The 60,948-nt window shown below is 52.5% G+C and overlaps 2 protein-coding genes and 2 long non-coding RNA genes across 6 annotated transcripts in view; 2 read left to right on the forward strand and 2 right to left on the reverse strand.

Annotated features, from left to right (window-relative positions):
- IL1RN (interleukin 1 receptor antagonist) overlaps positions 1–3,830 on the forward strand; it is a 14,227-nt gene extending 10,397 nt beyond the window's left edge. For all 3 annotated transcript variants that reach the window (XM_082426924.1, XM_082426925.1, XM_082426923.1), the window contains 2 exons: positions 1,104–1,216; positions 2,484–3,830. In XM_082426924.1, the coding sequence (XP_082283050.1) occupies positions 1,104–1,216; positions 2,484–2,699 (329 nt within the window). In that variant the 3' untranslated portion in view covers positions 2,700–3,830. The remainder of the gene's footprint in view (positions 1–1,103; positions 1,217–2,483) is intronic.
- A 26,605-nt stretch (positions 3,831–30,435) lies between these two features.
- Positions 30,436–54,780, forward strand: PSD4 (pleckstrin and Sec7 domain containing 4). The gene is given in 19 exon segments (XM_082426943.1): positions 30,436–30,474; positions 30,974–31,045; positions 38,379–39,464; positions 40,551–40,676; positions 40,678–40,680; positions 40,977–41,055; positions 41,547–41,928; positions 45,376–45,585; positions 46,033–46,113; positions 46,250–46,362; positions 46,575–46,633; positions 46,796–46,885; positions 47,938–47,981; positions 48,352–48,512; positions 49,572–49,642; positions 49,734–49,897; positions 50,424–50,568; positions 50,851–50,994; positions 52,508–54,780. Coding segments are annotated over 19 exon segments (3,312 nt in total). The 5' UTR covers positions 30,436–30,450; the 3' UTR covers positions 52,766–54,780.
- On the reverse strand, positions 45,488–51,011 carry LOC309643837. The gene is made up of 3 exons (XR_014254088.1): positions 50,927–51,011; positions 49,548–49,724; positions 45,488–45,574 (listed from the first exon to the last, which is right to left on the reverse strand). It is a non-coding gene; the product is annotated as an uncharacterized lncRNA (long non-coding RNA).
- LOC309643848 lies at positions 50,190–50,897 on the reverse strand. Its single transcript, XR_014254103.1, has 2 exons — positions 50,790–50,897; positions 50,190–50,353 (listed from the first exon to the last, which is right to left on the reverse strand). It is a non-coding gene; the product is annotated as an uncharacterized lncRNA (long non-coding RNA).
- Positions 54,781–60,948: the final 6,168 nt, after the last annotated feature.

Raw genomic sequence — 60,948 nt, forward strand, 5'->3', positions numbered from 1 at the left:
GGGCACTGGTCCCATTGCCTGGGGTCTGCAGCACTGTGGCCCAACCTTGGGAACTTTAGGTGTGATGTCCTAAACCCTGCTGGTTCTTTGTGGCCGAATTTGAAGCTGGAGAGGCCTGGCCACTGAAGGACACGTACAAGGACAGCCTCAAGAAGGCAGAGAGGGGCAGAGTCTAGGTTGGGAACCACCACCTACAGGCACCATGGTCCCAGGGCCACACCTGGGGGGCAGGGAGGGAGGGCCCAGAAGGCAAGATCAGCCCTTTCCTTCCTCTGGTGCCTAGGAAGCCCCCGTGTTCCTGTGTGATCAAACTCTCACTCCCACCCAAAAGTAATACACCATCAACAAGGCTAGGTTATGTCCCTTAATCATGGACACCACATTTAGTCGTGCTGCAGATCCATGTCAAACTGGATGAACTTGAACAAGTTTCACCCACTCTGTTCCTCACTTTTCTCTTTAGTAAAAGAAGAGCAGTTGGATGATGGGACGTGGGATTCTTTCAGCACCAGCCCTCTAGGATGTTTTCACGTCCCTGTTGGCTGGCTTGGTGTCGTAGGATGGCATTAGCCCCATCCCCTTGTTCTCTGCCCCCGTCTCACTCTTAAAGGGTGTGAGACCCACCTTTCCTGTCCTTTTGGTAATTCTCCTAATGAGAACTCTAAAGACAGAGAGGCTGAGATGTTCACTCCCTCATGAGGGCATGGAGACCACCGAGGGGAAGAGGTGGCTTCAGAGTCACCCAGGCTTCTGTGGACCAAGTCCCGGGGCCCCACTCATGACCTCGTGTGCTGTTTTCCCTGCCCATGGGCAGTACACCTGTTGACCTAGAGCGCAGGGGGCCTGGGGAAGGGAGGCAAGGCTAGAAATCACCTGGAGCAGACTCTAGGTGCCTTGGACCTTGAGGAGTAGCTAGCTAGTGTGCTTGGTTTGATCTTCTGTTTGGATGCAGACCAGGAAGGGGGGGGCCTCGCTGTCCTTCTGACCTTGGGGTTTTACTTAAGGGGCTGGAAGGATCCCCAGGGAGAGTCCAGCCTGCTGTGTCTTCGTCATCTATGCCTCCTCTTCTCTACAACCTGAACTTCCCCTTTGTTCTTCCCCAGAGAAGATAGATGTGGTGCCCATCGAGCCCCATGCTATGTTCCTGGGGATCCACGGGGGGAAGCTGTGCCTGGCCTGCGTCAAGTCTGGTAATGAGATCAAGCTCGGGTTGGAGGTAAGGACCCATCTCAGATGAACAACCACCCCAAACTCCGTGGCTTAAAGCAAAGCACAACGTGTTCTTCCTCATGGTTCTGGGGGTTGACTACGATCAGCTGGGCTGTTCTGTGCCACATGCTGTAGCTGGGCTCCCTCCTCCGGCCACGTTCAACAGGGAACCTGGCTGGGCCTCCTCCTCCAGGCTGTCTTCCCACAGGGTCTCTCTGAGTTCAGTTGCCAGCTTGAGCTTCCTTATAACACGAGTGCTGGCTTCCACGAGGGATTACTCCAAAAAGACAAGCCTCAGTGTGCAAGCGCTTATTAAACTTTTGCTTGTATCATACCACTAATGTCCCATTAACCGAAGCCAGTCACGTGGCTAAGCCTAGCCTCAACGAGGGCGGGGACTACCAGGGTGTGGACACCAGGAGGCATGGCTCCTTTAGGGACCTCGATCTCTGTATGCTGCTCTCTTGCCCAAGGGTCCCCAACCCACTTGGACTTGCCCTCTTTCAGTAAAGCCAACCTCAGGGACCATTCTCTTCCAACCCTTATCTGCTCAAACCCATGAGCTGGCATCCCATCCAAGACCCTGTACTCCCGTGCAATATTTCTTTTATTTTTGCGCGGGTGGGGGGGCCATGCCATGCGGCTTGCAGGATCTCAGTTTCCGGACCTGGGATTGAACCCGAGCCATGGCAGTGAAAGCATGGAATCCTAACCATTAGGGCACCAGGGAAATCCCCTGTGCAATACCAATGGGCTACCAGCCCTGGGAAAAGAGGGCTTTGTATCAGGGGATTGTTGGACAAAATCTTAACTCAAATTGTGAGTGGCCGTAACTATGGCACTGTCCCTTCTGTCCCTTAGTGGACAGACACTTGATTGGAGCGGGGCTGCCTGCTCTGTGTGCAGTAGGAGTGACCACGATAATGTGTGTAACGTCTCGCACGGACTGCAATACCCTGCCCACCTTCTCCACTCCCCCCTCTCGGAGGTGCAAATGGGACAGACAACCAGCCACCACAGGCCTTGGCCTCTGCTGATGGTGCCATGTGTTTAACCAAACCTATTGGCCGAGGGCTGGAGTGACCAGATTTCCCCAAACCAAGGTGTAACCGTGGGACAGCCTCCTTGTGTCACAGGACCCAGGACACTCGGTGTCCTGCCACGGTCTTCGGGCCAGCATTTGTCCGTGGGCAATCGCGGGGCCGGGTCCTGGGGGCTGGGCTGCAGGGACCCCTCTGTTCCTTGGCTTCACCTGCCCCTCCCCTGGCCTCCAGCCGGTGAACATCACTGACCTGAGCAGGAACAACGAGGAGGACAAGCGCTTCGCCTTCATCCGCTTCGACAGCGGGCCCACCACCAGCTTCGAGTCGGCCGCCTGCCCCGGCTGGTTCCTCTGTACAGCGCTGGAGACCGACCAGCCCGTGGGCCTCACCAATGCGCCTCAGGATTCTGTCCAGGTCACCAAGTTCTACTTCCAGCAGGACCAGTAGTGGTGGCGTTCAGCCTCCCCTGCCCCCGCTCCCAGCACATCCATGACTCCAGAGATGTCTCTCCCTCCCGCCCGGGGGGGCTCCCGGTGGTGATTGCAGCGCTCAGCGGGGCGGCCTTGGCCGGGGTCGGGGGGGAAACCCTCGGAAGGAGGTCCAGGAGCCCTGGGAACAGTTTCCTCTACTCACCCAGCCTCCACGAGGCCTCCGCCAGGTCTTTCTAAAGTGCAGATGGAATCACGGCCCCCGCTCGAAGCCCTCAGGGTCAAGTCCAGGCCCCCAGGCCAGCCCTGGCTCCTCCTCCCCCCTCACCTCACTTCCTGGCCCCAGACCCCGAAGGCCGCTCGCTGACCTCCCCCCAGGGGGCTCCCATTCCTCTTTTTGCAAACTGGTGCTGCTCCAGTGGCAAGAGTTTTAGGCTCTGTGGCAAAATGGAAAATAAGGGTTTCCTGGTATTTTTTTTTTAATTAAGCCAACTTTGAGAGACAGTCCTTTATTTGGAGATGATGTCCTTTCTGGAAGGGGGTAGAAGATTAAAATATCCCCTTGTTTAGGAAATGATGGTGAAAGGAGGTGATAGCTTTTTCTCTTTGTCTTTCTTGTTTTTGTGATGCCCTGACCTGTAAAAATGAAAAGTTAGTGGACTAGGTTGGTCCCCTAGTTTTTTTCTTTCTGGAATGTTCCTAGAAGTCTAGACGCACCCCACCACCCCCACCCCGGCCCAGGCCCCGAGCGCCCTGTCCACTGCAGACCTCCTGCAGCTGCCTGCAGCGCTGTCCCCTTCCCTGCCCTCCCATCAAAATCCCCCAGCTCCCAAGACACAGCACAAATGTGGCTTCTCCAGACCTCCCGGGAGGAATGAATCGCTCCTCGACCATGTTAGCACTTCCGACACCCTGAGACTTGTTTGGAAGATGTTGTGCCTCTGTCTGTCTCCCCACCATCCTGTGAGCCCCTGAGAGCAGGGACCTTGACCTCCCCCCATGTCTTAGGTCTCTGCAGGGCCAAGCACATGGCCTGGCCCTCAGTAGGTGCCCTCAGTGAACGTGTGTTGTCTGTGTTGAGTGGAAAGTTTCCTACTCCCTGTGACTTGAGCTTTGTTTTACAATAAAACCTTGAAAACTTGAAAACTCATCTACTTTGCTGGCTGTGTCCGTGGCCTTGCCGGGCTTGGGGCAAAGAGAACTGGAAAACGGGGGTGGGGCGGAGTGTCGAGTGACAGGCCTTTCAAACCCGGGGGCCGGGCCTGCGTGTCTCTCCTCTCAGTCCTTTCCTCCTTGGGCCTCGCTGTCCTCGAATAACAGGAGAGCAAATCTCTCTGCCAGGAAGGTGTGCAACACCATCGTGCACAATAGCCTCCAACTGGAAACAACCCAAACCCCCAGCCCAGAAGAATGAACACGTAAACCGTGTACGTTCATACATACAAGGTAACGCTCGACAGCAAAGAGAATGGATAAACCACAGCTGGCTGCAGCCACAAGACGGATGGATCTTACAAACATCTTGTGGGCTTCAAGAATCCCAAAAGCATGCATAGAGCACGATTCCAGTTACATACAGTTCAAAACAGGCGGATGGAACGGTCGTGGGGAGGGATGCAGAGACACAGAGAGCAGCAAGGATGCGTCCTGCCTGAAAGCCAGGTGGTGGCCCGAGGGGCCAGGCAGCATTCTATTTCTTGGCATGGGCGTGGTTAGGCGATTTTCTGTATGTATGTTACATTCACAGTTTTGAAATGTCTAAAAATAAAAAGCCTTGCCCCCTCCCCTCATCCTGGGCTGTGAGGGAAGGGGGCACCTGGGAAATGGTGAAATTAACAGGTGGAATGTTGAATGTGGCCCCGTGAGATGGGAATGCAGGACTGCAAGAATGACCGTTTATCAAACACCCCTCGGCTAAGTAGAGTCAGGCCAGCGAGGGGCGCTGTCCCTTCCTGGGATTATGCTGACGTCTGGGCTGGGTCCCGGGAGTCCTAGAGTCAGGCCCCGCTGGGCCCAGAGCCTGCTGTGTGACTTTGGCCAAGTCACCTCCCTTTGCTAAGCCAGGTCCCTCCTTGTCCCAGGAGAGTGTTGACTTAGATTGGAGTTTTCCAAACAGAGCTCCTTGGATGCCTCTCTGAGGTTCCTGGAAACAAAGCCCATAAAAGGGAAATGGAGAGGCCAGGCTCCGTCCCTAGAACTCAGCTCCCACCCAGCTCTCTGCTTCCCAAACTGGACTTCCCTGCAGGGCTTTATTTGAAGAAGAGATGTCATTGCTACAAACAAACAAAACTGAGCAGGTTAAAAGGCAACTGACTGGGAATTCCCTGGCGGTCCAGTGGTTAGGACTCCGTGCTCTCACTGCCGAGGGCGCGGGTTCGATCCCTGGTCAGGGGACTAAAATCCCATAAGCCATGTGGCACGGCCAAAAAAAAAAAAGGGCAACTGACTGGAGAAAATCTTTAAGATCTCGCCTAGATCCCAGGTCCTAAGATGGCAGTGAGGTCGCCCCACCACTCAGCTTTCTCTTCCTCGTGTGTAAAACGGAAGGAGCCACCTGCCCCACGGGGACAATACACGATGAAGTGAGACAATATGAGTGAAATGCTGTGTGTGGTAAGAGTTTGAGCGTGGCTGATGTATTTTCAATCTTGGTAAAAGGAGGGCGTTCAAGGCAGAAAACCCTTCCAGGCTTCAGGGTGACAATAGCAGCTAACATTTGTGAGGCTCCACAGCCATCCTCCCCTCATGTAACAGGAGGTGAAGCCCAAGGCTCAGACACCATGCGATCTGGTTAAGCAGCCAACTGTAGTTTAGCAACAGGCGAGGTAGTCACATAGCCATGCACGCACGTGAGCCCTGGAACTCTGGAGCCAATTCCTGGCTCTCCTGTTCTGCAACTGTGCTCGTGGATGAGTTAGTTAAAGTCTTGGAGTCTCAGTTTTCCTACCTCTGATGCAGAAATCAGCCGATGCAAAGGGCTGAGTTATTTAATCTTTGCAACAACTTTCTGTGGTCGGTAGGAATGTTCTGATTACTAGTATAAATCCTGCAGGAATCAGTGCTCAGAGGAATCTGTCTGAAAGCCCTGTTGCTCAAAAGGTGGTCCATGGCACAGCAGCAGCTTCATCTGGGAGTTAAAATGCAGAATCCCAGGCCTCACGCCAGACTTACTGTCTTAGGGTCTTCCTCTCAACCAGGTCTCCAGGTGGTTGGGTGCATCTTACAGTCTGAGCAGCTCTGCTTTCAAAGGAAGCACTCATACCATGTCTAAGCTCTGGCATTTTTGTTAAACCGACTCTTGTAATTACAAACCCATACCACATCCTTGCTATCCCTCCCGGTAGCTCCCCGACGGTACCGAAAACTCCCGTCTTAATATCTCCTCACTTTGGCTTGAAATGTTCTTTAAGAGAGGAGAAGCTTTAAGCCGCCCTCATGTTGCTAGAATGTCAGCTCCCCACACGCAGGGCTTTCATCGGTTTTGTTCCATGGTGTATCCCAAGTACCCAGCTTGGAAGATACTGGGTGTTCCATAAATATTTGGTGAATAAATAAATTGGCCACTGACATCTCAGTAAGGATTAACGTATTTCATTGGTCAGAAAATTTAAGCAGAGAGAGGACGCGGACCAGGGAAGTTTTAAAAGAAAACTTAGAGAAAGGGAAAGGCCTCAGAGTCTAGGAGGCTTGAGGTATTTGGAGGCTGATGGAGGAAAAAGATCTGACCACCAGGTGGCAGCAGCACACACAAGCTTTACTGGGTGATGCTTTCAGGGAGGTACATCACAGCAGGGGTCCGCAGAGGCTACCCGGTAGCAGGTCTCTGCTTAGAAGGAGAGGAGGACAAGGGGACTTGGGGGAGGGGAGCTCCTGTGTGTAGGCGATGTCACTCAGTAGCACAGCAGGAATCTCTGGGTCAGAGAGCTCCAAAGGTCAGCAGAGGACATGCGGGGGGCCAGGGTTGGTCTGTTCGGGGAAGGCCCCATAGGCTCCTGCTTGGTTACAATCTCTCTTTTCTTTGATAATCCTCAGTCTTGATGGGGAAGAGGTATGGGACAAGAAAGGGAATAATACAGTTTTGGATAGAGAGGTTAATCATAAACTCGGCAGAGGAACTCAGTTTTAGGGGGATTTGGTTTCAGTAGAAGAAGGTTTTCTATTTTCTTAGTCTTGTTAAGACACTTTGAGCTTAATTTTGGGGGGACGTAGATTGTGCTATAACTGAAGGTGTTAAATCGGGGCAAAATTCTTGCAGATCTTGGGGAAACCAAATAATTTTGTGTTTTCTCTTTACATAACGATGAAATCCCTAAGTCATAATGGCAGATCTTAACATGCTTGATATTAAACCCAGCTCTCAGAAAAGTTTGGATAGTGAAATACCCTATTTCTGTTGGGGCTCTTAGTCTGAGAATACTTAGAGAGATGTTCAACTTTCAAAAGAAAATTTTGCCTCTGGGTCTACTGCTGTTACCCAGACTAGGGGGGTTAAAAACGCAGTTCAAGAAATGTCCACCAGAGGTCAGCATTTTCCTGAAGATAGTCCTATTATTCTCTTTTTTTGGGAAAGATCTTAGTTTTGGGAAAAATCTTGGGAAGACAAATAACTATTTCAGTTTATGCTCTCAAGGGTGAAGATTTAGTCTTTCAAAGATTCCCTAAGAGAAACCTGGTTTTTCCCTCCAGGGAAAGTTTATTCTCATTCACCTGTCAATTGAGCTGTAGTTTAGTCCTGATTTGGGCTATTTACACGTAGGAGTCTGACCCCTGACAAGCACCCAGCAAATGTTGTCTTTTATCCATGTCTATTCTCCAAAGGGTGTGACCTGAGAGATTCTAAGGGTCTTCTTACACCTGCTTGAAAGCCAACATACTGCAGTCCTGTTTCCAGCTGAGGACTGCTTACCTGGATGATTGATTGACATGTGGAATTAACCCCACCCCCCAGCCCTACCCGCACCTCCACCCGGGAAAGAACACACACCCACCTTGCCAGAACTCAACACAGGAACCCCTGCGGCATGTCTGCAAGGGAGACGTGCACTTTTTCATGTTGGAGGGTGCTGGCTGGAGCTCTCCGTAATAGAAAAACAAAAAAGCCAAGACCCTCATTACCATGAGGAGTGGCTCCATAGAATGAACAGCTGTGCCTGCATCCTCTCCCCAGGGAAAGTCCACGCAGAGTCAGATGACTCGGAAAATTTGACTTGAAGTCAGAGCGGAGGAATGATCTTGGTGGCCAGTGAACTCAGACAGCTGCTCCTGTTACCCCACTCTGAGGGTCTCCCTGCAAAGGGAGGGGAGTTCTATGTCCTGGATTCAGGCACCCCCTTCCATGGGCCGTGATGGAGTCACTCTGCCACTTTCTTCTCTCTCCTTGGCAGCATTCCTTATGAGTCATGGATGTTTTCTTTCCTTGCGTCACAGGCCATGTGGCCGGAGCACGAGGACGGGGGAGAGGTAGGCAGGGGCTAGATCCTGCTGGGCTTGGCTAGTGACGGCTAGCATTATAGTCTGTCCTAAGGCAGGAACAGGCTTTGGAAACTCTGAATCCCATACCCTTCCACCACCTTGTGCCCTAATTTGGAGTGCCCACTCTCTTGCTCTGCACCAACTAATTCCTACTCAACTTTCAAATCCAGGCTCTTGGGCAACTTCTTCCATGAAGGCATTGAGGACCATCCATGCCAGCCGTCATTAAGCCCACTTTCTTGAAACTTCCACTAGGACCCGTGGTCCAGAACCCTGATTTGCATAATACTGATGAGGTCTTTCCAGGTGGGCATGTTTTAGCCGTCCCCTGAATAACCTAAGGTAGGGACTAAGTGTTTTGCATTTTGCAACCCCCAGAGCACCTGACCACTTACCTGAAACTGATTTTAGGTTTCTACCCTGTCCTGAAGTAGAGTGTTCCTGTGAAACCTTTCATAAGCCTGAATGGCGTAAAGTGAAGAAGAAATTAGCTTAGGACACATCTTGCTAACAGATGCACAAAATAAATCGAGATAAAGCACAGATGCTCACAGACACAGTTCAAAGCTATGGCGCCTTGATGCTGAGATGCTGAGTATAGTTCCCAGGGAAGGAGCTCAGCGGTGCTTAGGTGTTACTCCTGCTTCCGGAGTGTGTGCTGCCTCTGTAACGGCTGGCTACAAAACAAACGCTGACGCTATTTTTGCTTTTCTCCTTCTTTTGTAAAAGCGAAAATCCTCTTCGGATTCCATTGGTGAAAACGGGTACTAAGTAAGTCTTTTGTAAAAGAGAAGCGGTGTAATGCAAACTTTCGAATACCTGTAAAACTTATTGCAAATACATTCTGAAGTATATTAATTTCATGTGCATTTCCCTTTTACTCTTCCCTTTTCATCTTCTTCACTGAGACCTCTGCACAAATGGCACCTTATCCGAGAGGTCTCTTTTGACTATCCTGCCTAAAATAGCATTCTATCACCCAAAGCCACCTGTGACTCTTTCATTCACTCTCTCTGTGGCCTGTTTATTTTTCTTTCTAGCAATGATTACTTTCTGACATGTTATATATTTGCTTGTTTGCTTATTTGTCTATTCCCCTACTACATCTCAAGCTCCATTAGGGCAAGGACATCTCCCCACCTCAGTGCCTGATTATTAATTCAACAACCTTCATGGAGCAAGGATTGCGCGTTAGTTCCAGGTGCTGGAGATGACACACATAGCGCCCCCTAGCGAGCTTAGCCAGGAGTGGAAACCAGTTCAAATACCCACGCATAACTGGTAGTATTTTCCCATAGTTAATTCGTATTTCCAGTTTTTGTCTTCTTTCTTGTGTGTTGTGGGGTGAATTGGGAAAATAACCGTTCCTTCTCCTGGGGTAGATATGGGGGTCTGTGGGGACAAATTGGGTGTCTCTGTGTCCCTGTTGTGAGAACCACAAAAATCTCGGTAGGGCTACTTAAGCTTCCTGAGGCTCATTTTATTCATTTGAAAAACCAAAATCATTATACTTCTCAGAGTCGTTTGGACGATTAAATAACATATGTGAAAGGACTCTGTATAAAAGCTCTCTATAAAAACCGTTTTAATAATGTTATAACCCAAGTGTCTCCAGATGTCTCCAGCCTGTGGAAGCAAAGCAGATCACACCACCTGCGTGTCGTGGTCCTGATCCAGCTCCCCCTTAAGCCCCTCACCATCCTCTGATAGGAAGCCACTCTCCACCCAGTATTTCTGGATGACCCAGTGGGGGACCCTCACTCATGTCTGTCACAACCTTCATCCCCCATCTCCCTCCACTTCCCTCCTCTCCTTATCCGTCAATGTCTGTGACAAAGGCAATCTCTCCAGATAAGCCCAGAGTCTCCAGTTCTCCAGGTGTCCAAGAAGGTTCCAAGAAAGGAAAAGAACATCTATTTTCTCAGCTTCTGTACCACTAGTGTAGCACTTGTGTCCCCAAATAGCACTCGATACTGCCCTTAGGTCCCCAGTGAAAAATCTGGCCTGTCATCATTCGTTTCAAAAATACACACATTCCCAAGAAGAAGCAACATTTTGTAGGCATAGTAAAGTCTGATCCCAGTTTAGAGAAGAAACACAGGAAGCTGTGTGCAGAGATGGGGCCCTTGGTCTCCTGTTCAGAGTGCTGCAATGATCACTGGGGTGCATGTATATATCTTTTCAAATTACGGTTTTCATCTTTTCCGGATATACGCCCAGGAGTGGGATTGATGGATTATATGGTAGTTCTATTTTTAGTTTTTAATGGAAACTCCATGCTGTTCCTTTTTTTTTTTTAAATGGAGTATAATTGCTTTACAATGTTGTGTTAGTGTCTGCTGTACAACAAAGTGAATCAGCTATATGTATACATATATCCCCTCCCACTTGAGCCTCCCTCCCACGCCCACCCCCATCCCACCCCTCTTGGTCATCACAGAGCACCGAGCTCCCTGTGTATAGAGCAGCTTCCCACTAGCTATCTACACGTGGTAATGTATATATACCCATGCTGTTCTTGATAGTGGCCGCCCCAATTTACATTCCCACCAACAGTGTAGGAGGGTTCCTTTTTCTCCACACTCTCTCCAGCATTTGTTATTAGTAGACTTTTTAACGATGGCCATTCTGACCAGTGTGAGGGGATACCTCATTGTAGTTTTGATTTGCATTTCTCTAATAATTAGCGATGTGAGGATCTTCTCATGTTGGCCGTTATTTTAATTGAGGTTTTTTTTTTTTATTAATTGTAGAAGTTGAATATAATCTGAATATGACTCTTTTGTCAGATATATTTTTTGTAAATATTTTCTCCCAGTCTGGGGTTTGTCTATTCATTTTCCTAACAGGTTATTTTGATTAACAGAATTTTAAAACTTTTTTATAAAGTTCTGTTTATCAGGTCTTTTTATCCATTTGTAGGAAATCTTTGCCACCCACAAAGTTGCAAAGGTTTTCTCCTGTTTTCTTCTGGATATTTTATAGTTTTGGTTTTTATATTTAGGTCTATAATCTATCTTGAGTTAATTTTTATGTGTGTTGTGAGGTAAGGGACAAGATTGTTTTGGATTTTTTTTCGTTTCTAACAGTTTAATTGAGGGAATTCCCTGGTGGTCCAATGGTTAGGACTCAGTGCTCTCACTGTCGGGGACCGGGTTCAACCCCTGGTCGGGGAACTAAGATTCCCACAAGCCATGCGGCAAGGCCAAAAAAAAAAAAAAAAAAAAAGTTTAATTGAGATATCATCATTCATATGTCATGCAATTTAAAGTGTACATTCCAGTGGTTTTTAGTACTGTGATGATTAATTTGATGTGTCAACTAGACTGAGCTAACGGATACTGTAAACCCAGACAGCTGTAAAACATTATTTTGAGGTGTGTCTGCGAGGGGGTTTCTGGAAGAGATTAGCATTTGAATGGGTAGACTGAGTAAAGGAGATGGCCCTCACTATTGCCAGAGGACATCATCCAATTTACTAAGGGTTTGAATAGAACAAAAAGGCGTAGGAAGGACAAATTTGCTCTCTTTTCTTGAGTTGAGAGATCCATCATCTCCTGCCCTTGGACATGGGCTCCCCTGGTTCTCAGGCCTTTGGACTCAGAGTGGGACTTACACCAGTGGGTTCCTGGTCCTCCAGCTTGCAGATGCCAGATCAGGAGAGAATTCCTATAATGAATGAATGAATGAATAAATAAATAAATAAATAAATCCTCTTTCTATTTCTCTAGAATAGAAATAGTTCTATTTCTCTGGAGAACCCTGGCTAATACAAGTGTTTTTGTAGAGTTATGCAACCATCAACACAATTTCATCATTTTTATCACCCTAAAAAGAAATCTCATATCTTTTAGCAATCACTCCCCACTTCCCCTTTCCCCCAGTCCTAGGCAACAATTAATCTACTTTCTGTCTCTATAGATTTGCCTATTCCAGACATTTTATATAAATGGAGTCATGCAATATGTGATCTTTTGTGCCTGAGTTCTTTAACTTAGCATAAAGTTTTGAAGTTAATCCATATTGTAGTTTCATGGGCCAGTATGGGTGAATAATATTCCATTGTATGAATATATTACATTTTTTTAAAAAAAGGTGAGACATTTATTTTATTTTTTAAAATATTTTTTTAGTTATTTGTTTGGTCGTGCCGGGTCTTAGTTGCGGCTTGAGGGCTCCTTAGTTGTGGCATGCAAACTCTTAGTTGCTGCATGCATGTGGGATCTAGTTCCCTGAGCAGGGATTGAACCTGGGCCCCCTGCACTGGGAGCGTGGAGTCTTACCCACTGCACCACCAGTGAAGTCCCATTACATTTTTTTTATTCGTTCATCAGTTAATGGACATTTGGGTTGTTTCCAATTTGGGCTATCATGAATAATGCTGCTATGAACATTCAAGTACAAATTTTTATGTGGACGTGTATTTTTATTTCTCTTGGGGATATAGCAGAAAATGGGATTTAGGTCATATGGTATTTCTATGTTTAACCTTGAGGAACTGCCAAACTGTTTTCCAAAGCTGCTAGATCATTTTATAAGCCCACCAGAAGCATATGAGGATTCCAATTTCCCTATATCCTCACAAACACTTGTTATTATCTTTTGTTATATCCAGCCTACTGGACGAGAAGTAGTATCTCATTGTCACTTTGATTTGTATTTCTCTGATGGCTAATGATGCTGAGCATTTTTTCATATGCTTATTGGTCATTTGTGTATCTTATTTGGAGAAATGTCTATTCAGATCCTTTGCCCATTTTTTATTGAGGTGAAAGTTTTCTTTATATATTCTAGATACAAGTCCCAAAGTTCATTTTCTTACCATACAGATTTCTAGGTGTTCCAGAACCATTTGTAGAAAGACTTTCCTTTTTCCATTGAATTACCTTCATACTTTTGCCAAAAGATGCCAATTGACCATACATGTGTGAACCTATATTTGGACACTCTACTTCCATTACATTGATCTGTTTATCTATCTTTATGCCATTTCAGTTTGAAGTATTTCCTAATTTTCCCTGTGATTTCTTCTTTGACCCATGGGTTATTTAGAGGCATATTGCTTGATTTCCAAATTTTGGGGCATTTTCTAGATAAAGTGCTGTTGTTGATTTCTAGTTTAATTTCATTGTGATCAAGAAGACATGATCTATACAATTTCAACCCACTGAAATTTAGAGATTGTTTTATAGTCTATATAGTTGGTCTTGGTTAATGTTCTATGTTCACTTGAAAAGAATATGTATCCTGCTGCTGGTGTAATATTCTATAATGTCAATTTGGTAATGATGAATGGTAATGTTTATATCTTCTGTATCATTATTGACTTTGTACTTGTTTTATTTATTACTGAGAGAGGTGTTAAAATATTCAACTATGATTGTGAATTTTATATTTCTCTCTTTGGTTCTGTTAATTTCTGCTTGATATATTTGGAAGTTCTGTTGTTAGATTCATACATATTTAGGATTGTTATGTTTTCTTGATGAATTGATCCTTTTATCTTTATAAAATGACACTTTTTATTTCTGGGAATACTCCTTGTATTGAAGTCTGCTTTGTCCAAACTTACTATAACCACACCAAGCTCTCTCAGGCTTAATGTTTACAAACTATATTTTATCCATCCATTTACTTTCAACCTGTCTATATCTTAGAGTATATCTTTTATACTTAAAGTGTGTCTTTTCTAAACATAGGGCTGGGTGTTTTCTTAGCCATTTTGACAAGTTCTGCCTTTTAACTGAAGTGTTTAATGTAGTTAATGATAACTTTTCAATATTGCTATTTGTTTTATTTGTGTCCCCTCTTTTTTTTGTTTATTTTTTCCTTACTTTCCTGACTTCTCTTTTTCAGTAGTTATTTTTATATCTTATACTGATATTACTCTGAATTAATATTATAAAGCTTCACATATAGGAACCTTACAACAATATGGTTTTATTTACCTTCCCCTTGTATGCTTTGTGCTTTTCTTGTCATATACCTTACTCTACATGTGTTATAAATCCCCCAATATTGTTGTTTTTTATCTAAATTATCAGTTGACTTTTAAATCATTTAATACAAGAAAGAAAATTGTCTTTTATATTTACCCATAAATTTATCATTTCCAGTTCTCTTTTTTCCTTTCTGTAGATTCAAATTTTTATCTTATGTCATTCCTATCTTCCTGAAGAATTTCTTCACTTTTTTTTTGTAGTGTGAATCTGCTGGTGGCAAAAATTCTCAGGTTTTATTTATTTGACAATATCTTTATTTGGCTTTCTATTTAAAACATGTTTTTAACTAGATACAGAGCTATAAGTTAATAGATTTTTTTCTTTCAGCCCTTAAAATCAATGTCCCATTGTCTTTTGGCCTACATTGTTTCTGATGAGAAGTTAGCCGTTATTCCTATCATTGGGTCCCCATATGCAATGTGTATTTTCTCCCCTGGTTCCTTATGAGATTTTTCTCTTTATCTCTGTTAAGTCAGGAGCTGTGAAAAAATCCGAGATTTGATTTTACTCTGCTTGTAAGCCAGCAAGTTAGCATGTCACAGTTTTCATAGACACTGGCAGAAGATAAGAGATAATTTATGACTCATAGCAATAGAAGAGGAACATTGTTGCTTAGGTCTCCCTACCCCAATTCCCACAGGGAGATATGATGAGGTCCCGATGTTGCCTGCACAGACAGTGGGCCATGCTATAGCAGAGGAAGCCCAATGTTGGGAGGCTCTGATCTTATGCAGAAAGTGACAAACTTGCCTATCTCCCCTCTGGCAGGGAAAGATTGAGGTGTCTCTTCATTCCAGGTTAATACAGATAGAGATGTTTCCCTCCCTGGAGGAGATATATTTATATTCCTTTTGGTTGTTTATTTTAAAAATAATGGGGATCATATTTCTGCTGAAATTCCCTCTCTCTTCACCCTTTATATCTACCTTTTGCTGTAGGTTCTCTAACATTTTTATCATAATTTTTATTTTTAATTCTTTATTTTTATTATATCTAATTATTTTATCTAATTTTTATTTTTAATTTTTGATTCCAACATCTTATTTGTCTGTAGGTGTGATATTGTGATATAATAAGAAATACATATTTGGTCTTTGCCCCTGGTTTCTGACACAGAACTCCTAAAACCTCTTGTAATTTCCTGAGTGAGAAGGTGATAGGAGCAGCTTTTGTTATAATACTTGGGGGTTTTTTGTTTGTTTGTCTGTTTGTTTTGTCCCCAGTTTTTGAAATAGCTCTGCAGTGACAAAGGTGAGCGTTTTTTGTTATTCATAACAGGCAGCTTTCAACAACACCTGAGTTTATGTTAATGAGGTGACTTTTGGAAAGCTCCTATAGATGGGAGCTGGTTGCCAGGGGAACCAGTCATGTGATTAGATGTTTGGAACTTTCAGTCCTACCCCTTGACCTCCAGGGAGTGGAGAAGTGCTAGAGACTGAATTCAGTCACCAGTGGTCAATGATTTAATCAATCATATGCCTACGTAATGGAACCTCCATAAAAACCCTAAACAACTGGTTTTGAAGAGCTTCTGGATTGGTGAATGCGTCCATGTGCCAGGAGGGTGGTGTGCCTGGAGATGGTATAGAAACTCTGCAGTCTTTTTTTGTCCTATGTATTCATTGCATTTGGTTGTTCCTGAGTTATATCCTTTATAATAAGCTGGTAATAGTAAGTAATGTGATTCCTGAGTTCTGTGGGCCATTCTAGCAATTAACAAACCTGAGGAGGGGGTCCTGGGAGTCCTCAATTTATAGCCAGTGGGTCAGAAGTACAGGTGACAACCTGGGACTTGCAATGGGGGGCAATCTTGTGAGACTGAGCCTTTAACCTGTGGGGTCTGCACTAACTCTGGGTAGTGTCATAATTAAATTGTAGGACACTCTGTTGGTCTGAAGAGTTGGAGAATTGATTAATATGAGGGGAAAACCCACATATTTGGTGTCAGAAGTACTGAGAGTATAGAGGAAAACAGTTTTCCTTTAGTGGGTATATTTTAATTGACTGGATTTTTTTTTTCCCCTTTTGACCACAGTTCACATTTTCTGTTCACAATGTCTACTATTTTGTTGTTTTTGTTATTGTATGGTAGACATTGTGAATGATGCATTGTAGATGCTCTGGATTCTTTTATTTTCCTCTGAAGAGTGTCAAGTTTTGTTCTAGTAGGAAGTTAAATTATTGGAAATGCAACTTGGTTTTGCGGGGGCTTAGTTTTAGATTTCTCTTGGCTTGTCCCTAATCCTGGGGTATATCCCTTAATCCTGGAATGCAGTCTTTACTCCTTAAGTGTGGTCATTCCGAGGTGTCAATGGACAGTCCAAAGTGTTTACCAAGCCCCTCTAAGATAGCAGGACTTGACTCTAAATTCCCCAGCAGCAGGCAACTAACTGCTCAAATCTCTGCTCAGCTATACTTTTCCTTTGAGTCATGTGGATTCTTGCCCCATGCGTGTTCATTCAGGAGTCAGCCAAGGATTTGAGGGAAGTTTGCAGGCAGATGTTGGACCTCTCCCCTTTGTGGTTCCCTCCTCTCCAGGATTTTTCCCCTCAGGGAGCAACCCCTCACCTCCCAGCCCCAGTTTACATCACATCACTGCTTATCTCTCCCGCTAGGCTGCAAACTTTTGGAGTATTTGGTTCAGCCTTCTATCCCATAGTGCCTAGTCAGTGTCTGACATACATACAGTAGGTGCACAATAAATGTCTGTAGCGTTAACAAATGAATTACTAGTAAGTTGTAGGATTGCTGACCTAGCATCAGGGGCTCATCCTAAAAAGACAAAGCAGCAGCATTGTGTGGTAGTGACTGTCTATGTGGCCTTGGTCAGGTTATTTCCCTTCTCTGTGCCTCAGTTTCCTCATTATATGGAAAGCTGCCTACCTTATAGGGTGGTTGTGAGGATTAAGTATTAAGACGGGTAGAGAGCTAGTGCCTGGCACATCAATAACACTCAAATTAAGTATTAGCTGCTGTTGTTGCTTAAGGACCTGCAGCATCCCATAGAGACGGACTTCTCTACGTTGTCAATCTCTAAGGAAGCTGAAATATCACTGGCTATACTGGAAAAATGGAATCAACTTCTATTTTCACATATGGTGTCTTATATAGTTACAGAAATGGAAACCAGAGAGTGGCATCAAGTGGGACATTAAAAATCAAGAGCTTCTTGCCAACATCACTACGTCTTAGGACATGTTTGCTAAAACAAATTGAAGTTTCAAGACACAACTATTTGCCTCCAAGCCACCGATCCCCAAACCAGCTACCGAAAGTTCACCAGTTGTCTGTAAGTCAACAGTTACAGACAGCTGAAATTCTGAGCTCAAATAATGCAGTTTTTTCTTGCGCTCACGAAAGAACTGGCACAGAATGGGTTTGGAGGGACTCGGATTTTGACCCGGCTCGGGGCCTGCACCCGTCTGGGGCTGGCCTGGGTTTCCGGCTGGTTTCTGAGCTGGAGGAAGACACCGGAGAGAGGGCTCGGGGCGCCGGCGGCCCAACGGGGACAGCGCAGGTCGTGCAGGAGGCGCCCGCCCGCCGCCGTCAGACCAGTCGGACGGCTTCGCCCGCCCCGCCCCGCGCCGCCGGCCCGGCCACCGCCCTCCGTCTCCCCGCCGGAAACCCAGTGCCTCGCGCGAGCCGCGCGCCGGAGCTGGACCGGCCTGGTCCCCCGCGCAGCCGCCGCCCCGCGTTCCCCGCCGTCCCCGGCCCGCGCCTGGGCTCCGGGCCATGGGGCGCCCGGGCGGGCGGGCGGGCGGCCGGAGCAGGAGCCCAGCGGGACACTGGTAAGGGCAGGTGGGGCCCCGCGCCGCCCTCGCTGCGGAGAGTGTGCCGCGCACCGGGGGCGCCGCCGAGCGAGGGAGCATCTGCGCAGCCGGGGAGAGCGGCAAGAGGCTCCGAGGGGGCGAGAGCGAGTGGGCTGGTGGGGTCCTCAGCGTTCAACCTCATCAGGGGGCGGGGCCACCGACAGCACGGGGACGCTCACTGGGAGAGTCATACTGGCCGGCCTGGGGTGCGGTGGCTCCTCCAGCCGGGCGGGGTGCACCTGGTTGCAGGAGGAGCCCTTAAAACAATCCAGCGTCAGACCTGGGCGACACCGAGAGCCTAACTCCTTATCTCCCGTTGGCCTCAGTGGCCCCTAGGCCGGTGACCCGGCGGAGCCCTCCTCCCTGCTCCCTGCTTGCTGGGAGCCTGGCCAGTCTGGCAGGCTGCCTCCGCCAGGAGCGCACTGGGATGGAGGAGAACGCAGCTCTTCCCCACTCCCTTGGATGCTGACCCCTCTCCTTGGCCCTTCTCCTTGGCCCTTCTGGGTGTGTCTGGTCAGAAAACACCAGAGGTTCCTAAGAAGGTAACTAGTGTCTGCTCAGCAGACAAACTCACTTTCCCTTCTAGGGTTCTTTCTGGCTCTAGGATTGAGTTTAGCTTCTTTCAGTAAAACAGTGGAGCCAGGGCTGTGAGTTCCTTGCAGGTGTTTTTTTCCCACTTTGCTAAATGTGCTGACCCAGGCCCTTGTGTCCATGGCCTGCATGTCTAGGTCAGGTGGGCAGCATCAACGTGAAGGCCAGGGCACCTGGGGGCTCCACCTGCCCCTGAACCTCATTAACCCAATCCTTCCCCTGGCCCAGAGCTGATTGGATGTAATTAGCAACTAATTGGATGTCTCTGAGCCCCTCTACATAAGAAACATGAAGATCAGGTTTAGACAGCAGAAAGTGCCGAGTGATTCATTTCTTTCTTCCTTTATGTGAGGGTTCTGAAGAAGGGTCATTCATTCATTCATTCATTCATCCATCCATTCATTCAACATATACTTACTGAGTGCCAACCACTAATCAGGCATGAAGGCACTGGGAATACAGCTGCTCTCGTTTACGTGAATTGCGGGAGAGAGAAAATACTCAAGTAAGCAGATGAATCACATTAGTTCAGAGAGTGATTAAGTGCTGTAAGACAAAACAAAACAGGATGATGATGGGCATGACCGTGAAACAAATCAGAGAACTCGGCCCTGAGCTAGAAAAGGTAGCAAGCAGGCTTTCTAAATGAAGTGGGAAAATGGTACCATCTTCAGGCCCTCAAATTCTGGGGGCACAGGATAGGATGTCCTCTGTGACCATGAACAGGGACTTATGAGCTGCCTAAAAGGGATCAGTGAATAAAGGATGAGTGGTGAGTAGCCCCCCTGTGGAGTCCTGAGAATGGCCTCCTTGTTGGGAGGCTTAAATCTGAGGTGGAGATTTAAGCTTCCCCAGAAGACATATCCTGTTGACTCGATTATTTGTTCATTCATTCAACAAATACTGAGGGCCCATATGTTAGGCACTGTTCTGGGTGTTAAGGATACATCACTGAACAAGACAGTCTTTCCTCTCTAAAGCTTATTTTCTGGTGGAGAGAAATGGATAGTAACAACAGCAATTTTAATGTCATGTCAGATAAATGCTGTGAACAAAAGCAAAGCAGCTTAAGGGGTTAGAAGGTGAGGGGAGCTCCTGGGTTCAATAGGGTGGTCAGGACAGGCTGTGCGGAGGAGCTGGATGTAGACAAGACACAGGCATGTGACTAGCTGGGGGAAGAACATTCCAGGCAGAGGGAACGGCAAGTGCAAAGGCCCTGAGACGTGAAGGAGGCTGGAGCAGGCTGGGCATTGCTGAACAGGAAGGAGGCCATGGTGCCTCTGAGAGCTGAGCAGGCATCTCTGAGGCTCTCATTAGAGGAGGCAGGGGCGGGGCTCAGCCTGCTGACCGGAGGCATCCAGGAAAGCAGGTGATGCTCTCAACTGCCGCGACAGGAAGATTTACATGCTGCCAAGAAAACTCAGGGTCAGGCCTGGAGGTTTACACTAGCAGGGGAACAGGTGATCACCAGAGATGGAGAGCGTGTCTCTTGGCAGGAGAGGTATCACTCGCTTTCCTTATACCCAGCATCCACCCAAACAACATGGGCTAAAGTGGGAGGTACACACCAAGTTTTCCAAATCAGTAAAGACTTGATATGGGGAGAAAAACTGTTGCCTTCTAGGAAAATTCCACTAATCTTCTGTTTTTCAAAAGAATGATCTCCTTAGTAGACTTAAAAGGAAAACAGGAGAGGATATCGGGCATGTACTATATGCCAGGCTCCCTTGAGCACTTCATGTGCAAACACAAATCATTCTCACAGCACGTCTGTGATGTATGGACCACCCCGTTTCACAGATGAGAAAACTGAGGCCCAGCGAGAATAAGAAAGTTGCCCACTTTTACACAGCTAGTAAGTGAAGAATCAGGATTTATAATCAAGTGGTGCAGTTTTAGAGCCAAGTGCTCTGAAAGAGAGAGAGAGAGAGGTTTTGGCTGAAGGAATGTTTGTCTGCAGTAGAAAGGGTCTCCAGGGTGCCTCACAGCAGGGGCTGGTTAGAGAGAAGACAGCAGGACTTATGGGTGCATTCCACTTCTTTGCTGTTTTTTAAGATAATATTTTCATGGGTTAAAAATTCTTTTAAAAATATTTTGAAAAGTACTACTTGCCTGTGTTAAAAATCCTTTTACAAGCGTTCGTTCAAACAGCCCTTAAGGACCACAGTGAGAAATCTCCTTCCTTCTACTGTCCTCTGATTCCCAATCTTCTTTAGAGGCAATTGAGAATACTTGCAGACATATGTTCTATTTGTAAATGAGCATATACGTATTATACTTTTTCTTTTCTTTCTTTTTTTTTACACAAATAATAAGAATACGAATACTCAGGTCTGGGACTTCCCTGATGGTCCAGTGGTTAAGACTCCGCGCTTCCACGGCAGGGGACGGGGGTTCGATCCCTGGTCGGGGAAGTTCCGCGTGCTGTGCAGGCGGCCAGAAAAAAAACAACAAAAGAATACTCAGGTCTGTACCTTGTACCGCGCCCCCCTTCTTTTTTACTTATTCAGATTCAGGACATATAGATGTGCTTCATCCTTTTAAAATAAATGTGTACTATCTCACTGAGTGGATTTAACATATTTATCTAGCCATTCCTTTATGGTCTTCTAAATTGTTTTCCCCATTTTCATCTGTTTGTTTGCTGTGATAGACAACTATGCATTAAGGATACTTGTACCTACATCTTTGCTCACTTCTGTGACTGTTTCAGCAGGAGAAATCCATAAATGTGTAATTACTGATTGAAAGGCTCTGTGTATTTTAGATTTCAATTGATGCTGGCTTGGTGTTCTAAACTGTTCTTGCCAACTTGGCAGACCAAAAAAATGGCATCACGTTGTCATTTTAATAGGTATTTATAGTGAGCGGTGTTGTGAGTCTCCTGTATGTTTTAAGCCCTTTGTCTTTCTCTTTCTGTGGACTGTTCAGGTCCTTGGCCTATGATTTAACTTGGATTTTTGTCTTGTTGTAATTATTGAATTATAAGGGGTCTTACGATGATTTTCTCTTCATCCCTCAGCTCTAGTCCCACTGACTGCCCTTCACCATCTTCCCTACCTTTGTGCACAGCAGCTACTCTGATATATTCATGATACGTTTATCCTGGGATCTGGACTATTTTAGAGAAATATATGATGTTGATTTATATATGCATGTATTTTAAACTTACATACGTTGTATTGCGCTACAAATCATGATCTTACTTTTAAACCCGGTGCTATTTTTTAAGAAGATTTATCTGGCTGCTCCCTGGACACTCGGTTTGTTGCTTCTGATTGCTGCACTGCTTTCCGTGGTTGGAATTATGGAATTATCGTAACAGTTGATTCTTTTTTATTTATATTTATTTTTGGCTGTGTTGGGTCTTTGTTTCTGTGCGAGGGCTTTCTCTAGTTGCGGCGAGCGGGGGCCACTCTTCATCGCGGTGCGCGGGCCTCTCACTATCGCGGCCTCTCTTGTTGCAGAGCACAGGCTCCAGACGCGCAGGCTCAGTAGTTGTGGCTCATGGGCCTAGTTGCTCCGCGGCATGTGGGATCTTCCCAGACCAGGGCTCGAACCCGTGTTCCCTGCATTGGCAGGCAGACTCTCAACCACTGCGCCACCAGGGAAGCCCGTAATGATTGATTCTTAGTGGCTTGGTCTAGAAAGCTTGTTTGGAGAAATGGCATGATGGGGGTGAGCCCTGGAGGTTGAAGAGGATTGGATAGGTGGAAAGGAGGATGGGGAAGGGAACAGAGCTGACCAGGAGCGCAGCATGAGGACACGCCAACGTGTGAAATTTCCAGCAACTATTCAGGGGAGCCCCATAGACTGGGGGTGTGGTTCAGGGTTGGGTGTGTGTGGTCCTAGGAGAGGCTGGGGGTCTCAAATGCCCGTGTTGGGTTTTCCCTAAAGACAATGAGGAGAGGTAGTGGGGTGGGGGTCAGCCAGGAAGGATTTTCAAGGGCAGGAGTGATCTCCTGGAGGAGAATTGGGATGGACTGTGGATGTGAACCTGAGAGGCAGGAGGTCCCTGGGGTTCTCCAGATAGGTGAGGAGCAGTGGGGCTGCCGGGGAGGGAGAACCAGCAGGACTGAGCGCTGGAGGCATGAAGGGTGCCTGCTAACTTGGGAAACGGGGCACATGCGATGTTGCAGACAGGACCTGGAGTGCAGGGCTGGGCACGGGGTGGGGGGGGGTGGAGGCATGCTCACGGGCGCGTGGACAGGCTATCGGACACCTATTGATTCTGAAGTCCTGCTCACCTGGCTGGAGGATTTCTGTTGGCATTTAGGACTCCGGGCTGGGGAGGGTTCATGAACCTTCAGCGAGTGGGTAGGAGATGAACGTGTGGGAGTGGATGAGGTCACCATGGGAGAGCATTAAGGGCAAAAGAGGCCCCAGTGGAACAAAGCCCCGGGTTGTGGATGAACAGGCTTGAGAAGTGGACGGGCAGGCTGGACCAGCAAGGAGGCACGGATGCACTTCCGAACTCTGCCCTTTGCTGGCTCCACAATCTCAGGAAAGCATCCTCTCAGCCTGGGAACCTGGGCAGGGGTGGGGCGGGGGTCCTTATAAACAAGGACGGCCAACGAGGGGTCCCAGCCTTCCTGGCCTCTCTCAGTGTGCCCTTGGAGGATGAGTGGAAGGGCTGAGGCAGACAGGAGAGAAGAGGCCTCCGGAAGCACAGGTGTGTGGGCTGTCTCCCTGGGGAGGAGCTCGGGGCCCCAGGGCTGTTCCTACTGGAAGCTGCCAAGCCAGGCTGCCCGCTCTGTCCCTGTGGGCAACTGTTGATAGACATGATCTGTTCCAGCTGGCACAGAGAGGGCACCGGGGAGCCTAGGGCTTTGTTGCTCTGGGCAGGCTGATGTGTGAGCATCCCCAGGGTAACACTGACCTTTTGGGGGTGGGGGGGGCCCAGACAAAACCCCCTCTGAGTTTTGTCTCCCTCCTTCGCTATGTCAGCATATACCTGTTCTCTCTTTTTTTTTTATAAAGTTTTTTTTTTTAATTTTTATTTATTTTATTTTTGGCTGTGTTGGGTCTTTGTTGCTGCACGCGGGCTTTCCTCTGGTTGCGGCGAGCGGGGGCTACTCTTCGTTGTGGTGCACGGGCTTCTCATGCAGTGGCTTCTCTTGTTGCGGAGCACGGGCTCTAGGCGCCTGGGCTTCAGTAGTTGTGGCACGTGGGCTCAGTAGTTGTGGCGCACAGGCTTCGTTGCTCCACGGCATGTGGGATCTTCCCAGCCCAGGGCTCGAACCCGAGTCCCCTGCCTTGGCAGGCGGATTCTTAACCACTGCGCCACCAGGGAAGCCCACCTGTTCTCTTTTTTATGTAACACCAGAGCCTTGCTTTTCCGCTGGTTGTGCACCTGAATTTCCTGTTCGTCAGTCAATGGCTGATGAAGGCTAATTAGCATTATAAGGAAGACCCTCGACCCCCACCCCGTTCTTCCTCCAAAAGAGTAACTGCTTGAAAGGTTGGATTCAGCCCACTCATTTACATAGCTTGTCATGATTTTTGACAGAAGAGTTTTCCACCTATACTATTTTATTTCATATTTTTCCTTGAATACACACAATTTGAAAAAAACAACATGAAGTGGGCATTATTTACTTTCGCGTGATCCTTAGCAACAATATCTGTGAAATCATGTTTTTTTATGCATATTCAAATACATGCTTAACTATTAAAAATGTTTATTATGTGTACCATATGCCTACTTAGGCAAACACAGCTTTAGATTAGTGGATTCATGGAGGAGATAATCTTCGCTATGTGGGAGAGGGGGAAAAAATACTTTTCCTCTGCCCTCTAAGATTCTGTCAACTGGGACCTGCGAATTAAACTGGCAAAAGATTAACAGTAGAAAAAGGTTTATTAGCCTGCACGTGGGAGCCAGTCAGAGAAGTAGCTGGCTCGTTAAAGGGTTAAAGGCTTATATACCTAAATTAGTAGGGGAAAGGGAGCACGGAGAAAAAGCCTTCTCTGGGAAGAACCAATAGGTTTCTTTTCCAAAGACAAATGGGTTTTTAGAACAAATGAGAAATGACAAAGTAGTGATAATGTTGGTCTCTACAGGTGTGAGTGTTTTTGCAGTCTCCTGGGCCATAAATCTCTCCTAGAGAAGGGGTTCGGGGTAGATTTTATTGAGTTCTCCCTTCTGGGAGTAGATCTGCCCTGCGGAAGGAATTTATGGCTGCCTTATTTCTCAGAATTTGCTGCTTTTAGTCAGATAGGGAAAACTCTGAGAAGGCTTCTTACTGTAACTGTCAAATCTCAAATGTCTTCATCTCAAACTTCATCCCAGTTCTGGGGCTCCCAGTAGGTCCCTACACCAACATCAGAGAGGTCACCCTGCAGCCAGTCGAGCGGTGGCAGCAGTGAGGGGTCAGAAACAACAAATACCCACGCAGACCCTCTTAGGCCCGCCCCCGTCTCACTCTAGTCGTCCACTGGCAACCTGGTGGGTAGAGGGGTTGGCACAGAACCTCCCAGTCTTAAAGTGAGCAGAGAAATTCAATCATTATTTAATTCAACAAATTTATTTTTGCTGAGGACAAACATCATACGTATTTATTTATTTATTTGTTTTTTGTACACACGTATTTATTTTTAAACAGCAGGTACACACCAAAAAAACATAAAGAACTTAACATCACGTCTGTTGTTACCACACACAGATAGCCGCTATCAACCAGTGTTTTGGTATTTCATTGCCTAAATACACACAGTTTTTAAAAAATTGAGACCATACTGAATGTATAATCAAGTTTCTTACTTAATAAATATGCCGTGAGAATCTTTCCACCTCATGGAATACTCTTCAAAAACAAGATAGTTCAAGGTTGCTGAGGTTCGCTCTATGGTTCTATGGTTATATCATAATTTATTTATCTGGTTCCTGGTGGATGCTGAGGTGGTGAGCATTTTTTGCTTTTATAAGTATCTTAGTGCACATGTATTTCAACAGATGTTTGTAAGCATCTTCTGGGTGCCCAGGGGGCTCAAGGACAGATGTGAATAACTGTAGAGCCCTACTCTCTGCTTACCTAAGAAGGACAGACCTGTAACAAGTGGCTGCAGGGAAAATGCTAATCTGGAAATACAGGGTGGCTTTGGGAGAGAGCAGCTGGGGCCGGACTTTGGTGCCAAGGAATAAGAAGGCCAGGGAGTGGTGGCCTGGGCACCTGTCCACAGGCTGGGTAGGGACGCCTCCCAAGGTTACTGTACCCACCACGGGATTGGGCAACCAAGTCCAAGAGTTAGAAGCTTGTCACTCACTTTTGTAATAATCACTTCCTGCCCTTGCCCAGGAAAACAAGGGCAGCCTTGGTGCCCATGTGTGTAGGGCGGTTGGTGATGGTGCTACCGCTGGCCCGTGATGCCCTGCCTCTGGGAGACCTCTCCCTCCCAGTCTAAGACCACAGGTGTAAGGGAGGGGCACCAGTGGCCCCTGCCATGGGCTCAGTCCCTAGAAGCCCTCACCCTGGCCCTCCCTCCCAGCTGCTGGCCGGTGGGACTGTCACCATCTAATCTGGCAGAGGAATATTTAGGAAGGCAGGTGTCCTCCTGTCTGTCCACCCTGAGGGCCCAGGCTTGCGGAGGCCTGAGAGCTAAGAGGGAAAAGGGCATTTTCTGGAGGAAGGAGCAGGTGTCTGCCTAACTCCCAGGCCTCCCTAAAGGACAGAACCTCTACAGTGACAAATTCAGGGACATGGGGGCCCGTCGAGGTGCTTCTGGCCTCGGCTCTACCCTGGCCTGGTAGCCGGTACCCCCCGGAACGATGGTAGTGAGTTCCATCACTGTCGGAGTTTTCATAAGCTCTGCGTTGTAGAAATGAGTTCAGGCTGGGCCGTGAGGAGCCCTGCTCGCTTGGAAAGCAATCCTGTTCCTTCATAGCAGCAGCGTGTAAATGGCAACAGGGTATAGCAGAAAGTGCATTTGGTTTGGCAGTCCTGGGTTCAAGTCCAGCCTGAGAGACTGATCTGACCCTCGGTCTCCTCATCTGTTCTGTGGCGTGGGGATCATAACACCCCACCCCCACCCCAGACTCTAGGGTTTGGAGATGCTGCTTGTAAAGGGCCTTGTGAGTGTCAGCCCCTAGGGGCCCTCTGTACAAGGTGGTTAGAAGTCAGGTGCCCATTCCCTTCCTCTGCTGCCTCCCGCCTCTCACCCCTCTGCCTCTCAGGAGGGCAGGCTGTGTGCTGAAAGCCCCAGAGCTCCTCTCCTGGAAGGTGGGCTCCACTCCGCCATCCGCGCTCAGAGCGTGAGATGCCACCTCCCCACCTGTGCTGAGCAGCTTCCGCTGCGGGCAAACAGGAAGTCACTCACCTCAAGGGAGGCAGGAAGGGGCTGCCTGGCAAGGCTGCCTGCCCCTGAGCTGTGGTTGGGTCCGGAGGCTGCGTGTCTGCTGGGCCCCGGGGAGGGGGACAGGGGACGGGGACCCCCAGAAGTGGGAGGGGGCACCAAAGATCAAAGCTCATGGCCAGCAGGGGCTCTGGGCGCAGGAGCTAGTTGCCCCGCGCCTGCCCACACTGAACCACACGCCCTGTGAGCTGGAGGCCCTCCTTGCCTGTGGACCACCCTTCCCCCCGCCCATCCAGTTTTGCGCCTTGCATCTTGGGAAGGAGGTGAAAGTGCTAGGAGACGGAACAGAGCTGGTGGCTGCAGGAGTCTGGGAGTCTCTTCGAGGAGTTTGCTGTAAGCAGGAACCCCCCCGGCCACACCCCAAATCCCCCCAGATGCACACACCAGACACGTATAAGACCCGCTGCCTGGGAGGAGAGGGGAGAGGCAGACTCCGTTTCCCACGGTGCTGCTTGATGTGATTGAGGGTCAGAAGATGAGCAGCTTTGACTCATTCATTCATCAGAAGGTTTTGGAGCAGTTATGAGCCAGGCCCTCTGCTGCACAACCTGGGTAGCGGTAGAGGCGAGTGGACCAGTCCTCACCCTTGAGAAGTTCACAGTCAGGGGAAGGAAGGAGACTCATAAATACACGGAGCAAGCCGATCGCTGGTGCCCGGCCTGACCAGCAGCATCTCAGCCCCAGGGAGCCCAGCATGCCGAGGGTCCCCGGGATGGGTTCAGAGCTGGGAGTGGAGGGGGGAGACCCTTGTCCTGGGCTCCTAATCAGGCCTCACCTCATGGTCGCCTGGCTTCTGCCCCCATCATGCCTCCAGCCCCCACCCCCAGCTTGTCTGTAACCTCCGTGTGGCCTCATTCGATGGTCACTTTGCTCCTTATCTTGCTCTGCTTTCCCGTAGCGTTTGACACAGCCGACCACTTCCTCCTTCTGAAGTTATCTGTCTCCTCTCTTGTCTTTCTTTGGTGATGACACACCCTCACACTGTTTCTCTTACCTCCTTGATAGCCCCTGCTGTTCTCCTCTGCGGGCTTCTCCTGGGGAGGCTCCGCCAGCCCCCAGCCTGGGCCACCTTCCTGCTGGTCACATAGGAGCTCCTTTCTTCAGCCCAGCCCCTCCTGTCACCTCCAGGTACCAGCTGCTCCTGCTTGAGTATCTCACAGATATCTCAAAGCTAATATTTATTTATTTTTAAAATTATATCTTTCTATTTTAACCTTCCAGTATATTATTGTTCCTGCTTTATACAGTTTTAATGTTTACTGCATCTTTACCACTCTTTGCTTATCATTTCTTCTTACATCTCAGACCCTCAATCTGGGAGAATTTTCTTTCCTCCTAAAGTGTATCCTGTAGAATTTTCTTTAGTTTGGGATCACACTTTCTTAGATTTTGTGTGTCAGAAAATGTCTTTGTCTCATCCTTGTTCTTAAAAGATATTTTCATTACATATGAAATTCTGGGGTGGCAGTTATGTTTCTATCACTGCATTGAATATTTTATCCCACTGTCCTGTGGCTTCTATCACTTAAGTTGAGAAATTTGCTATCAGCATAATTTCAAACCTAATATTTAAAGAATGAAACTCTTGGTTTGCTCCCTGAAGCCTCATCTCCGCACATCTTTCCCGTTTCAGCAAATACCATTACTACCCATCCAAGTTGCTCAAGCCAGAAATCTAGAAGTTGACCTTGACTTCTCTCTCATCACTTGCATGGTAGATTCTACCAAGCATCCCCCATATAGATCCCACATCCTCTGTCTCACCTTCTCTGCCATTTCTGCTGCCCTCCAAACCACTGTCCCACCTCCCCTGGACTGTCACAGAGCCCCTGCCTGGTCTCCCCGCTCTCACTGAGCCCTCCACTGTCTGTTCTCCATGCAGCAGCAGGTGATCTTACAAATAAATACACCTGTCACTCCCCTGCTTAGCCCTGGGGACCCCGCGGGATCCGGCCCCATCCTCTTCTCCCACCCTCCCCTAGGCCAGCTGCACTGGCCACGCTGGCTGGCTTTCTGTTCCCTTCACTCCTGGAGACCTTTCCGGTCTCGGGTAAGAAATGAGACATGCCGTTTCATCTGCCTAAAATGCCCACCCTACACTCTTTACCTGCTGGCTGCTGTTTACGGGGATGTGGTGCCCCCGGTCTCCCTCCGCAATGAGCTTCCGCACTGCTCACTTTCCTCTCTCCCCGTCCCATCCCCCCGCCAGCATTTATCACAGTTTATAATCACACACTGATTACTTCCTCGCCTGTTTATTTTCTGTCTGTCCCTTGATTGGAAGCTCCTGAGGACAGGGGTCCCGTGCTTTATTCCTGACGGTCAGCAGCTTCTCGCATTGGGATGGCATGGGGCCGGCGCTGACTGAGCCGTGGCCACGTGCCGGACACCCTGTGAGGCTGGAGGCCTGAGGGAGGGTTTGCGTTTAGGCCGAGGCGACTTTAGGTTTCTGGTTGACCTGGCTGGGCAAAGTGTTGTAAAATCCTCCACACAGAAGGAGGAGCAGCTTGGGGAAGGTAACGAACCAGGTTTGTGTTGCACTGACCTTGAGATAAGCCTGCCCCTAACATTTGCGAGCCCCAGAAAAGGGAACAGTGGAGGCCCCCCACCCCAAGATGTGTTCGGATATGTCAGTGTCATAACACCGCACCTGATGAACTGTTATATAAAGTGTGTCCTCTTTTCCTGCCTCTCACTTGGATGATGACCTGGAGGTCCAGCTCTGAATTAGGATTCGCAGCCTCTGCTGAATGTGGCAGCAGAGGCCGCCCCAAGCCTTTAGCTCCTTCCCTTTCTCTCCCCTGCCCTGGCTTGGTACCGCACGCGCATGGAGGGGGTCGACCCGCCCCCAGGTCCAGGGCCTCTCCACCCCCTCGCTGCCTCTTCCCCTCCCCCCAGGTCTAGGGCTGCACAGAGCAGGGATGTCCCCGGGGAGGGGCAGGAGTAGAGGTTCCATGGGTCCAGGAAGCAGAGAATCTCAGACTTCTGGGTGCCCAGAGAAAGGCCTGGTAGGCACGTCCCTTTGGACTCCTCGCCGTGTGTGTGTGTGTGTGTGTGTGTGTGTGTGTGTGTGTGTGTGTGTGTGTGTGTTGGGGGGTGCAGCTGGAGGAAGGCTCGAGCTGGAGCCACGCCCTGTGCTCTGTGGGCCAGGCCGGCCTGGGTCTGAGGCCCTTTGATTATGGGCCTTGCAAGTCGAGGAGTCTTCTGGGCGGTTGGATTTATGAGGACTAGAGTTCAGGGAGGGGGGCGGGGTCTTTGGACCCTCAGCAGGGAAGCTGGTGGTCACTGAGACTGGAGAATAGATTGTGCGGAGGGAGGACAGAACAGTCCGGTGAGCCTGGTTCCCCCAGCCTCGGACTCAGACTCCTGGACCCCTGTGGCCTGTGGCCTGCAGACGTACGTTGGGAATTCAGCCATGGGAGACGGACGACAGTCGGTCCCTGTGGTCAGATGCTCTGAGTTCTAACCACAGCTTTGTGATTTCCCAGCTGTGCCACCATGGCCAGTGGCTTTACCTCTCTGAGCCTGCCTCTGGATCCATGTAATGGATATAGTAACACTTCATAATGTAAGTGAGGGGGGGACTCAGGGGCTATTGGGGAACCCTTTGTCACTGTAGGACAGTTATACCAGGTGCCGTTATTACCTACATAAGACATAGCCACACACAGATTGAGGGAAAAAGAAAAGTTACCAGCCCCAGGGCCCTCCCGAGTCCCACCGAGTGCCCTGCCAGGACCTGAGAGCTGGGCAGAGATGAGAACCTGGTGACAGGCCTCAGGGAGGAGGGACGGGGCGTGCTCACAGTCTGGGGCGCTGCGCCTTCCTCTTTCTTTCTCCCAGGACCCTGATTCGGGGCTGCGCGGAGGGTGGGGGACCCCCGGGAGCAGGGGCGGGGGGCTGGGGCCAGAGGCGCCGGGCCTGGGAGCGAGTGCTCTTGTCTCGGGGCAGGAAGTGTGAGGTGCAGCGCAGCTGGGGAGCCCCGGAGGCCTTGGGGCAGCAGGGGGGTGAGTGTGGTGAGGGGAACGGAAGTCGGAAGCTGCAGCCGCCACGTTCCCCATTCACAGTCCAGACGGACGGGGCAGCGGGACCGCTCCCGGGGAGTCGGGCCCACGCATCCCTTCCCGGGTCCTCTGGAGGTGAGCAGGGTGGGCCTGCTTCGGGTGGGGGGCTTGGAGGGCGCCGGGGGGCGGGGATGTGGAGAGTCACGTGTGGGCCCTTGTGGTGACCGCCAGGGCAGGTGGGCAGGAAGAAGGGCTCCGTAGGCCCCTGCGTGTGCACCTGCTGTGCGCCCAGCCTTGGGCTGCAGCCCCGTCCTTCCCCTTCCTCCTCTCCGTCAACCGACCCCCTCCCAAGCTGGCCCTTTCTGTGATTCCTGCTCTGGCTCCCACATACCCCAGCCTTCCCGGAGCCCCTGGGGGTCTGCAGTCATGAAGTGGCCAAGGACCCTCCTTCCTAAAGCTCCTGTGAGCCTCCCCAGGTCCCTGGTGGCTGCTGAGACTGGTATCCAGCGGGGGCTCATGTGGCCACAGGCCCCAAATGAGCCTTGACCCCTTGACCCTGGAGAGAAGGAAGCCATTCGGACTGGGGCTTTGGAGGGGGCGCAGCTTTGGGTGCGGTCACCGTAGGAGCTCAGACTCGGGGTTCCCAGCCCCGTGTTGCCTTCAGGCCCCCGCAGGGAGGACGGGTTGAGGGGAGGGGCCCAGCGCTCGCTTGTTCGCCTGGGCCGTTCTGGTTTAGGCCTGTCGACCTGTTGGGTAACAGGAACCAGCGCACTCTCAAAGGCTTCCCTGTTTGGGACACCGTCAGGCCTCCTAGTTGTAATTGTTCATCTCAGCCACTGCCCCCTTATTCTAGGGCCTGAGATCCTGTGGGTGGAGTCAGTCCTGTGCTAAAAGGCTGGGGAGGGCGACCTGTCATCAGCTGATAATAAGTACCCCAGAGGACTGAGGGGCCTCAGCCAGGAGGCCTGTCTCCCAGGGCTTTAGGGCATCACAGGGCTCCCTCCTCTACAGATAAGGAACCAGCCTAGGCTCTTCTAGAATCCAGGCTCTAGGCTCTTTGTAGTGGGAGGGGGAGATCCAAGAAGGGGTGAGGGACGCCCAGCCTGGGCCTGAGCCTTTGTTGCGCTTCACAGGCAGTAGTTTCTCTGGAGATCCTTTGGTCCTCTCCGCCCCCCCTTCCCCCCATCCTCTCTGCTCCTACCCCGTCCTCTCTGCCCTCTCCCTTCTCTGTCTCTGCCTGAGTCTCAGCTGACCCCACCTCAGGGTTCTCACCACCAACTCTGTGTGTGTGTGTGTGTGTGTGTGTGTGTGTGTGTCTCTCTCTCTGCACATTTGCATGAAGCCTCCTTCCGTGTGGGCAGGATGTGGGGTGGCCCCTACTCATGTACCTTGGGTGCTCTGGCCCCAGGTTCAGGCAGGGGCGTCTGTCCTGCAACTTGAAACCGGAGACGCTCGGGGAGCTGTCCTCAGGGGCAGCACCCTTAACCTGGCCTCCGCCCAGGGCTGCTGAGGGACAGGACAGGTCACCTCCTAAATCCCTGGATGGGCCAGGAGCCTTTGCTTTTTGCATAGGAAGGAAACATTTCCAGGGCAAAAGGAAGCAGTTTTCTGAGTTGGAAGCTTAAAGGGAGAGAGAGAGATGCACGCTCCAGATAGGACATCCCGGGCCGACTCCTGGGGGACTGAGGGAGCCCACTGGGCTGAGTCCGTGCGGTCAGGGAGGGTGGTTTGTTTGGCTGCAAGCCAAGTTAATCTGAGCGAGACGTAGTGTTTCTGAGCACCTCCCAAGGGCCGGGCCCAGCATTAGCACTCAGACCCCCTCCCATTGTATAGCAAACCTCTCAAGTAGCTTTATCCATCTTATTTCCTTCTTTCACAGGCAAGGAACCAGGTGAAGTTTTGGACCAGAGTCACATGGCTCGTCCAGTGTAGCTAGGATTTGAGTCTAGTCTGTGAGCCTCCAGGTGTAGGGCGAGTGGGGGCCGAAATGCAGGACATTCACGCTGTCATCTTTCGCACTCAGGCAGGCTCTCCCCCCCGCCTCCCATGGCCTTCAGCACCTCAGGGCACAGGCTCTGTGCCCAAGCGGGGGGTGGAAAGCAAACCCACTCTCAAAAGGATGATACAGGTGCCATCTGGGCTCCTTCCTGCCCTGAGATCAAAAAGACCTTGCCTTGTAGCCCGGGTGGGTGTGGGGTGGTGGTGGGAGGGACTTATGTCCCCCTGGTCCCCCAGCCGTGGATTTCTGTGACCTTTACCTCCCATCAGCTAATGCAGGCTCAGCCCCTGCAGAGGTTACTCGGCTCAAGACAGGAGCCCTGGGGGCTGCCTGGTGGAGCGCTGGCTCTCTCCCCCACCACCCCATCCTCAGCTTCCTCCCTAATCCTTCCTCTCACTGGCTTCTAGGCTCAAAGCATTTTTTTTGGATTCCAAAGAGCCATTGCACTTCTTCCAGAACTTTTCCTTAAAAGTTTTCTCTTCCTGAGCTATCACGATGCTTAGAAAAATGAAGGGCTACTCATTTCAGAGATAACAAAGCCTACCTAAGAAGCCTGTGGCAGACACTTTTCTCCCGCCTTTGTTCTGGTTAAGATGCCTGAGGGATTTCAAAAGCCATATCACTAAGCATCAAGGGTGAAAAAAGAAAGGTAAACCAGGAAAATGCTAGACACATGAGACCTAGGCTCTGCTCCCCAGTTCCTGTGTGTGTGTGTGTGTGTGTGTGTGAGAGAGAGAGAGAGAGAGAGAGACAGAGAGAGAAAGGGAAACTTCTTAAACTCGCATTTCTAGTGGAGAGCACAGACAAGGTGGTTGAACGGGTCCTGAAGTCTCCTTCTCTCTGTCCAGCTACTGCCTCAGAGCCAGAACCCAGATGAGCATTTTGGCTGCTGGGCTGGCCTGGCAGGAGCCACCTCTGGAAAAGCTCTGCGCTAAGCGTTCTGGGCTTCCTGGAAGGAAGGTGTGATTGGCTCATGGCCAGACTGGCCCTCAGGGGGAAGTCTTCATGTCATAATGAGGCTAAATCTCCTTCTCCAAGCCTCAGTCTCCCCAGTCCTGTAGTAAGGTTGTTGAGGAGGGGGCTTTCTGAGGATCCACCCACCCATCCACCTACCCATCTATTCATCCACCCCTCCATCCATCTATCCATCCAACTATCCCTCCATCCCTCCTTCCACCCTTGCATCCATCCACCCATCCATCCATCCACCCACCCACCCACCCATCCACCCATCCACCCATCCACCCATCCACCCATCCATCCATCTATCCATCCAACTATCCCTCCATCCCTCCTTCCACCTTTCCATCCATCCACCCATCCACCTACCCATCTATTCATCCACCCCTCCATCCATCTATCCATCCAACTATCCCTCCATCCTTCCTTCCACCCTTGCATCCATCCATCCATCCATCCATCCACCCACCCACCCACCCATCCACCCATCCACCCATCCACCCATCCATCCATCTATCCATCCAACTATCCCTCCATCCCTCCTTCCACCCTTGCATCCATCCATCCATCCATCCATCCATCCACCCACCCACCCATCCACCCATCCACCCATCCACCCATCCACCCATCCACCCATCCATCCCTCCATCTCTCCATCTTTCCTCTTATTTTCACAAACATTTCTGGAGTGCCACCTCTGAGTCAGGCAGGCCCTGAACAGTGGGGGAAAGAGGTGAATTAAAGTGACTCTGCATCAGAAGAAATTTGTGCTTCATTCAATCCATGAATGCCCAAAAGAATTGATTTATGGGTGGGAAGAGAGAGTGCTGCTTAAGGGAGCTACAGACCTGGGTTCGGATCCCAGCGTCCCCACCCACCAGCTGAGCTCCCTGGGCACATTTCTGAAGCTCTCTGAGCCTTGTTTCCTTATTAGTAGGAAGGCGATGTCACCACGTGTCTCACTCGTGGAACTGAGCTCACAAGACTGAGTCTGGGGCTGCAAAGCCTGAGCTGGATGAGTGGCACACCGCAGGGGCGGGGCACTCTTGACATAGGGTTGGGTTGTCAGATACAAGACAGAATGCAGAGCTTAATTTGAATTTCAGATAAATAATTAGTCCGTTTTCAGTATAAATATGTCCCCAGTATTGGGCATCCTCTATTGTTTACTTGCTAAATGTGACAAGTCTACTGAGAGCCCATGTGCACCCATGTGAACCTGTCTGCCTGCCTGGAACCAGGACACCCGCCACCAGCCTCTGTAACCCCAGGTGTCTCATGGGTGAGCCTGAGCTTCTCAAGTCAACACTAACCCTCAACTTTCTAACCACTGGAACTAGAGGATAACGATATACCACCAGAACTTTGAAGTTGGAGTGGGTATAACACAATTGGTCACTAAAGCGATTGTCGGTCACCATTCCCACAGCGAGACAGCAGTAGCAAGAAGCTCAAAGAACCTCCTTCTTGGCGATTACATTTTGGGAAGGGAAGGCAAGCTAGAGCCACGTGGGTTAACACACTAGAAATTACGCTGTGGAGTAAATGCTCTGAAATAAGAGCGAGAGGGATGGCGTGCAGACACACCTCTTTCCCCACCACGTGCTGGGTCTGTCTGTCCCTGCTTCCCCCCCAAGTCCCCACCTCACCTCCCTTGGGTCCTTCAGTTCCCCTCAGGCCCCAGACATCTGTTGTCTGCTCTTTGGTCTCTGGAAAGCTGCTACAGCTTCTCTGATTTTTCTTTCCCTTTGAATCCATGGAGGAAGACCCCATTTCTCCTGGGAAGGCCAATTCAATCCTCGTTTATGTCTAGCATGGTCATTAACATTCACCTGTGTGGCTGCTGTGTTTCATATACATATTGATTTATAAGGACCTATTGGCAAAGAGGGACGTGTGGGACTCTTATCTTGTTAAAACTTGCAGGGCACCCTTTCCACCAACCACTGCCCACCATTTCCCCTTCCCATTATTGGCATTTGAACTTCCCTGTCTCAAGTGATTCACTGATGAGAGGAGGAGAGTTGATGTCATTTGGGCAGAATGCTGTGAGGCTCCTAAGGCGGGCGCACATGGGATGGAATGTGTGGAGGAGGGAGGACGGGGTGGGGTGTTTCCAGAGGGGAGCCAGCTAGGCACAAATAGACCAGGTCTTGGCAGGGAGGGAGGGTCAAGAGGTCTGGGAAGGGAGGTGGAGATGCCTCGTGTTCAGGTGCCTGTAAAGTAGGTGCTTCCCGGCACCTCTGCCTACCATCTCCTAAATGGAGCTGCCTTCCCAGAGTTTCCTGTACCCTAAGGGCTGGATGCTTGAGAAGCCTGCGGTGCGGGGGGGGGGCGGGGGGGAGGTGTCTCACCTCCTTACTCACACTTGGTCATTCTCCAGGCAGGCCTGGGGAGGGAGGTTGGATCCAGAGGGCTTGCCCGAGTATAGACAATGGGTTCTGGGTGCACCCCCTCCCTCCCTCTTGGTGATAGGACTATAGCAGGGCTCTGCCCTGGGATGGAGAGGAAGAGCCTCGAATGATGGCTGAAGCTGAGCTAAAGGGGTTGGACCCGTAGGAGGAGCAGAGTTCAAATCTACTGGCCTCAGAGCATCAAATACAAGATTAAAAGTAAGAAACGGCCCCACCTCTTGGGAAGCCCCAGTCTACTGGGGAGGCCAGCTGAGAACTCAGTGGTAGATGGGCCCTTCCTGGGGGCTAAAGCTTCAGAATCCTGAGGTCCCAATTCAGCAATTACAGATTCTTGCTATGCTCGCAGTGAGGAATGTGAGGATTGGGACGGAGGGAGAAGTAAAAGCCCAGAAAGGGATTCTGGTTTTGAGAGACTTTTTTTTTTTAACATCTTTATTGGAGTATAATTGCTTTACAATGGTGCGTTAGTTTCTGCTGTATAACAAAGTGAATCAGCTGAACATATACATATATCCCCATATCTCTTCTCTCTTGGGTCTCCCTCCCACCCTCCCTATCCCACCCCTCTAGGTGGTCACAAAGCACCGAGCTGATCTCCCTGTGCTATGCAGCTGCTTCCCACTAGCTATCTGTTTTACATTTGATAGTGTATATATGTCCATGCCACTCTCTCACTTCGTCCCAGCTTACCCTTTGAGAGACTTTTGGGAGGATGCTTTCAAGGGGAATTAGAAACTGAAATTCGTGTGGGTCCTTTCTCTCTTCTCTCGGGCGCCTCCTGAAAGAAGGAACAGTGCCCGGCCGAGCTTTCTTGGTGCCCTTAAACAGAAGGACCCCACCCAGCCTTTGTTTCCCAGCTCTGAGTGTTCCCGTTGATTGAGTGTCTCGTGGTGGGCCATGAAGTAGGTGGGAGTGAGTATCAGGAAGTTACGCACGGTTACAAGTCAGGAGCAGGGGTGTGTGTGTGTGTGTGCACACGTGTGTGTGCTTTTGTTCCCCCAGATATTTCAGAATGGCTTACACGCACACACCGGCCTCGAAATAGAGATCTGTGAGTGAGGAAAGTGAGGCAAAGGGAAAATAAAAGCTGTGACGTGGTCTGTGGTGCACTTAACACAGGAAATGCGTGCATAGGGCCTGCGGACTTAACCTACACTTCCTGAGGGCCAGTTACCGAGGGAAAACAGGTCGAGTTATGAGTTTCACAGTGTCCACAGGATCAGAACAAGCCAGTTGTTCTGAAGAAGCAGGGCCACCCCGAAAGCCCTGTAACCTGGGGACCACGTGCAGGGGATGGAGATGCATGCTTCTGGAAAATGCCCCACGAGAATCCTTGGCTGCATCCGATTAGGCCCGGCTCAGAGTGCCAATGTGGCCGATGCAGCGGGCAGCTCTGAGCAGGTGTGGGGCGGCCCCAGCTCCCCGCTCCCCAGAGGGCAGCCGCCTCCTCCCCGTGCAGCCCAGGTCCGCCCCGTGGGCTGAAACATCCTCCGGAGCCAGGCTGCGTGGCTGGAACTGAGAACCGGCCAGTGAGCTGTGGTGAGGATGCAGGCCCCAAAAACAGGAGCCTTGGGAAGGGGAAACAAGACCAGCTGTGGCCTTCCTTTCCTGGCTGCCTGCTTCTCCCTCGAGTCTGTTCCATTCCCCTCACCTCTGGCCCATATCTGTTTGGCTCCCACGTACATTGGTCTCCCCATCCTTCTTTTGGTTTGCTGCTACCTTCCCGCTATTTTGAGACATTTCCACCTTCTGCACCTGCTACCAACCATCTTAGCCTTGACCTTCTCCAATCCAGGGTCCCCAAAGAAGGGTCTGGCTTGCCCAGTTCATCTCTTTCAGCTCAGCCACTCGGGCCACCCTCAGCCAACAGACGAGTGTCTTTGGGGCGGGTGCCGCCCTGGCGCGAGCAGTTGCAGTTGTGGGTCAGACGGCGTGTATGGTACCCTCCTCACCCCCGCAGGGCTGCGGAGGGCAGCGGCCCTTGGCCTGGGCTATGGATGTCGCAGGCACTCGAAACCACGTGTAACTCACCGGACGTGTGCTTCCAGGGGCTGAGAGCCCAGTGCTAACCTGCCTTTGCTTTGGGTACTTCCAGGGTAGATGTGGGGTCCCAGTCACCCCCCTGGCCGGTACTCCCTCTGATCTACACAATGGGCTTGTGAAGGCGGATGCTTCTGGGGACTCCTGTGCAGCTTGCACTCTGTGGATGATGGGCGACGACGGACTCTGTGAACACCCCAAACCCATGGAATTTCTCGACGTCTGTTTGGGAGACCACACGCAGCTCCACCCAGGAGCACACCTGAGGGAGACACGCGGCCACCCTGACCCTCTCGAACCTTGCGGGGAGCAGACCTGGGCCTCTGACCCTCCTGATTTCACGAGGCGAGATGTTCATCCCAGGGGCTCCAGCCCAGAGCCCACGCATCCGGGCAGCGGCTCTTCCCAGGAGGGGGCAGGGCAGAAAGCAGCATCCCCCGGGTCACCCCGGGACAGCCATCCTCTGGGGAGCCCAAGCCAGAGCCAGAGCACGTCCACCCAGGTGGTGTTCTGGGCGGGCATCCTGCAGGCGCAGATGTGCGTCCTGGACCTGGAGGAGGAGCTGGAGAAGACGGAAGGGATCAGAGCTGAGCTGAGATGCTGCCTCCCCACGGCGTCTCCCGACCTCCCCACTTTACGCTCCAGCCCGGCGGGACCCCGGGACTCAGGCCTCCACCCCAGCCCACCCGTGGACGTGCACGAGGCCTCGGGGGAAGATAGCAGCGGGCCTGAAGGGGAGAACCGGAACCCGGCATGGCCGAGGGAGGGCGTGCCAGACTTGTCCCCGGAGTGGGGTCCCGAGGAGGAGAGCATATTCTTTGACAACCCCCTCTTCCTGGAGAGCCCTTCCTTGGACCCCAGTGTGTCTGAAGCACGCTTTTCCTGGGGGTTCTCAGATCCCTGCGCAGATGTGAGGACCGGGCCCCAGAGCCCGCAGACCCTGGAGCCCTCACCCCCAGGAGGCAGCGTGCTGTGGGAGCTGGGCAGTGAGCCGGATCTGGGGGACAGCACAGTGGATTCCAGCGGGCACGCCACACCGCCATTCCCTGTGCCCACCTACAGGCTGCACTCCTCCTCCTGGGCTGTGGTGGGCACCACCGAGGGGGCTCCCGCAGCACCTCCCGGCCAAGAGGAGAGTGAGGTAAGCAGAGCCCTGGGAACCAACCCCAGGCTGTGCGTGGGGACACGGAAGGAAGGGCCTTCCTCTGTGGTCACCAGGCCCAGAACTCTCTTCCCAGATGCTGGGGCCTTTGGGGATCCTGGAGCAATAGAGCAGAAAGGCAGGTCCAGTGTGGCCTTCAGAATTAGGGGAAATTTTACGGGCGCCGTGATGTCAACTGAACATGATGGCAATCAACGTTAAGGCACAGATGTCTCCCCTCTCGCCAGCTCCAAGGGGCTGCACGTGGACACATTTGGAGAACAAATAGCTCCTCCGGTTGCGGCGTGTTCCAGGCCAATCTCGGGCTCTCCCTCTCCCACCTCGAAGACATTCCCAACTGTAACAGGGCAGCGGTCAGCCTGCTGGGGTGACCTCTGCCCCTGGTGGGGAGGCGTCTGCTTTAAGAGGCCTCTCTTCTGGGGAGAGATTGCAGCATTTTGTTACTTTTAGCTCACCATCTTTCATTGTATCCAGTGTCACCCGAACAGGCCCACGTGACAATGGCAGAGGTCTCGGTATCAACTAGCACGAGCTGTAGGGACAAATTACGTGAGCACATTTTTCCCAGGGAGGCCTCTGCTTAAGAGATAAGGAAACTCAAGATGGCAGAGCAGGGCTGTAACTTTCTAATCTCTGTGGTCCCAGAGAACAACAGGGAGAGCTCATAACCAGAGCAGCTCTCTCAGCCGACCCCGAGATCAGAGGACTGGGGTCCCTGTGCAGGGCAGCCGTGCCTGTGTCCTGTGATGTGCATTCTGGGGCCTGGTTGCTCCAGGGCCCTGGGAGTCCTCAGCGGGAGGCCTGGGAGGCCTGTCCTGGGAGCTGGCCATTTGTGCTCATCTGGGAGGGCAGGGCCCAGCCCAGTGCCTGGGGGCTGTCACCCTCTCTACAGCACAGCCCCTCCTTGGGCAGATGCTGCATGAGACAGGGCCATGTGAGCAGCCGGATAAGAGAAGACTAGAAGTCAGTGAACATGGATGAGGCCCCAAGGGTGGAAGCGTGTCGGGAAGGCCCTGGGAGCAGTTTCCCTTGGGCAAACCTCTCTCTTCTCCTTTTCTTCCCTAGACTCCTCTGGGAGACAGTCTTGCTCCTGCCCGATCTGCAGCATCCTGGGTGGACGAAGCATTGACCTGGGAAACAGAACGTGTGGGATCTGATGCCAGCCCTGCCACATATCCTGTGCAACCTTGGGCAAGTCACTTCCCCTCTCTGGGCCTCAACTTTTCCATCTGTAGAGAAGGAACATGAAGCCAGTGATTTCCAGGGCCCAGCACCAGCACCCCTAGGATGTGGGTCCCATCCGGGGTGCCTCTTCTGAACTGAGGCCCAGACCAGGGTGTGAGGTCTGGGTGGGAGGACAGCAGGGAGAGGGGGGGGCCCTGTATACTCATGGTCCCTCTTCCCTCCCTCTCCTCCCCCCGTGCCTTCACTGCCCCCTTCACCTCTCAGTGCCTCCAGGGCTCACAGATGCCTCTGTGTCTCTCTCAACAGCCTCTGCCAAGTCTCGAGGGCTGGCAGACCAAGGACGTTCCTTCCTGGCCCCAGGGGCCTCTTCGCCCCCAGGACAGAGGTGAGATCCAATATGGGGTCTGGGAAATTGGGTGGTTGGAGGCTTTGGAATCTGGAGTGGGGACAGAGAGCGTTCCCCAGGGGTGTCATTAAGGAGTCCCCTTGTTTTGTGTTGGAGCCAGACAGACTTGGGCTTAAATTCTGCTTCTGCCTCTGTGACTTCATCAGTACAATGGGTTTTAAAATACTCATCTCATAGAGTAAATGAAGAAATGTACAAAAGTCCCAGCCTTTTGGATGCCTGGGTCTCAGTGGTTTAGCAAGCCCTGAAACCCCGGTTGCCTTGGGGCTGAAGTTTTGGGAGTCGTCTGCCCACTGTCCCTACGTGTGGTGGGTCACTGCCCGACGAGGGACAGAATGTGCAGCTCCAGGGAGGAGCCCCGGGACGGGGGAGCTGCTGGGGGTGGCAGCCCAGGCTGTTCCCTGGCTCTGCCCCTTGGCCCTCAGCCTGCCCCTCGTCCCGTGCCAGCTTCACGCTACACTCTTCCTCAGGTGACAGGCATGCAGAGCGTGCCCAGGAGTCTGCTCCCTGCACCGTGTCCCCCGGCCCCTGGGGGAGCCCAGCCTCTTCGCCGGAGCCGAGCAGCCCTGAGTCTGAGGCCAGAGGCCCCAGCCCCCGGCCCAGCCCCCTGTCCTCCCAGGAAGGCAGCCCGCAGCTCTGCAGCCACCCCCCGGGCAGCGTTCTTCCCACGTGGATGCTAGATACTACAAGCCCTTCATTCCTGGAGACGGATGGGGCAGAGCCAAGTTCCCTGGAGAAAGAGAAGGCAGGAGAGGCCCCAAGCCCAGGGAAGGAAGTAAAGAGTGAAGGCCCAGCCAGGACTGCCGAGGCTGGAGCCAGCCAGCCTGACGTTCTCTTGACTTCTACAGAAGGGTGAGTGTCGTTCTAAGCACCCTCTGCCTCCTAATTATGCAGGCATTTAAGAATACCCGGTGTGATTCTTCTCCCATATAAGTTCCTCCAAAATATTGAGTAGAGTTCCCTGTGCTATACAGTAGGACCTTGTTGTTTATCTATTTTATATATAGTAGTGTGTATGTGTCAATCCCAAACTCCTCATTTATCTCTCCCTGCCCCCCAACCCTTTCCCTTTTGGTAACCATAAGTTTGTTTTCTATGTCTGTGGGTCTATTTCTGCTTTGTAAATAAATTCATTTGTATCCTTTTTTTTTTTTTAGATTCCACATATAAGTGATAGCATATGATATTTGTCTTTCTCTGTCTGGCTTACTTCACTTAGTATGATCATCTCTAGGTCCATCCATGTTGCTGTAAATGGCATTATTTCATTCTTTTTTTTATGGCTGAGTAATATTCCATTATGTGTGTGTGTAAATATATATATATATATACACGTACATACCACATCTTCTTTATCCATTCATCTGTTGATGGACATTTAGGTTGTTTTCATGTCTTGGCTATTGTAAATAGTGCTGCTGTGAACACTGGGGTGCATGTATCTTTGCAAATTCTAGTTTTCTCTGGGTATATGCCCAGCAGTGGGATTGCTGGATCATATGGTAACTCTAGTTTCTTAAGCAACCTCCATACTGTTCTCCTTAGCGGCTGTACCAATTTACATTCCCACTACAGCGTAGGAGGGTTCCTTTTTCTCCACACCCTCTCCAGCATTTACTATATGTACACTTTTGGATGATGGTCATTCTGACTGGAGTCAGGTGACGTGAGAAAAGCACATTGGGACTTAACATACTAATATCTATTAAGCCAGGATTATATGACTGAAGGGTTTGGTAGCACAAGAAACCAAAGAGCAGACAGTCATACACGTGGGGCAGGACTTGAATGTGTCGAGGCAGAGCCAGGGAGACGTGTCCATGGCTGGACACCAGGAGAGGCCGGGGCGGGGGATGGGTGTGCAGCGAACCTGACCTGACCAAGGCCATGTGCCCGGAAAAATGGGGGTCATGCTAGGCAGGTCTGGGGAGAGGGAAGGTCAGAGCTTGTGATGTGGGGATGACATGCCGCTTTGAATTTGAGGATGTGTCTGGGAGGCCCAGGGTGCTGACTCGGATCTCAGGGGAAGCTGGAGCAGCAAGGAGAGGTTGGATTGGGACCAAAGGAATGGTGGATCTTGGGGTCCATAGCAGGACTAAGTAACCCTAGAATTGTGACCAGGGGTAGGAATAGTCCAACTGGAAAACCGTCCTAGATGCCCACCTGCCCCAAGGATGCTGCATGAAGGCTGTCAGCCCCTAGGAGCTCTACGTGGGGAAGGGGTTTTGTTGGCCAAATCGGGGTTATATGAAAGAGACCAGGGGAGACTAGTGATGGTTCAGGTCGTGGACCTAGTGTTGGACTAACTGGAAGGTTAACTCCACTCCCATCTCAAAGTCATTGGGTGATGGTGAACCTCAGGCAGTGCCAGAAACCAAAGAAGCCTCTTCCTTCTGCAGCTGGAAAGCTACACTGTCCCTGAAGAAGTTCAGAGTAATCAGAAGAGTCTCTAGGTGTCTAAAAAGAGAGGGTTCATGATACCAAAAATTAAAGTTAATTCAACCCCAAATAAAAGTAAATCCACCTAAAATGAGAACCATACTTTCATAGTAAATAATGAAAAAAGGTTTAATTGATGCTTTTCTTGGTAAATGACACTAAATATTACATAAGTAAATTTATTTAATCTTATATTTAATACACTATAGGAGATTAATTTTCCTGGCTTAATTTGGTGGCCCAGTGAGATGTCTTTCATTCATCCTTAACTTTCACAGTGAGGTCATAAGGGTCTATTTAATTTATCATTTTATTTTATTTTTTTATTTTCGGCCGCACTGAGCTGGCATGTGGAACTTCCCCAACCAGGGATCGAACCTATGCCGCCTGCAGTGGAAGTGCGGAGTCTTGACCACTGGACCACCAGGGAAGTCCTATTTTATTTTATTTTATTTTATTTAATATCAGCTTTATTAAGATATAATTCACATACTATACAATCCATCCATTTAAAGTATACAATTCCATAACAATTTATATTTGCCCTGCAGGGTTTTTTTCCTCAAAGTGCCTTCCCATCTAGATATTATTTTAGTAACAACACTCACTGACTAGGTCATTTTTGTAGAAGTATTTGAGGGCTTTGTCAGCTGATAATCTAAGTAGTTCTCTTTAGATGTGACAAGCGTGTCATTATTGTTATTTTCTCCTCTTCAGTTGTTCACTGGACTAACTCTTCCCGTTCCTCACTTGTCAGTGGCTTCCCAGGTGATCCCTGGAATCTTCCAGCATCACTTTCATGGCCTTCATAAAATCCTTTTTGGCAAGATTTGTAATTTCACTTTTCAGCTGGCTTCCATTATGTTTGCCCTGCCTTGTTGGATGTGCATGAGCCTCAGGAAGCAGTGAGAAGTTACCAGCAAAGACGCTGACCCAGTTGGGGGCAGAGACGTACATTTGTGTTAAGTGGAAAGGGCTGTCAAGTGCAGCCGAATTTTGTAAGTGGGTAGTCTGTCGGTGAACATTTTCATACTGTGATAAGTTTTGCTTATCTGTACAACTCCCTGACTGCAGTAACCTGGATGATGACCATTCCACTAACGAGGATACCCCAATACCTGGTTGCAATGTTGCAGGGAAAACGCAAGAGTCAGGGAGAGATTGGGCCGGGTGACTTCTGAGATTCTGAGTGTCCTCTGAGTCTACCGTGAGGGTTGCTGGGGCCTGTGCACCCTCTGTAGGGCACCATCCAAAGCCCCTGCTGGAAGGCCCCCTTCTCTACCACAGGGCTGCCGATACGGGAAGGCAGGGGTTGGAAACCACCTGTGGCAATCCCAGCTGTCAACATTCCTAAAGCCGGTCTCGCTTTCCATTCTTGCTTCACCCTTGCACCTTCCTTGGCTCCAGATCTAGGAGTGGAGGCTGGAGGCTGGAGCTGGGGGAGGGGAAGGGGGGCAAGGAGGCATGATGGGGAGGGCAGGACAGGTGAGGGGCACAAGTGGCTGCTGACATTTGGGGAGGTATTCCCACCCCTCCTTGGGACGGACTAAACACCACTGGGGTCTTCAAAGGGCTGCACCTGCCACCTGAGGAAGTGCTGGTACCAAGCTCGGCTCCAGCCCTTGCTAGCTTTGTGTGAATACTGCCCTCTCTGGGTCCTCCTGGTGCCCAGGTCAGGCCAGGCAGGCTGTGACCCTGCCTGTTCCCCGGGGGAGGACCTGGTCTGGCTCTTCCCCGGCCACACAAGGCCCTGGAGCTCCAGCTCCTGCCCTGAGCTCTGGGCATGGACTCTAGGCACACCCGCCCCTACGACTGACCCCAAGGACGCTTGACCCAGAGCCCCTTTGTATCCATCCCAAGCGGGAGTCTGAGGTCACCGATGGACTTTCACAGGCCTCCTGAGAGCCCCGTGCCCGAAGCGCAGCCCCCAGAGGAAGGCCAAAGGCCTCCAGCTGGAGACAAGCTCGCGAATGGCGTCAGGACCGACAAGGTGGCCTGGAACTTGGCCTCCCGCCTCTATCGCCTGGAGGGCTTCCGGAAGTCCGAAGTGGCCGCTTACCTGCAGAAGAAGTAAGGGGCTTTGAACCTGAGCTAGGCCGGAGGTCGAGTCAGGAAGGGGAGGAGCAGCCGGTGGGCTCCCTGCCCGCCTGTGGCCCTCCGGCCCGACCACTGACCTCTCAAGCCTTCGTTCCTGTCCCGTCCACTGCACCCCTCTCCCCTTTGCCCCCAGACCCTTGCCATGCCTGCCTCTTCCTCTTAGTCACACTTGTGTCACCCTCGACCCCTGCTTAGAGCCGCCGGACCCGGCGAACTGCCTTCCCCCCACCCCAAACCCATGTCCCTCCCACTCAGCATCGGATGGGTGCCAGTGCCCTCTTGGGAACTAGGGTCCAGCCCGGCTGTGCCTTTCCCTTGATCTCACCCCCCAGCCCCCGTCAGGCCCTAGGATATGTGCAGGCCCTGGGGCCCCCAGTCCAGAACCCCAAAGCAGGCTTCATCCCCACTTTCCCTCCACAGCAACGACTTCAGCAGGACGGTGGCTGAGAAGTACCTTTCCTTCTTCCAGTTCGGAGGCCAGAGCCTGGACCGTGCGCTCCGGTAACACCTGGGGGCCTTCTCTGGGGAGGAGGGAGGGATGGTGGGGGGCAGTGGCACCCCCAGCAGAGGCTGGAATCTGATTGGCCCTGAGCTCTGGGGCTGCTGGGCTCTACCTGGACTCTGGCCCTCCTTCCAGGGGCTTCCTCCACGCCCTGGTGCTCAGTGGGGAGACCCAGGAGCGGGAGCGGATCCTCTACCAGTTCTCCAAGCGCTTCTATCACTGCAACCCTGGGCTCTTCTCCTCAGTAGGTAGGGAGACGCCGGCCCTTTGGGGGGACCGGGGAGAAGGATGGCAGGGAAGTGTCCCCAGTCTGCTTGGGGGTTCACTGGGTGGTGGCTGTGGGAGTGTGTTTGGAGGGGGCTCTGGGGGGCCCAGAAGCATTTGGGGGTCTCCCCACCCAGGGTGGGCAGAGGAAATGCAGGAGTCCCAGTTCCAACGAGCTTTCTCTCTGGGGGGACAGACTGCGTGCACACCTTGACCTGTGCCATCATGCTCCTTAACACGGACCTGCATGGACAGGTGAGAGCCTGGGGGGTCCTGGAAAAGGGGAACCGAGGCCTGGGATGGGGGGGGTCAGGGAGGGCCCTGGGGACCTGGGGAAGGTTCGGAGTAGCTGGCCGGGGGTCTTTCTGTTGGGGTCGGGCATGTGTGGCAGCGACCCCCCTCTCCACATGGCCACAGAACATTGGGAAGAGCATGAGCTGCCAGGAATTCATAACCAACCTGAACGGCCTGCAGGACGGCGGGAACTTCCCCAAGGAAGTGCTCAAGGTACGGCACGGGGGCTGCTCAGGGCCTGGAGCCTTGGCTCTTTGTCCCAAGGGGAACGTGAGCTCATGCCTGGCTTTGCCGAAACATCCTTGAGAGGACAGGCCTTCCTTACCGAAGGGAACTAAAAGTGTGGGCCCCGGGCCAGCAGTATCAGCATCACCTTGGAATTTATTAGCTTGTGTGAATACACAGGCCCCCCGCCCTGGACCTACTGAATCAGAATCTCAGGCTGGGCCCCTACAATGTTCTGTCATGCTTCTGGGTGATTCTTAGGCCTGTGAAGTCTGAGAAGCACTGGTTTTTGGTTCTCAGGGCAAAGCTTCAAGTGGTAAAAGTCTAGAGCGAGGATTCGGGAGCCAGAGGTTCCAGGGTTTGGATTCTAGTGTTGGGCAGCTCACTCCTTGGCCAAGGCAAGTTCCTCCGGGGCCAGTGACCATGTTACAGGGTTGTTATCACAACCTGCTTAGCCCAGGGCCTGGCCCACAGTCTGCTTTCCTAAGCAGTTAGAGCATTTATTCTCTTGTCTAGTCAGTGAACATTAATTGAACACTTACTAGGTGCCCGGTGCCCCACTAGGCGTGGCCAGGGCTACAAAAGCCAGCCAGCCACATTGATGTGAGTACTCTTGGTCATATCATTTCAAAGTCGCAGCACCTCGTTTATTCATTCACTCACCGTACACTGACTGCCCCTGTAGTCAGCTGTTCCTGTAGCGTCAGATATCTCTGGGCAGGATGGTGTGTGGGTGATTCGTTTCCCCTTCAAGGGAACTAGTTCAGGCCTCGCTAAGCTCAAGTAAGGACGAGGATTGCTTTGATCATCCTCGTGTCTCTAGCTCCCAGCACAGTGCTCGGCACACTGCAAATGCCCCGTACGTTGCTGCATGTGTGCGCGGATGCGCGGATGCGTGGGCTGCCTCCTGCTCGGGGCAGAAGGGCAGCTACATCAGGGTGGAGGCGGCAGGCTGCAGCATGCCCGTCCTACCTCTGCCAGACAGAATGTGCGCCCCACGGCCCGAGGCTCCCGGGCCCACCTGTGTGTTTCTGTTCCAGGCCCTCTACTGGTCTATCCGAAGCGAGAAGCTAGAGTGGGCCGTGTAAGTGAGACCCATCTTTCCTCCCCTCCCTCTCCCCTGCCCTCCCTCCACCCACCCACCTGAGTTGGAGAACTTGGGCCCCTGGACAGTGCTCCCCTCTGCGTAGGTGGAGCTGGAGGCGGGGCAGCGGGCCAGTCTCAGAAGAGGGTGCAGTGGGCCAGGGAACACCTGGAGGAGCCAGAGGTGGCGAGGGTGTGGGGATGATAGGGAGTGATGGGTTGCCTTTGGAGGAGGACTTCTTCGGGGGTGGGGGGTCCTGAGGTGTGGCTGCCCAGCAAGAGAGAGAAGATGGGGGTCCTGAGGTGGTGGTGGGCACCTTCTGATGGCCTCTGGCCGGTCAGCACCCCCAGCCTGATTCTCTGATGTCCAGGGATGAAGACGACGCAGCCCGGCCCGAGAAGGCCCGGCCGTCTGCCCTGGCTGGCAAGATGAGCAACCCCTTCCTCCAGCTGGTCCAGGACCCCACGGTGCCCACCTACAAGCAGGGCATCCTGCCTCGGAAGATGCATCAGGATGCGGATGGCAAGAAGAGTGAGTGTCTGCCTGCTGCCACGCGGGGGCATCTGTGTGCCCGTGAACGGGGGGGGTGTGTGCAAGTGCCGTGCTCAGGGACACCGTGCAGAGAGACGGCACGGGCGGAGGTCAGGCAGCCCGTGTTCCTTCCTCAGTGCTGACCGTGAACCGGGGTCTGTGTAATGTGCTGGGGGCTGGGGGAGGGGTGCAGAGACAAGACAGACCTAGGGACCCCCCCACCCCCGAACCCCTGTGCTAGGGTGGGAATTAGACAAGCACACCAGTGTCTGGGATAAAAGGAAGAAAGAGCTGCGTGGTGTAGGGAGGCCTCCATCAAGTATGGGGTGTGGAGGAGGGCAAGGTTTCTGTTTTTGTTTTGGGGTGGAACGTGGGGGACAGGATAGTTAAGGCTTCTGGGACGCAATGGTCTCTGAGCTGAACCTTGGAGGAAAAGAGGGTCTGATTATTTGTAGTTGGGCAGAGGGATCCCCACTGAGAAAACAGCACGGGGCATGTGAAAGAGGATGGCGTGAGGTGCATTGGGCCTCATCCTGCAGACTGTTGAAGGCTCTGGAGCCGGGCAGCCACGTGACCAGAGCAGGAATGGGATCCCAGATGGGCTGGGGTACGGTGACCAGCCAGGGAACTGGCATTTGGCTGTGAGAAGCCACATGAGCAAGAGCAGGAGGTGACCGTGGGGAAGCAGGCCTTCTGCCCTAGCATCTGAGCCCCTGGGCCTCTCTGGATGGGACCAGAAAGATGTCTGAGAAGAGCTGTACTTCTGGGGGGGGTGGGGGGGGCGTGTTTGGAGTCAGGATGGTCTGTATGAGCGTCGGCTTTTGTGGTTGTTTGTAAATAGTTCTGTTTTGGTGTCTAAGAGTGGTTGCCCATGTGTGAGACACGGTACTGCCTGTTTGTGATCGGTTGTGTTTTGTTGTGTCGGTGTGCTTGGGCATGTTTCTCTACACCCTGGGGAGGGACTGGATTTGGGGGAGGGGAAGTGGGTGGGGGGCAGTGTGTGTCTGAGGGTCCGGAGGGGGGGCCACCACCCACCTTTGTGTTCTGCTCCTGGGGCAGCGCCGTGGGGCAAGCGCGGCTGGAAGGTGCTCCACACCGTCCTGCGAGGGATGGTCCTCTACTTCCTGAAGGTAGGGAGGGAGTCTGCACCCGCGACGGGCAGCACGGGGGGACAAGCAACTGATGCAGACCTCTCTTCTGAGCCCGTGTGCCCTGTGGCAGGGAGAGGACCACGGCCTTGAGGGGGAGAGCTTGCTGGGGCAGATGGTGGATGAGCCGGTAGGGGTGCACCACTCGCTGGCCACTCCCGCCACCCACTACACCAAGAAGCCGCACGTCTTCCAGCTGCGCACAGCCGACTGGCGTCTCTACCTCTTCCAGGCACCGTAAGTTTCGTGGCGGGGAAGAGGCAAGCGGCAAGGCCCCAGCTTTCCTCCCTGACCCCCTCTCATCCTCTGACGGCTACGGGCCCCGTCCTGGGGGGAGGAGGTGCCGTCCTGACCAGGCCACCTGAGATGGGCTGCTGGCGGGGGTCCGGCTACAGCTGGAAGCCGGGGCTTCCTGCTTCCGTCCCCTGCCCTTGGCCCACTCTGCCACTGCACCACCTCTTCCCTGAAAGTCCGACTGAGCCTCGCAGTTCCAAACAGAGGATTCCAGGAAGTGACTAACACTCGATCATTTCTTGGCATTTGATATAAACTCTATTGCCTTCCCAGATTTGCCTCTTTGTCCGCTGAGAAAAACCACAAGCGGCGGTCAACCACCTCGGCCAGCGGCAGGACTTCTGGCTTTTGTCGGCTCTGAGTCCTGAGCTGCCGGGCTGCTGTGCAGACCACGGGAGGCTGGGGGCGGGGATAGGTGATAGCACCGGACTCTGTGGTCCTGGGGACAGACGGCCACCTCTCCCTGCAGCACTGCCCAGGAGATGACTTCCTGGATCGCGCGCATCAACCTGGCCGCCGCCACGCACTCGGCGCCGCCCTTCCCCGCCGCGGTGGGCTCCCAGCGCAAATTCGTCCGGCCCATCCTGCCTGTGGGCCCCGCCCAGAGCTCCCTGGTACGGCCCGGGGGAGGGGCGGGATGCCGCGCGGGAGGGGGGTGCACCCCGGAGGACTAGGAGGGACATGAGAGGCTGTGCAGCTGGCCTAGGAAAAGGGCTGGGGAGGGGGAAGGATGGGCTGAACCCCTAGGCCCGGGATCAGGGATCGAGCTGTACACCTGGGCCCAGGAACGGAGGCGGGGGAGGGGGGTGTTGGGGGGGATTCTTGGGCTGCCTACCTGGGCCCGGAACGGAGTTGCAGGGCTTGGAGCAGCTTCCCCCACTGCCTCCCGCTCCCAGGAGGAGCAGCATCGATCCCACGAGAGCTGCCTGGATGCTGCCTCCGACGACCTGCTGGATCTGCAGAGAAACTTACCGGAGCGGCGGGGCCGCGGCCGAGAGCTGGAGGACTACCGCTTGCGGAAGGAGTATCTGGAGTACGAGGTGAGGTGCCCGCGCCTCACCTTCCGCCTGGACCCTCTGCCGCCCTCTCGTGGCCGTGGCCGTCCCTGCAGCCTTGGCTCAGGGCAGGGGGAGGTGCTCCTGGGAGAACACGGGGTGCTGTGTGCGCTGTCTGCGCACGAGTGTGTGCACACGCGTGCGCAAAGTGTGTGTGTCCGTGTGCACTCGGGCCGCTTCCCCTCTTGTCCTGGGGGCACATAGCAGCTGCTTGTCTGGAAACACTCTTAGGGAATGTTATTTTCATACATGTTTTTTCTCCTAAGAGTATATTTGGCTTTTCCTACATTGAAGGGAAAGCTATATTTTAACAGAATTATTTCCTCCTAATACCTACCTAATAATAATAATAGGCAGTATTTCTGAAGCTTGCATTGCATGGATTATCTTATTATCTAACCACTCTGGGGGTAGGGGCGGTGATCTTCATTTTACAGATGAGGAAACTGAGGAACAGAGAGATTAAGCGACTTGTCCAAACCTGATACATTTTCAAGAGACTCCAGTTACATCCGTGCCTCGTGTATGGTCGTAACTAAGGAATGACCTTTATTAGCTCTCTGATCGATGCTGAGATATTTTTTCCCACCCAACACCCACACTGCACCCAAATTCAGGAGGAGGGTAGGTGAGGGGCAGTGTGGGAACAGAAGGGGTCAGAGGCCACCCAGCGGCAGAGAGGGGAGAAGGGAGTGTCAGTGTCACCTCCTGGCTGTGCCCACCGGCCCTCGCGCTGCCCTCTCCCTTTCTTTCTGGCTTATCTCTTAGGCACGCTGGCTGCATCCATGGCTGGGAGGCCCCAGAGGCCCCGGCGTGTGGCCGATAGGACCCAGCTCTGCCCGTAGCATTCCAGCCTCTCCCTACCACTGACTGACCAGCTGGGACCTTTAGCAAGGCCCACGCCTCCCTAGGCCTCACTTCCCTCTTTACAAAGCAGAGCAGTGACTCCCACCCAACCTCCCAGGGCTGGGTTGAGGATCCAGCAGGCTGGAGGGTAGGAAAGCACTAGGTAAACTGGGAACTGTATCTGAAGGATGCTAGTTACAGAGGCCCAAGGAGTGTTAAACAGATGAGGGTAGTTAACGTCATACTCTCCAGATGCCAATTGTTAAAACGCCACGCAGACTCAATTAGGGTTGAGTACAGATGTGTGCTGTTTGTGTGCAGTGCTGCAGAGATCTCGGGCCTAGTGGGTTACAGATCTTTTAGTGTCTCAGTGATGTAACGTGCTCCAGAGATGTCAGTTACAGCACTACACGGGGTTGGCTGTTAGACCAGGGCTGGACTTACAGGTGTAACTATAAAACACCCAGGGCACGGTAGGGTCTGCAGACACGGTTGCTCAAGCAGGTGCTAGCCTTTGGCCCGGCGCTCTTTCTGCAGGTGTCTTTATCGCCATAGCATCATTCACATGTGAGCTGTCTGTCCCTCACAATCCCAGGCCCCTCCCGACCTGGAGCCAGGGTGGTGCTAAGGTGGCGGGGCCCGTGTGTTGCAGAAAACCCGTTACGAGACCTACCTGCAGCTGCTGGTGGCCCGTCTGCACAGCCCGTCGGATGACCTGGACCTGTGGGAAGAGCAGCTGGGGAAGGAAGCCGAAGGCCCGCAGGAGTCCAAGCCCAGCCTGAAGAAGTCCCACTCCAGCCCGTCCCTGCACCTGGATGAGGCCCCCACCACAGCCAAGGTCAAGCGCAACATCTCAGAGCGCAGAACCTACCGGAAGATCATCCCCAAGCGGAACCGCAATCAGCTGTGAAGCGGGTGCCCCCTCACCGACTCTGCCCCCCACGGCCTGGGGTGGATGTGGGATGAAGCCCCGAGGAAGAGCCTTGTCTCAGCGGGTGCGTGATGGTGATGAGGCCCCGCCCCCCCCCCCCCCCCCGCTGAAGGACAGCCTTGCTTCCCTGTGGTCCTCCTTCCCTCCCTCGTACACAGTTTTCCTAATACTGCTGCCCCTGCCCCTGGCTGCTCCTGAGGGCGATGGGAGGTCAGGAATTTGGCTCCACTCCCACAGTTCATCCCATGTCACCCTCCATCCCTTCAGAAGCCACAGCGGACACCTTTCCCAGGCCTGCGGGCAGCTCAGTGCTTATTTGAGAGTCAGAGTACTCGGGGACCCCTGGCCTCCGGGACAGAGGTTGGGGCAGCAGAGCCTCTGGGCAGACAAGCTAGGGGAGCCTCAGCCCTGAGGGTGGTCTTGCTCTGGGAATCAGGTGGCCTGCTGGGAGAGGTCCTGGGAGACCCCAACCAGGCCCCACCCACTGGGGGGACAGCCTTCTGGGTAGGGGCAGGGATGCGGCGAGTTGAAGGGCTCAGTGAGGCTGACCCTGGGGCCCCGGCCTTTGTCTCCTCTCCCACACATCACCCACTCGCAGTGGGCAAACGAGAGAGGCCCTGCCTTCCACGGCCAATTGCTGATCATCAGAGCAGAGCCGATGGCGGTCAGTGAGGGCCGGAAGGGGTGGCGGCCTCCAGAGCTCGGTGGAGAGCCCTGGACGAGGGGCCTCTGCCTCCCCAGAGCAGGGAAGGAGTTCTCTCCGGGTTCAGACCCTAGGGAGGCTGAGGGTAAGAGGTGGTGACACATTCGCATCCCCTGGGGGCTCTGGAGAGTTGGGGGGGGCGGCGGGTGGAGGCCTGGCTCCCTTCCCACACACCCCTTCCCTGAAAGCTCCATTCCCGAGGGGCTCCAGGACCCTTCCGGACCCCTCCCCTGCCCCAGCCTGCTCCCAGGGGCCTTTGCCACCCTGCCTGGGAAGTCCCCTTGTGCTCCCTCGGGCTGGCTCCCAGCTGGGCTGTTCTCTGGGGGAGGTTCCGGGCCCTCGCGGACCTGAGGCTCTGCCTGTGGGAAGGAGGCTGGGCTGCAGGGACAGCCATTATTGTCTCTGTTCAGCCAAGTGTGCGAGCAGGCGGCCCGCCAAGAGGGGCCTGTCCGCTGCCCGCCTGCTGGCTGACGCACGGCCCCTCCGGCCTTCCTGCCGGCCCTGTCCTCCCCTTCATGCTTGTAACCAGCCTGGAACTCCACCAGGTGGGGCTGGCACTTGGGGTCCACGGCCGGGGCCCAGGGCCGGGCCACACACCCAAAGCGTGCACAATAAATGCCAACAGAGAAGGAGGTGTGTACGAGTGTAGGGGGAGGGGAGGGTCAGCCAGTTCCGGGCAGCTGGGGCCACCTGCGGGGTGGCAGGCCGCATCCCCCTTGCCGTGTGTGCGTGCGTGTCTGTGTGCGTGTGCATGTCTGTGGGCGTGTATGTAACACACTGAGCCTGTGCAGGAGTCACATATGTAGGCTGTCACAGCTGGAGGGGACCTCAGAATCATTTACTTATCCACTCAATGTGTTCATTCTTTCATTTCACAAGTAATATTAGCTACCTCTTATGGGCCAGTACTATGGGATTCAAACACAGATTAAGCACAACCCTGGCCTCCAGGAGATGACCATCCTGCTCTCTGGTTCCCAGTTGGCAGTGTAGAGACACGCTGGAGACATTCCCATCCTGCACCCAGGGATTCAGATACAGTAGGTCTGGGTCAGGGACACCAATAGGTATTTTTAAGACTCCCTGGGCAACTCTGATGTGCAGTGGCAGTTAACAGTCACGGCAGAGTCCGGTCGTCTCATTTGATTGAGGTGGGAGCCTAGCGCCAGGTGGACGTGACTTGGCCCAGGAGCAATGCTTACAGGCTGAATGGCCGTGAGTGGGTTATTCGACCTCACTGACCTGTATGCTTATTTCTAAAACCCGAATAAAAGGCAGAGGTTTGTTTGCATGGGTGCATGTGTGTGACATTTCCATGCTTCTTTGCTCTTGTGGAACTGGCATCTCCCTTTCCCCCCGGGCATGTGAGGCCTTCAGAACCAGGTGACCGTGGCTGCCGGGTCGCCCTCTGGCCAGTGCTGCCCAGGCCCCCGCTGGCCTGGAGGCCTGGGGAGGTGGAGATGGGTTGTTGGGCTGTGGTTATGACATGTGACCACCAGGGGGCGGGATTGCATCTTCCAAGCCTGGGCGGCCCAGTTGTCCAGCCACAGCTGTGCTCCTGGAAGAACAGGAAGTTAGGGTGCCCCCCCCCACCCCCCCCACCAGAACCAGGCCCTTCCACTTCCCCAAACCCACAGTGGCCCAGCCAGGCCTCCCACCATCTGGGGAGGTCTGATCCAAGCAAAGGGTTGGGACTTTGACATCTTCCTGCAGATGGAGAGGAAGAAGTTTCTGGAGCCTTATGGGGACAGCCTAGAACTCCCTACAGAACTGTCCCAAGGAACCTACAAAAATGGAAACCAAATGAGTCCCCAGTCCCAGTCCTGGGTATGGAACGGATCAAACCCCACGGGCCTAGACTCACCTCGTCTCCACCCTACTCTGCTTTCCCACTCAGCACTGGGTTGGTCCATATCTTCGCAGGAGAAGGGGCTGGGCACAGGTTCTTGGTGAACAGCTCAGACTCCATAAGGCTGGTTGAAGTTTGCCCTCAGTTCCTCCTTTCCCACCTAGGGAGCTCAGCTAGCCAGGAGATACCCCAGATGTAACCTCTTCCTGGTCTCTCAGCATCTCTGCTCCATCTGGCTTTCTGCTGAAGACATTCATTTGTTTGGTGTTTGCCAGGCACCAGGGAGGAGTTAAAATCATTAGGGCCCGAGGCCTGGGTCCTTTCCTCTGGGGGCTCCGAGCCAGATGGAAACAAGTGGGGTGTGTCCTGCTCGGCAGGAGCTGGGCTGGAGGGTTGAGGTGGGATAGAGTGAGAGATACACGGTGGTCAGGGTGGGCCGAAGCTGGATCGTAAAGGACCTGGTGTGCAGCCCAGGAGGGTGGGTTCCAGCAGAAGAGTGACGGGCTCATGGCTTAGGAGATAGTCTGGGAGTTTGGCTTTAAGAAGATGGAACGACTTGAGTAAGTGAGCCTAGAATAGGGTAGATTATGGCCTGGAGATGTTTTATACTATGCATGCAAATTTTCTGTAAGTCTAAAATAAAAAGAGGGGGAAGGGAATGCCCTGGAACCTTGGCACAACCTGGCCATCCACATCTGGCCACATCCCTCTCCCTTCCCCTGACCCCCCAACTTGCTTGCTGCCCGTACTTAGGGGGTTTCCTGAATGCCACACTCTGCGTAAGGGCCCCTTCCCACTGCCCCCTCTGCCAACGCCTTTGCCTCCAGCTATCCTGCATCTAACTGGCCCCCATCTCTACCTGTTCCCTGCCTTCTGAGGAAGCGATGCTCCCTGCATTCCTGGAACTGACGCCCCCCCCCCCCCCGCAACTCGTGCCCACACCCCTCCCCCTCCCCATGTCCTGCCTACCCTGACCTCGCCCGCAGGGGTCCCATTTGGGTTTTCAGCCTATGCTCTACCCCTTCATTATCTTGCCTCGCAAACAACTTGAAGGATCGCCATCATGAGGAAAAAGAAAAGCCTGCACTTGACTGTCTGATGCCTGTAGCCGAGATCCACGGATGTGTGGTCTTTGCCAGCCCTTTCCCTCTCTCCCCCAGTTCCGTTCACACCTGGCACATTGGCCTCCAGCTACTGCTCCCCACTGATGACCCTCAATCATCAAATCCAAAGTCTTCCCAGCTTCCTCACCTCTCAGCCACCCTCGGCCCCATCTGCCCCCTGACCTGTGGAACCTGCACGAGGCCCAGTGTGATCCGGCCAGTTTGTTAGTTTCTTGTGCTTCCGTTTGCTTCTCTATAAAATGCGGATAATAGCACTACTTACCTCACAGAGCCCTTGTGAGGATTAAGTGAAATTATGCACGTAAACAGCTCAGAACAATGCCTGGCACAGAAGGAAAGCCTGTTAGCTATTAGTACCGGCCTTGCTGGCCTTCCTCAGGCACCCTCCCGCCTCTGGACTCCGGTTTACATTCTGCCCTCAAACGTGGTGTCCTGCTCCGAGGCTGGGCCTCTGCGCTCAGCTCTCCCTCTGCCTGGACTTTGTAAGTGACAGATGTAACCTCACATGGGCTTTAGCAGAATAGGACATTGTTTGGCTCCAGTAACTGGACAGTCTGTGTCCAGGTTGGGCTCCACACTGAGCCAGGAACCTGTTTCTCTCTTGCTCCCAGGCCTAGGAGGGCAGGAGCAACCCTCACGGTACCGAGGTGGCCCCAACAGCTCGCAAGACTCCCTCTTCTTGGTACAAATCTGGCGCGCAGAGAATATCTGCTCGTTGGAAATTTCAAACTCAAGTCCAGGGTAGGGTCTCTTTGAGCAGCATACCTTGGGCCATGTGCCCACCTCTGAGCCAATCACTAGGGGCCTAAGGTAATCAGAGGCCTCCTTCCGAGATGGGGGTGGGGTGTGGAGGCAATGCCACCCAAAGGACGGAGACTGGGACCGGCTGCTGAGCAATTCGGAGTGCTAGGACTGGGAAGAGGCAAAATCCATTGCCGTCCACATGCCATCTCCTCCGTGAAGCCTTCCTTGAGTCCTTCTCGCCCCGGTATTCCCTATCACATCAAAGCCTAACTTTCTACGCCCCTCCCCTGCCCTCCCCTCCTGTCTTTCCTGTCTCTTTGCTCCCAGTAGAACATAAACCTCCCAAGGGCGGGAACAGGGCTGGTTGTTTTCCATCGTATCCCAGGGCCTGACTCCTGGTGTCGAAAAAGGTAAACCTCAAAACTTCATCCTCCCTGGGCTTCCGGTACTCCATGTTCTCCTGGTTCGTCTTCTGCTTTCTTGCATGTTCTCTTCTGTCTTCCCTCCGCTTGTCACCTCCCCCCTCCGCCCAGCCTGAACTCAGCCTTTTCCCAAGGGGGACTCTCAGAGATCTCACCTGGTTGACTACAGGGCTGTCGCTTTAGCTTCTGGGAAAAGCCTCCAAATCTAAGCTCTCAGTCCTGATCTTTGCTCTGAATTTCAGACCTGGAGTTCTGTCTGCAGGACGTGGTCCCTCAACAAATCCTCCTGGAAATGGTAAATTTCTGTACAGATGTTCCTGATTACACGGGAGAGTGAACTTAGGATCATCTCCCCTAAACCTGTCCCCGGCTGACTCCCCTTTTCTATGAATGATTCTGTGACAGGTCGTCCATTGCTTTGAAAGACAACATACCAGGATGATGAGGAGATTTGAGCCAGATGGGCCTTTGCTTCACCTTGGGTGTCAGGTAGAAGCTTCTGATTTTCTGGATCTCTTTGTCCCCATCTGGTGTGACACAGACAGGGTTGGGGGAGAGGTACATGCACAGAGAGGCGCTGACTCCCTCACTGAGCGAATGAGGCCTGGTAAGTGACCGTGACAACCCTTTCACCTGGCCGCCGAGAGACTCCAGGCCGATGTGCAGCTCAGGTGCAGCCGCTCAGGACCCACTCTTCCACCCATTCTATATTTTCTGTGCTCCCGAAGCTTTATTTCTTATTTGTATTTCACTAATTTATTGCATGCATTTCCTGTGAGCTGTCTCAAATCCCCTCTGGAACAAGGTGGGAATACATTAATATTTAAAATAAAATAAACAAAATGTCAGCTTGTGTGTGTGTCTTAGGCTGGAAATTCCTTAAGGGCAGGGACCATGTCTGTTTATATAGCACCTGGCACGGTGTCAAATGGAGGCTTAACAAATGAATTTTGATGAAGACGAGAAAGAAGCTGCCGGCACGAAGATACAGAAGTTTGGATCTCACCCTCAGGCCAGACCTCATCCAAACCCCCTTTTCGCAAGGGGTAACCTTCCTCAGGCCCCAGCCAAATTCCCACCCTGTTCCTGATCGTCCAGACTCCCCGTAACCAACCCCGCCCTCACCCACACTCCGCTCTCACAAATGCTCCCCTTTCTCCCCAGTCACCCCTCACTCGGGTCTTCACCCCAAAACGCCCAGCCCACCCTTCTACCCTTTCACCCCGTGCCCCAGCCCCGCAGGCCCAGGCTGGGCAGCAGCGTGTGGTGCTAGGAGATGCCACCGGCTGAGTGTTTGAGGTGCCAAGGCACGCGTAGGGCCCTCCAGCCAGGCGGGGACCTGGCAGAGGGAGGGGAGGGGATAAGGTGCTTCAAACCTCCAGATGCAGCAGTTAAAAAGAGGACAGAGGCAATGATCCTTCAAATTGCCACATCTGTATAATCTGCCTTTTATTTTCTGCTTCATGAAGTTTTATTTCCCATTATTTATTCACCTCCCCTTCCTCCCCTCCCCCACCTCTGCTCCTCCTTAGCAGGCGACATGCTCAGATGGGCCCCGAGCCTTGGCCTGGGTCTCCGCCCACCCCCGCCCGCCCGGCTGCTGGGAGAAGGCACCTGCTCCCCCTCCGGTGACTCCCTCTCCTCTCCCCATCGTTGTGTTCCAGCCCCTAAATGCCCCTCCCTCCCTCCTCCAAGGAGAGCTTGGCGGAAATGTGCATGGGGGAAGGGGTCACAGAGGTGAGGCCTGTCCCCAGGGCCCCGGTCCCTGTAACCACCCCATAAGCCGGAGCTTATGGCCGGGAAGAACCCAGGAGATGGAGGTGTCGAACTCCCAGCCAGGTGGTGTCTCCACCCCACATGCCATCCACCCGCCTCCTCTCCCGGGCCTCTTCCCGACCCTCTCTACACAGGACCCTCTTCATCCTCTCTTCCCTCCAGTTCTTGGACCTGTGGTCAGGGAGCTGGGCTGGCCCCAGCCTGGTGCAGGGGGTTATTGAGATGGGGAGGAGGGGGACCAGCCAGGACTGCAGGGAAGTGAGCTTTTAGAGGCCCTGAGCATCCCCCCACGCCCCCCCGACCCCGCTCCCACTGTAGGAACAAAGATGCAGCTCAGAGAAAGACCCGGGCCATCAGGTTCTAGTTAGTCATGGGGGGCGGGGGGAGGCAGGCCCACAGTGGCTGCAGTGGGGTGAGAGGGTGGGAAAGGGCGCTTACGTTGTGAGTCTCCTCGACGTTGAGTCTTCTTGCCTAGCGCCCTCCTTAGCCCTCCGTGGGACACAGGAGCTCAGGACAATAGCCCTTTTTCAGGCCCGAGGTTGAGGGTTTGCAGTCTGTGTTCTTAGAGGCTGCTTCTTGAAGAAGCTATGGATGCTCAAGGAAGGCCTGGGAGGGGCATGCGGGATTTTGCAAATCTTACCTGAAACTGGACAGCACTTTATATCACCTCTACTTTTGGCTTTTCTCCCTTTCCCATCTTGCCCTGTACTGACTTTTATAAAAGTCTCATTTTTTTTAATAAAAGCTCTGATGTTTCTTGTTTTTATTTTGGGTGACGGTGGTGGTGGTATAAATCCTGTCCAGTTCATCTTGTTTTCTTCTAGGTGCCTATCACAGGGTCTGGCACAGAAACCACCTGGTTTATGACCTATTTCTGAATGAACGAATGAATCAATGAATGTGAGAACTATGCCTTCTCAGGTCCCAGACTATATTAACTGTGGCGATTTCACTTCGCTCAGGTTTCTGATTTCTGTCCCAGCCTGGAATCCTCTGGAAGCCTGGCTTTAGCCCAGCCAGCTGAGGCAGGACCCCAGGGCCCTGGGTGGGTGGGTCACCAGAAGCCAATGCCCCCACCCCCGACCCCGAACAGAGACCGGATTCCACATATGGAAATATGGTGTTTGCCTGATGGAAAATTACCAGGGGAATTTGGGAGAAAGAGGGCTTCATACCTGAACCAGTCAGATAAGCCCCGTAATGCCTTTCACTGCCCCGGTGACTACTGAATCACGGTGTTACGGCTGGACATCACTCTGGCCCGAGCCACGCATTTTACGGCCAGGGAAGCTGAGGATTTCCCTGGGGTTGCCAACCGGGAGGCGACCAGGGCAGGGACACAGCCCCACACCCAGGCCTGAGCTCGGGAGCAACGCCGTCCCCCAGGGGGGTAGACAGAGGTGTTAGGATGACCATAACTAACAGCTCCAGGGACACCACAGCCTCAGCCCCTAGACTGGCCGGCGAGCAGCCCCTTCCCTCATCGTCATCATCAGCAAAGAGGGTGGCTCTGGGGAGGGCGTGACTGTACTTTCAACAAGTAA

This window comes from Balaenoptera physalus, assembly GCF_965194825.1.
Source record: "Balaenoptera physalus genome assembly, chromosome: 15".
Taxonomy (NCBI): Eukaryota; Metazoa; Chordata; class Mammalia; order Artiodactyla; family Balaenopteridae; genus Balaenoptera; species Balaenoptera physalus.